This window comes from Pangasianodon hypophthalmus, chromosome 26 (genome assembly GCF_027358585.1).
Source record: "Pangasianodon hypophthalmus isolate fPanHyp1 chromosome 26, fPanHyp1.pri, whole genome shotgun sequence".
In the NCBI taxonomy this organism is placed as follows: Eukaryota; Metazoa; Chordata; class Actinopteri; order Siluriformes; family Pangasiidae; genus Pangasianodon; species Pangasianodon hypophthalmus.
In genome coordinates this window covers 14,785,619-14,853,341 of record NC_069735.1, presented here as the reverse complement: position 1 = coordinate 14,853,341, position 67,723 = coordinate 14,785,619, and the positions used below count along the sequence as shown (strand labels likewise).

The following is a 67,723-nucleotide window of genomic DNA, read 5'->3' as shown; positions in this document are numbered from 1 at the left end:
CTCAGGGGCAAAGCTCATCCAGTTGAGCCACAGGATCTTAGACAGAAAGTTTTTTTTTTTTGTATACTTGATTTCAAACTGTGGCACTGGAGCACAGGAGAAGTTACAGCATAACAGATTTTACCTGTAGGCTATTTGTATATTTGTACTCAATCTAAGGTAACCACTTTAGCGAGCCAATGCATTTCATTTAAAATCGACTAGCTAACATTATAAACAACGGGCCTAGTAGTGTTTGTGCGTCAACAGGTTTGGAAGCTAAGAACCTTTAAGTATCAAATTAACCCTTAGAAGAAGCCTTTTTTCTAAGACTGTATGCATTAAGTGTGCTGTACAAACTCTAAAATTGGTACTAATTACTTTCATCTTAATACCTAGAACCTGTCAGTGTCGTAGTAAAAATGGTTCTTGATGGGTTCTTTAACTGTTCAGTGGATAATTAAGGCTTGTTATTTTCCTAAAAGGATTCTACTGGGACTTTCTTTGAAAACCAGGGAAACACTCTGTTATAGGCTAGGGTTATACATGGAATCTTTATGAGTTACCCCAGAGGGACAAAAACACAAAAACCAAAGAACACAACAGGTAGAAGCTAGCAGGTCAGCAATATTTATTTTCCTCCTTTCAGATATCTCATGAATCTGCTTGCTCTATCGAGTCGGAAAAGTGTGAGAGCAGCGTGTCATTCCCAGAAGAGCAAGAGAAATACTGCATCAAACTCCTGGGAAGGATCAGACAAACTTGTGTATGGGAAACAGAACCTTACTGTCATGAGGGCACCCTTAATCCTGGTAAGAACACGTTTTGATGCTAACAGTAACTGACCGAATTCTCACAGTCCACTGTCTCACTGTCACTCATTCATCTCCACTTCGGATCTTCCTCAGGTCCACCCATCACCGTGTACCTCATCCCAGTGCTGGTGGGTTTTGCAGTGTTTCTCGCTTTGACATTGGCCACTGTGTTTCTGGTGAAGGAAATCAATAAGAAAATAAAGGAGCAACACCTTACCAAGTTACCACTATCTCTGGTAAGTTGTGGTGTAATACATTTTCAGTATTACTGATTACACAATTAACTAAGTTGCACAAGAAACATTTCCCAGTCAGGAAATTGCGAGATCAATCCACGATGACGACACAGCCAGCCGTTGCCAGGATTCGTAGAGAAAAATTAGTCATGCTCACTGGTTGGGAAAAATGGCTTGATTTTAGGTATTAGCTCTTACCCTTGGCAACAGTTAACTTAGGAGAAAATTGGGCAAGAAAATAGCTAAGTGGTGTAAGCCAGTCATTTCCAACCCTGGTCCTGGAGTACCTCTTCTCTTATACACCTACGTATGCCAGTTCCTGTAAATTAGTTGGACCAGATGTTTTAGAGAAGTAAAAACAGCGAAACACACAGGGCATGGGCAATCCAGGATGAGGGAACCATTGGCATAGACCACGAATATCTCTTCTGAAGTGAATTCTTCCATTTATCTGTAAACAATATTCACTTAATAATACAAACGATGGGCTGAAATCAGGTTGTGTGAATGATTTAAGTTATTAGGAAATATATTCAGCTAAGTGAAATGCAAAACATGTTAACAACCAAAAACCAAGAGCAAAACCAAAAAACATGAACTGTACATTAAACATTGAACAAAGTAACTTTCCATTAAATCTTTTTTTTTTCTAGGCTTCCTCATGTTAGTCACATGCTCTTTGCTAAATAGACAGTTAGCCTGACAAAAAACATTTAATGGAAAGTTACTTTGGTATTATAGGGAGGCGGGATTCTTTCTTCTGAATAACCGACTTCCTTTATGAATGACTTGAATGATAAACAACATACACAAATAAAAGTGACAGTACAGTCATTTAGGCTCATATTTCCTCTTATTGTAAACATCCTCCAGCTCTCTGGATTCCACCGTCCATCAGACTGACGCGTGCTGTATAAAGACCTCCTTATTTCTGTTTTGATTTTGAATTTTACTGTCATGTTTTTGGTTTTGCTGTCATATTAGTGAATTGGTTGTTGCGTTTTTGGTTTTGTTGTCGTGTCTTGACATCATTAAATTAGATCTACCATAAAGATGGAAATCAGAATGAACTCCTGGGAAGAGTTTCGCGTTTCATAATAAACCACTCTAGAGTACTCGATGTTCAATTGTTAAACAAACTGTACCATAGACATCGCTTCATTGTGTGTGTGTAAGATAATGGCAGACTTGTTGTATTGCATTCTTGGTGTGTTGCCACGTATTTGTTTTTTTGTGCTAAATTCCTTTCTTAATTGTCAGAAAACCAAGCTGACATACATTCCTGTGAACACACCTGAAAATCCCAACGTTGAACCGGCTGTCAACATTTCCACGAACAGTACTTACAACTTCCAAGAAAGCATCACCCAGTCGGAAACCACCACCAACAGCGACATCACCACAGACTGCACTGAGGACGAGGACGTGCATAAAAGCTCAGGAAGCAGCGAACTGGAAGCAAGCTCTTCCCAGGAAAGGTTGTACGGGACCGGAGCAGAGCTGTCGAGCAGTGACTTGTCTACGGGTTACGACCGGCCACATACACTCATAGAAATGAGCCCTGAAGACAAGGTGAAAAATTATGGTAGCTGATAGGGATTGTTTGGGACCTTCATCAAACACAGCGATACACATCTCATGTTCCAAGATGTCAGACAGACAACAAAAAGAGATGTCATGGAGGAGAGAATGTAAATAATGTGAATAGCCACAGATCTACATCAGGTGTTTTTAATTGCTTTTTAAAAAAAAAAAAATCATCTCTCATCTACAGTAATATTTAATCTAAAGCCAGTACAAAGCTATTCTCTGAAGTAAGTAGACCAGCAGGACTGACACTTTCAACATTCCAGTTCTCCATTCAGTTTCTGTCTTAACACACTAAGGCATTAAGGCTGTTTAGCACCGACTGTCAGCCTCAAGCAATTCACGTGCTTAGATATGTATATTAAAAAAAATACATGCACTAATGGCTCAGGGTGCTCAGGGACTAAACCAAACCTTGTGGTGTTATTAGATAATTAGATATCTGACACTATAACTGTTGCAAGAGTGGAAAGTGACAAACAGCAGGTACTCTAATTACAGTAAGCGACTACATGATTGACTGTAACTACTTTTTTTTTTTAGGATAATTAAAATAACTTCCATTGATCATTTAACATATCAGATGAACCCCTGCTGAAAGTCTACTTCAGGTGCCAAATGCTTAGCAGCAGTGTCTGAGACAGTGGAGACAGATCTGCTTCCCTGGCACAATTTATCAGCTGTAACAGCGTGATGATCAGCTGCAAAAATACGCAAGAAACACGCAAAACCTGCGGAGATATCGGCATTAGACTAGCTAGCCAGATCTTTTGATATTTTACAGTATGAAAGCTCTGAATTAAACTTCGATGTTCGCTAGCGATTGCCTGTTGTGTTAAATATATCGAAGCGCCATGCTTAGCGCAGCATGTAGGTACTGTGTAAAGGGCATCTTTGCGAGATAGCTAAGTATGAAATAACATGAGCTAGCTATCTTGTTAACAAACCTAGCAAGATACTGAAACTCCAACAGAATTTGGCTAGCTAGCTAACATTACCTTTATTTATATAATTGTGTTTATTCTTCAGATACAGAACATTTTCAGATTGTTGGGTCAATTATAGACTTAAAAAAAATACATTTAATTTTTTATATTGATTACTTGTAGTTTTACGCAAGTAAATTATTACTACAGTAGCAGTGCTTTTACTTTTAAGGCAGTGTGTTTTTTTGTACTCTGTGTACCATGTTGCCATTTTGTTATTGCTCATTAACCTAAAAAGCTGCTGCTCCCTGGTCGCTGTATCAGGACGCATCAGGTCAGAGCTGGATCTCTCTATAAATAAGCAGCAAACTGGAAGGCATGCTTGAATGTCAGGGTGTAATATAAATGGGCGCAGCTTTATGATTGAGATTAAAACAGGGACAAGGTTCACAGATCACATGGTGTCATAATGCAACGTTTGAGTACGGAGCAATTTGGAGTGAAGCTGAAGTTAAGTTTGCTTTCAATCTGGAAAGCAAAACATCGAAAAATCCTGTACATCTCTAATGTCCAGAAAAATGAAGAAAGATTGTTTTATTTTTTTATTCGTTTATCTATACACTCTTAGGGAATAAACGGTGTTTTCACACTTGTTTTTTTTTTTTTTTTTTTTTTTTTTGAAGAAAATGCTGACCCGAGTGCTTTTTGTACTGATATCAGACAAGAAAATCACCTCACCCGACAATGTATGCACTGTAACCATAGCAACCTTCTTACCAGTCTTGGCTAGTTTCGGCTAGCCGAGTTTGCTGTATACATAAAAAATGTTAAAATAAAGACTGTGGTGACAAGGAGGCTGTTTGCCTTCAAAAAAATCAAGAGACTGATAAGAGAATGTGAGCTGTGTGTGTGACTTGACTGTTTGCAGCCACGGTTAAAGTTGGACGTCACATCACGTACTGGTGAACGTTCCAAAAATAAACGTTATTTTTTTTCCACCAGGACTTTGTCCTCCATGTTGGTTCCCCCCAGTGCTGAAAAGTGCTTCTGCCCATTTCTGAAAAGTCGCTTACCTCCAGTAAGAAAAACAAACACCTCGTTTCAGCAGGTAAACCGAGCACTGGAGGTGGAGTGGGAAAGCACCCTAAGGGTTCTCCAGCTGTCCTCCCGGGGAACCTCAAAAGCTGTATATTGAACCCTGCGAGAGTGTGTTTCCTAGTCAACAAGATCTGGGTCATTCTCAAAATATGGTGACTTTCTACAGCGAAATGGTCAAATTGTGAATTTTCATATTCTGTTTAGAAATCGTGACTAATGAAAGCCTTTTTTTTTTTTCGAAAGAATAACCAATGTTCCTGATCTTTAATGTGGTGCCATTACTTTAGGTCACTGCAGTAATGAATTGTCATTGGTGTCACAAGCACGAGCTGTTACAGCAGTCACAGTAACTCTTTCCATTAAAGATCTTTTTCCATGATGGCGTCCACAGCGTCTCAAAGCACACATCATTAATCACACCAGCATCAATATATTATTATTGTAAACTTTTTTTTTCCCAATAAAAACTATTTTACAGGAAGATTGAAGAAAAAGTTAAATTTACAAGTTAATCAATAACTTGTAGGGTGTGGAGGAGAACTCACCAGGTGCTGGCTGAAATGGACTCTCGTTCTTCTGAACATTGACCCTGAAAGCAATTAACTTACAAAACTTTTTTTTAAAAAAACAAACACCAGTGACATGAAATGCAGGGTTTCTTTTAAAATTATGTATATTATTAAAACTTTAATTCTACTTTATTACCTACTTTATACAGTTGAAACCAGATATTTACATACACTTCAGAAAAAAACACAAAAACTTTTTTTTCTTTACTGTCAAACATTAAATCAGAGTAAACTTTTTCTGTTTTAGATCAAAAAATATTAGCATATTTTTTGCATTTGTTAAATGTCAGAATCGAGCGAGGGAGAATTTTTATGTTTTTTTTTTTAATCACTTTCATCAAAGTCAGAAGTATACATACACTTCCTTAGTATTTGGTAGAATTGCCCCTAAACTGTTTCAGGTATCCTTCCACAAGCTTTCTACAACAATTTTGGCCCAATCCTCTTGACAGAACTGGTGTAACTGGGTCAGGTTTGTAGGCCTTTTTGCTCGCACTCGCCTTTTCAGTGCCGCCCACAAATTTTCTATGGGATTGAGATCAGGGCTTTGTGATGGCCACTCCAGTACCTTGACTTTGTTGTCCTTAAGCCACTTTGTAACTAATTTGGAGGTATGCTTGGGGTCATTGTCCATTTGGAAAACCCATTTGACCCATTAACTTCCTGGCTGATGTCTTCAGATGTTGCTTCAATATATCCACATCATTTTCTTTTCTCATGATGCCATCTATTTTGTGAAGTGCACCAGTCCCTTCTGCAGGAAAGCAGCCCCACAACATTATACTACGCCCCCCATACGTCACAGTTGGGATGGTGTTCTGAGGCTTCAAAGCTTCGCCTTTTTTCCTCCAAATATACCGTTTATCATTATGGCCGAAGAGTTCAATTTTTGTTTCGTCAGACCACAGGACATGTCTCCAGAAATTAAGATTTTTGTCCCCATGTGCAGTTGCAAACTGTAGTCTGGCTTTTTTATGGTGGTTTTGAAGTAATGGATTTCTCCTCCCAGAGTAACCTTTCAGCTCATGGTGGTACAGGACTCGTTTTACTGTGGATAATCACACTGTCTTACCAGTTTCAGCCAGCATCTTCACGAGGTCTTTTGCTGTTGTCCTGGGGTTGATTCGCACATTTCGCACCAAAAAACCTTCCTCTCTGGGACTCAGAATCCGCCTCCTTCCTGAGCGGTATGATGGTTGTACGTTCCCATGTTTTTTATACTTGCGTATTATTGTCTGAACGGATGAACGTGGGACCTTCAGGCATCTGGAAATTGCACCTAAGGATGAGCCACACTTGTGGAGGTCCACAATTCTTTTCCTGATGTCTTGGTTGATTTCTCTTGATTTTCCCATGATGTCAAAGAAAGAGGCTCTGTGTTTGAGGTGTGCTTTTATATGCATCCACAGGTGTGTCACCAATTAACTCAAATGGACTCAATTAACCTATCAGAAGCTTCTGAAGCTCAGAATGGAATCATCTGGAGTTTTCTTTTTGTTTAAAGACACAATAAACTTAGTGTATGTATACTTCTGACTTTGAAGAAAGTGATAAAAAAAAATACATAAAAATTGTCCCTCGCTCGATTCTGACATTTAACAAATGCAAAAAATATGTTAATATTTATTGATCTAAAACGGAAAAAGTTTGCTCTGATTTAATGTTTGACAGTAAAGAAAAAAAAGTTTTTGTTTTTTGTTCTGAACTGTATGTAAATATCTGGTTTCAACTGTATCTACTTTTCTACTTTATTACTGAAACTTTATTCTACTAATTTACATATTTGCTATACCTCATACTTATGTTCAGCCTGTGACATTAAACTGAATAAGATTTATTTATTTTTTTATTTATTTACCTATTTATTTATTAAGTATCTGAAAGAGCCTGTAAAGCAGTACAGCTGAACTGCAGGTCAAGCTATTTTCCCCAGCAGTTTCTAAGAAAATTAGAAAAGACTGTACACAATAATAAACACTCATCCCACTCATCACGCAATAGTTTTTTCTTAGAAAGCATTAACGTTATACAGTGATGACTGTTATGTGGGGCTTCCTGAAATGTTATGACCAGTAAGCGTCAACAGGCTAGTCATCATATTCTGAGAACGACTATTGCGAAGAAGCTTTCACCATCCAAAGAATGATTCAAAGAGAAATCTTCTTCCCTCTAGGAAGATTTCGTAAGTGTATGTTCATACTTTTGTCTGAGGTTTCCTTTCCAGTATGACGTGGTTGTGTAGATGTTTGTGATAATGTAGACGTACATATTGTGAACTGTATGGCATATAAAACCACAGACCAGGTTTATTTGAATTTCAATAATAAACCTTTCAGAAACTCAACAAAGGGTAATGTTAGATAAGCCTGGATCACTCTGTACATCCTAGCTGGGAGTCCCACCAGTAATAGCATGTGAATAATCCCCCTTTATGGATATTACTCATGGTAGTTTGCTCCTCACCAAGCTAGCAGTGGGTGCAACAGTGATAAGTCCCTGATAAGATGTATCTCAAGTTAATTAGTACTAACTTGACTTCACACTTTGATATGAGATATGGCCGAGCCAACAAATCAGATAAAAAAAAGGCCCAGGAAATTCAGAGCGCAAGATATCCTTCCGTCTCAGCAGATGTCTCTGGCTCTGTATTCAGATCACCAAAGTTTCAGTCCAACGTGTTACGATGTCCAGTGGAGATTAGGAGAGCTTCATGCCCTGTACGTTAGCCCTCAGGCTGACCATCTGCTTCTCTTGCTTCTGTTTCTCCTGCTTAAACGCCACCTTATTAGCCTTCTTCTCCACCCGTCGCTCCTGCCGAGGAAACAGAACACAAGCCATTTGTATTTGTGATCTGAAGCTCTGATTTCTGCCCTATTGTGCTCTACTGGGATGGTCAACAATTAAAAGATACTAGCTAGGATTTTGGTCAAAAAAATTAATCATTGTAACGTTCTTATTTGGAGCTTCTATTACATCCAGCTACAAACCAGTAACAGACAAAACAGCCAATCAAAAATCAACCTTCCGAATTAATCTAGTAGAAGAAAAGAAGAGTAGACTCTGAAGCTAGCATCTTTTCTTGAAGCAGTAGACTATATTACGGGAGTCTCAGCCACAGAAGCTCCGCCCACGAGATACAGCGCAGGCAATATCTTTCGCAGGCTTTCCCAGCATGTTCAAGGTTGTTATCCGATTGGCTTTCCGCGCTTCCTTGCACCAATTTCAAAAACTGCAACAACAAGCTTTTCTGAGCAAAATATATTCTCCTGAAAGAAAAGTGTTCATGGAATCCCTTTCTTTAAAAGTTATTAAAGAGTTTAGAGGAATGTGAAGCACTTGGAGGCAAGTAAAAGGAGATAATGAAAATGTAACTATAAACGGATAAAAAGTTGTAATCACTGGCAAATTGCTGTAGTATGAGAGGAATTAAACATTCCGGGATGTGCTGTTACTGAAAAATATTCAAATTCGAGGTGGAAACAGTAATTCCGCTCCATCACACCACACGGTCATTGACTTTTTTTTCCTTCTAACAGCACAACGTGGAGCATTTTATTCCTAACATATGACCTTATATTTATATATATATATAAAATGTGACTTCATTGCCAGCTGTGATGTCAAAACTTGAAACAGTTTTCATTCACATTTAACCTTTCGATACCAAGTCACAAACTGTCAAAGAAATTTTTTAAAAAACTATTATTAATTAAGAAAAAAAAAAAAGTGACCGAAAGAAAGCCCCAAACTAGTCAGAAAAGAGTGAATCAGTAAAGTGAAGGGACTCCTTGCTTCCTGAAACACTACAGATCGCATCAGCGTGACAGTCATTGTGGTGTAAACTTAGTGATTCCGGTTTGCAGTGTAGTGAAAATATAAACACGATTACTATTCGTAACATTTTGAGTCACAATTATTCAACCAGTTAAGAACAAAATAGTTTTGTTTCTCTTGACTCTAAAGGAAACAGGCTTTTACACTCTTTTACACTTTTCATATTTTCTACTACATTATACACCTGCATTTCCCAATGTATAAATGTTTAAATAAAAATAAGACTGATCCTTTTGACATTGAAAATATATTCTTAATTAAATTAAATTAATCTGTCTGTTAATCCTAATACAATCCTAATCCAAACAAACTTCTATGCTCTGCAACTGCACAGACATTTCTAATACAAGTGCATTTTAATGGAGTAAAAAAATGAAAAGAAAAATCTAAACTAGTCAGTTATGTTTAAATAATCAGCTAAGCCATGAATCAAGATCACATTTAATTGTGCATAGATAGTATATATGGTGAAAAACAATGTGTAGGTTTTTTTTTTTTTTTTAAAGACATGTGTTGAACCCACCTTACAGAAGTTCAGCAAGCACAGAACACAGTAAACATCTAACCAAATTTAGTTTTTAGCACGGACAGTGTGTTTTCTTTACTTCTGTTAGTAGATTAAACTGAAGGAAGGAAAGTGGTTGAACAGGTTTCAGCAGTCTAACGTCACAACATGCTGGAGATGACTGCTGCTCTGCCATCTTCTGGCTGAATCTAACAGCGCAGGTGTTAGGAGAGTAAAAATACACCAAACAGTGAGCAGTGCAGATAGACCACAACACAGCCGACGGACCGCAGCACAGCCGACAGACCGCAGCACAGCCGACGGACCGCAGCAGAGTCCATAAATGGCAGCACAGCCGATAGAACGCAACACAGCCGATAGACCGCAACACAGCCGATAGACCGCAACACAGCCGATAGAACGCAACACAGTAGACAGACTGCAGCACAGCCGATAGAACGCAACACAGCAGACAGACTGCAGCACAGCCGATAGAACGCAACACAGCAGACAGACTGCAGCACAGCCGATAGAACGCAACACAGTAGACAGACTGCAGCACAGCCGATAGAACGCAGCACAGCCGATAGACCGCAACACAGCCGATAGACCGCAGCACAGCCGATAGAACGCAACACAGTAGACAGACTGCAGCACAGCCGATAGACCGCAGCACAGCCGATAGAACGCAACACAGTAGACAGACTGCAGCACAGCCGATAGACCGCAGCACAGCCGATAGACCGCAGCACAGCCGATAGACCGCAGCACAGCTGATAGACCGCAGCACAGCTGATAGACCGCAGCACAGTAGACAGACTGAAGCACAGCCGATAGAACGCAGCACAGCCGATAGACCGCAACACAGTAGACAGACTGAAGCACAGCCGATAGACGGTAGCGAAGTCCATAAACTGCAGCACAGCTGACAGACCGCAACACAGCCGATAGACTGTAGGACAGACAGTAAACTGTAGCACAGCCAAAAGACCACAGCACAGCTGTAGCACAGCCAAAAAACGCGCTTTCAGTGTGTTGTGTTCTGATTTTTAATTTTTTTTGCTACCTAGCTAACGTCAGCTGGCTAGTTTGCTACAGTGTGTGACGGGCCCAAATATTTCTCTGCAAGTCTCTTGTAGTAACATGTTTCCATCAGAGAGGTCTCCAAATACTAGGAATCCTTCAAAGCTTAAAAAATATGCTGCTTATTGAGAGAAAACGACACTAGGGAAGCGACACAGACAGATAAATTACCTTCCTCTCCTCTCTGATAGCTTGTTTCCTGAGTTTGCGGTCCTCTTTGCTCTCCTCTCGAGAGCGCGGCTGTGTGGAGACTCGCGGCAGGTCCGAGTCGTTGATCCTTTCCATGCGCTCCACCTGCCTGGCCGTCAGACCGCTCTTAGGCAGCACGTCCAGAGGAATCCCCGTCTTACTGGACACGCGAATCTGCTTCTGCTGCAACACGCGCGCGCACACACACACACACACACACACACACACACACACACACACACACACACACTCAATCCACCATGCAAAAAGCACTGTCTGCTGCATTCAGTTTACATTAATGCTCATTAACGTGATGTTACCTTGGGTGGGTCTTCTATCAGCTTTGGACGATTGTAGAGATTCGAGTATGTGCCTGGAAGAGCAGGGAATGTTTTTTTAATAACAGTTCACACACACACACACACACACAATGCATATTTGTAATGTGTAATGTGTATGTGTAATGCATATTTACACACTTTTTAAAAAGTCATTTTATTTGTTTTCACAGCTTCATAAAGATTATACTTTATTATACAAATATGTTTTCAGGTCTGATGAAGGATTTTATAGAATTAAGACAAACATGAGATGAAATAAAAAGGCTTGGTACATTAACGTGAGATTAAAAACAATAAAAATGGACAGAGACCTTTTTTAAAAACCTCTTAAAAAAAATCCCCTTACTGGCCTCTCTGCTTTTCAATTATCTGAGTCGGAGAAATGCTTTTTTTCAGTGAAACGAGAAATATTTGGCTAACACGCGCCAATTTTTCAACATGGACAGTTTCTTTACTTAAACTAGTCAGTTCCAGAATTATTGGCACCTTTGGTAAAGATGAGTTGGGGGGAAATGTTATATAAAATGTCTTTGTCGCTAATTAGCTTAATCTTACATCTATATATAAATGTTGCTTTGTTAAAAAATATATATAAGAGTAAAGGTTAGATTTGTAAAAGTGAAATTAAGCTAATTAACAGAGATTTTTTTTTCATAGACTTTTAAACCCATTTTTACAAAGGGTGCCAACAATTCTGGAGCCGACGATACCTAAATTTGTAGGGGGAAAAAATGTGAATTGTTTCTACACACACACACAAAGTGACTCTTTTTTTAAAAGATACATGATACAATAAAGAAATGTACTTTTGGATGCTGATGTCAGTAATTTTGAGGATGTTCCAGCTGTACACTTGATGGTATAAACTGTATAACAAGTCAACTTTTTTCCCATCCTGACCCACCTTGATTAATGTCTAAACATACTGCAGCAATTTCATAGACAATATTTTTACATATTTCCTGAAAGAAACACATTTGATCTCATCTGTAGTGAACATGTGACCACCGCAAACTCTAATATATCAGAAGTCTAAAGCCAGATGTTGAACACTCGTAACATATGTTCATGTGAAAGCTGAATTTTTACACAGAACTCATAACTCTTTATTGCTCCAGCGTTGGAAAGTCGGATAAAACGCATAAGAACGACTTGAGTAAGATGTTCTCTTGTGTCTCTCATCCTAACCTTTACTGTTAGAGTGTAATGGTTGTAGTTTATGTCATGATTAAACAGTGTAAATTAGGGCTAGGTGTGTTAGCGCAGCTCTGTTCACTCACTGATGATGGTCTCACAGTCCCATTTCTCCTCAGGTGGCTCCTCAATGACCAGAGTCTCCATTTCCTGCTCTTCATCCTCCTCCTCTTCCTCCTTCAGTGAGGGCAGTTCAGGAGGACCAAGCTGCTCCGGCTTCTGGGTCCTGCGACACCAAGGGGGGGGACGAGGGGTTAGGACATGGACACACACACACACACAGAAAGAGAGAGAGAGAGAGAGAGAGAGAGAGAGAGAGCACAGTGTTCACTCACTCTTTCTCCTTCTGTTTGAAGTAATCGTGGATGATCTCCTCCAGCCTTGTACTCGACGGGTTGATGAATCCTTCCAGCTCTGCATTATCAAGAGCGCCGATTTCATCATCATCAAACTGCTCGTAGAACTACACACACACACACACACACACACACACACACACACACACACACACACACACACACACACACACAGAGTATCAAATCATGCATCTTCAGTCTGTACAGCAGAAAAATTTCAATGCCATCCTCCTCTGTGAAGAAAAGCTACCTTTTCGAAGCGGTCGTCGAGGAGCGTGAGCTGCTCGTTCCTCCTCATCACAGACGACGTGAGCGAGTAATCTGTGAATCGACTCCTCGTCTCACAGTCCATGAACATGAACTGTCTCCTGTCGGCTTCGCCCTCCTCATCTGACACGCCGCCTGCAGAGTCGTAGCTCCGCTCGTCGTCGTCTTCTCCCTCTTCTCCGCTCTCACCCTCGTCTGTGTCCTCCCACTCATCATCATCATCATCACCATCACTGTGGTGTTTAACGGATGTGTGTTGATCATTCAGAGCAGGAATTACACATGGTTCGTACTCTATTAAACAAATTGTCCACCTTGTTTCGACTGACCTCGGATGGTTTATTCTAATTTATTTCACCGTATACATAAAGGATTTTTTTTTAATTAGAAACACGTTATTAGGCAGCCTGTGAATGTAGTACTCACCCCATGTTGCCGTCTCCTGACATGATGTCATTGGCTTTAATGACAAAGTCGTCCTCCAGGATGTTCTCAGGATCTTCGAAGTCAAAGTCTTCATCCAGGGCAGCCACGATATCCGGGTCCATGTCCAGCCTCGGGCCTGAGACAGGAGGAGGACGAGTGTTAAGTAAAGTAGGAAAACCAAACTCAAACATAAATACCTCAAATCTGATCTATCACAATAAACAATCACATCAAAATATCATTTAAATAAACAACCTCACGTACAACAATGGTTACAGACTCAAGAACTTTGTCATATGCACAAGCTTCTCCTTGTACAACGAAATGATTAGTTTGCACATTTTCATGAATGTGTTGTTAGAAAACAGAGAACAACTACATAAAATGTGCACAAAAACTGTGCAACATTGAAACGATAACAATATGGCACAGAAACAGGAAATATACAGTATATAAAAGATCTGATCTGCTCACCCGATATCGGAGCTGCTTTGTTTAATAAACCCACTTCTTCCTCGAACTCGGAGGCAAACACAGACGATGGAAGCTTGATGGAGGCTGCCTGCAAAACAGAGAAGGACAGAGAGAAGCTGTAAAACATACAAAAAAAACCCCACACTGTTAATACCTTACCATCTACACATGTGAATACTGTACATGGAGAATTAAACTACTGCAACCATAGAAATGTTCGATGTTTTATAAGATTTATAGTTTTTTATTTTAAGTCTGGGATTGATATGATGCCTGTCTCAACACATAATCACTGATTCAATATATAAACAATCTAAAGCCATTTCAGTGATATACTATGTGGTGCAAAATGATACATTGTGATTCAGGGTTGAGAGGCCACGCCTCCTTCCCTGAGACTGACACACAGAGGCCACGCCTCCTTCCCTGAGACTGACACACAGAGGCCACGCCTCCTTCCCTGAGACTGACATACAGAGGCCACACCTCCTTCCCTGAGACTGACACACAGAGGCCATGCCTCCTTCCCTGAGACTGACATACAGAGGCCACGCCTCCTTCCCTGAGACTGACACACAGAGGCCACACCTCCTTCCCTGAGACTGACACACAGAGGCCACGCCTCCTTCCCTGAGACTGACACACAGAGGCCACGCCTCCTTCCCTGAGACTGACACACAGAGGCCACACCTCCTTCCCTGAGACTGACACACAGAGGCCACGCCTCCTTCCCTGAGACTGACACACAGAGGCCACACCTCCTTCCCTGAGACTAACCCACAGAGGTCACGCCTCCTTCCCTGAGACTGACACACAGAGGCCACACCTCCTTCCCTGAGACTGACATACAGAGGCCACACCTCCTTCCCTGAGACTAACCCACAGAGGTCACGCCTCCTTCCCTGAGACTGACACACAGAGGCCACGCCTCCTTCCCTGAGACTGACACACAGAGGCCACACCTCCTTCCCTGAGACTAACCCACAGAGGTCACGCCTCCTTCCCTGAGACTGACACACAGAGGCCACGCCTCCTTCCCTGAGACTGACACACAGAGGCCACACCTCCTTCCCTGAGACTGACACACAGAGGTCACGCCTCCTTCCCTGAGACTGACACACAGAGGCCACGCCTCCTTCCCTGAGACTGACATACAGAGGTCACGCCTCCTTCTCTGAGACTAACACACGGAGGCCACGCCTCCTTCCCTGAGACTGACTGAGACAGAGGTTGTGCCTCTTTAACCAGGACCGACAGGTGCAGAGGCCACACCTCCTCTTATTGAAAGTGATATCACTGGGCATTTATCCAGCAAAAACGCTGAAATGCTCATCACTGTGGATCTCATAGTTGCAGAATGCTAGAATTTTCCAACTACATTTGTTTCTTTATCAAACTGTTTCCACAAGCCTTACAGGAATGTTGATGATCTCTTCCTCGCCCTGCTCATCCTCCTGCATTTCCTCCTCTTCTTCTTCAAAACCCAGAGGTCGTGAGTCTCTGTAAGGTCGTGAGGCGGAGACGAGCTCCGCGGGTTGAGACGCCTCTCTGAGGTGCTGCAGGTAGTCATAATCATCATCGAAAAACACGCCATACTTCCTCTGCTCCTCCCTCCTCTTCTCCACCTCAATCTGCAAATACACAACAACCACAAAATGAGCAACCTTATCCCTGATGACATTCAGCATCAATAAAACACACACACACACACACACACACACACACAGGTTTGTGTGACCTTTGTGGAAGGTAAGAGGACATGCTGAGGCGCTTTCTCATCAGCCGCCAGCGGGTCTTTCTGACTCCTGTGCACCAGGTGGAACGACACGGCATTTTTCTTATTGATGAACGATTTCTTCTTCCTGTGAGGCTTTACAAAAGAAATAAACATGATATCAGCATGTAAAGACAGAAAAAACATTTAATTTTTACTAGGTACCCATTAACATTACTATTACATTACAGTTATTATTAATTATTGATATTTCTAGTTTCTAGTAAACAACTAAAACATTCAAAGTAATTAATTCTGGGAAGTATATCCTAAGTGTACATAAGTATATCCTTAATGTTCAGCAAATCCGAAACAATGATAATATCTATTTAAATAGTTAATCTGGAAATATTTGTAATGTTTTTAATACTCATTATTGAATATGGTTCAATATTGTACAGGTATTTCAAAATTCCCTATAAATACACTATCAGTAATAGAACTACATGCAGCGATGACAGGAGGCCAAGCAGCCAGGATGTTGTCATGGGGTTTTTAGTTGTTGTTTTTTTTTTTTTTTAAACCAGTTCAGACTTATTTATTTACTACATTAAAAACACGGAGCTCCCAAGTGGCGCAAATGAAATCCAGAGTTCGATGATAGTTCACCCTATCGTCCGGAGATCGTGAGTTCCAATCTCTGAATTGTGGCCCAAAGCCTTCTTCATGGTTTTTAAGTGGCACCTTACTCAGTAATCTCAATGATCTTCAGCTTGTGGGTCCATCCTCAGCAGCAGCAACTGATGAAATTGATTTACAATGGATGAGAACTCCAACCAGAAGCAGGGCATCAGGATGGATCAGGCAAGTCCGGAGAGCAGAAGGGATCAGGATCACTACTTAATAATTAACTTTTTTTTAATAATTACAAACTCTGAAAGCAGCTGATTTCTACTACGTGACACTGAGCGGAGCAAAATATTCAGGTGTCCGAGTGGATTATGTGACGTGAAAGCAACAGCTGACTGACTACAGATTTGAACTTCACAGATCTGGACTTTTTGCTCGGTCGACTTTTTCTCAACATAAACACTGCTGCACCTGATACACTCATAGCAGCAGCAGCAGCACCACTCACACATGCGCGCGCACACACACACACACACACTCACACTCACACTCACTCACACACACTACATGTCAGTGTCACTGCTGTGCTGAGAATGAATCCCTTTCCTGTGTTGTACGAATGGATTTACCAGAGCAGCAGATGGACTACAGTCAGTGACTGTACAGTCAGTAATTAAACAGTCAGTGGCTAAACACTCAGTGGCTATACACAGTGATAATACAGACACTGATAATACACTCAGTGATTACACACATCACTATACACTCAGTGGCTATACACTCAGTGATTATACACAGTGATAATACAGACACTGATGATACACTCAGTGACGATACACATCACTATACACTCAGTGACGATACACATCACTATACACTCAGTGACGATACACATCACTATACACTCAGTGACGATACACATCACTATACACTCAGTGACGATACACATCACTATACACTCAGTGACGATACAGTTAGTGATGATACACTCAGTGGCTATACACCACTATATGAGCCTATATGAGAGATGAACCTAATAAAATAATAAAAGGAGTGTAAATGTGATTGCAACACAAGCCGAACTGTTTTCAAACTCTTTACATATTTTCACTTGGTTTATGACAATAATTAAATGATATCAGGCTGATTATAAGAGTTCCTTTTCCAGCTGCATTATTAAAGCTAGTGGCTCTGTAATGCACTCTAACACACTAGCTAGCTTGCTAACCTTCTAAATCCTCACAAACGTACTTACCATTGTGTTCAAATTACTCGTTTAAACCGCAAGTATTCACTTTGTCTCTCTTTTAACCTTTAAGTCAACACGAGTGACAATCACTGAAAACCATAAACTTCAGAAACAACAAAGTAAATCTCTAGTTAAAGTTCCTCGGGAGGTTGTCAGTGTAGCACATGCGTTTTCGGCCATTTCTGGACTAAACCATAGGAGCAGCACGGAGGGGGACGATACCAATATTACAGAACTTTATAAATGGATTTATTTTACTTTGACCAAGTATTGATTAAAATTTATATTAATATGAGTATTCTAAATAACATGATGATTTAAGAGTGTAGTTATTTCCATATATTACTTTAGGATGAACATAATTCAATAGATATCCCCTACGTGAATTTTGGTTTAGTCGATTCTGCGTCACGATTAAACGTCCGGCTGTTGCCAGGCGACCTCTAGCGGTGAAGGTAGAAAATTCCCCAATAATAATAATAATAATAATAATAATAATAATAATTAAAGTAAATGTTAAAGGTATGCTAAATAAAGGTCATACATGTTCTATATTTTGGGATTAGATTTTAATATATTTTAGAATCAATACATTATTAATATCACTATAAAAAATAATAATTAAAGCATATATAAAATGCAGAATACAATAATCTAATTAATTTTATTAATAAATAAAAACCTGTACTAAAATCACTAATAAATTCATATATGTTATTCATTTTGGTTTTATTTCTGTATTATTTACTCATGTATTTCTTATTTATTTTTATATAATTTTGTCTGTATTTTTTATTTATGTTTCTTTGTTTATTTATGCCAGAATGAATTCATTAATACTTTTTAACTATTAATTTAAAATAAAATGAACAATGTGAGTAAATAAATAAATAAGCTTATATATGTATATACAGAATTAGTCATTTATCTCAGATTTTGTATATCTTTATTCTGTTTAAAACAATTATTTCCATAAATATAATATTAATGAACCATTTTATAATTATTTATAATCAGCTCTAACAGAATTTGAACCCATAAATTTAAAAAACTGCAGTATTTGTACTGGAACGGTGTATATCGTACAATATTTTTGCTATAGCTGTATATTAATTTATCTTTCCCTGGGTGAATAAAGTTTATGATTCAAGTCATTCAGCTCACTCTGTTCTTTTGAAATCAAATCCAATTTAAGGTGTCAGCTTTATTATTATGTTCATTCTTGAAAAAACATTTACACAGCTTTTACACAGATTGTGTGTGAATTTATTTATTTTCAGCACAAGCCAGTACTTAAAATCTTGAAAAAAAAAATGATTCACAGTCAGCCAAATCAAACCAAAGCAAACATTTAAAGACCATAACGTGTGTAGGATCAGATTTCTGAGCGTGAATCCAACATCCGATCAATAAAGTCTTCGAATCATTTCCAGTGTAATTGATTTCCCAGGTGAAATTTAATTTCAGTTCGGAGGAATCTGTGTTTTGGTAAAGTTATATATTTCAGAATAGTTCTTTAAGCAACACATGGGCCAGGGCTGTCCTTCTCACTTCCTCAGGTTTTATTCATTCATTCATTCATTCATTCATTTTTCCTCCTCTCTTCAGACATTCATGGCCAGCATCAAAAACTGTAGAAATAAAAACAGTGTTAAACATAGAACACAGGAACATATTAAAAGATTTTTAATCTATTTACAATACTCTGACATGTTTTAGTTCATGTCTCGATCACCTACTTGTTGAAAGTTCATGGTCACTTCTCCTCTGTTTTTTGTGTCCAAGGCTTGGAAAACTCCTACCAAACATAGAAAAAACATTGATTAAAAGACTCATTTAGTAATTTCCCAGCTTTAACACATCTTATTCAAGCTGATAACCAATGAATCATATGAGTACTATCAGAAATATAATGTTAAACCGTGCTAAATCTCCAGTTTCCAGGAATGTTATGTAGTGATGGAAATTTTGACTCTTTTCAGTGAATCAGATCATTTGACTCAGCTCACCAAAAAGAGTCGACTCTTTGAGCTTTTAAATGGCGTATTGCCATTTTCTGTTTTAAAACAACAACAAAAGAAAGTGTGCGATATTATGCCCTGTGTTATTGTTATCTGAAATCATTGTATTAAGTTTTCATTTACTTTTTAATAAACAAACGGCTCATATATATGCGAGTCGGCTCTCGAGGTTCAACTAAAAGAACCGAGTTTAAAGAATCGACTCGTTAGCAAACGACACACCACTCCTGCTTCAATGGAATCAAGTTGCATTCTCTAAATAAAAGTTCGGCAGTAAAACGTGGTCCAATATAGTGATTTATATGTTAGCCAATATTATATAATTTTAAACATAATCTGTGAAATGTTAGCAAATCTATTTTCACTAACATTCCTTCTCCTCTCTCATAGCTAGTTATTGTTAACTAGCATTAACTTATCGTCCTGAGAGCACTGTTGCTAGGCAACAGGGAAACACAGACACTATTGACTATCGCACACATATATTATACCTTTAATAAAGACAGTTTTAAAGCTATATTGACAGTGGAAACGAGACAAAACTGTCAGGAACATCAACATTTCCCTCAGATGTGTTGGAAAATTGATAAGAAAAGACTCCATATGCCTAAAAAATACCCTGTAATTGCACTTAGCATCAACCGCTAACTAAACTTCTGTTGATAAACACCAACACTGAGCCACAGCTTAAGATTTTATTTTCAATTTCTGACTCCCACAAAAATGCACTTGTTCAGATGGAATCTAGGGATGAATACACATTATATTCTGTGTAAACTACATATAACCTTTATCATTAGCTATTTTTTTTTTTACATAAGTTATAATCATTTTCATACTTTCTCCATTCTTCAGGGTTCAAACTTTAGCTTGTCCACATTTATTTACATTTCCATCAAACTTGCCCATTTATTCCTACCATTAAAAAAAAATGAATAAAAGAGCACTAAACTCACTATTGGGTTTCTCTATTTTAAATCCATTTTGACCTGACCTGAGGCAATATGTGCCCTTAATGTACTCTACAATGTGTTCAAAGCAGATACAGTTTCAATTCAGTTTACGGGTCATTAATTCATCATTAATTTGAGTCTCAGGTTACTCACGGAACATGTTCTCCAGTCGGACGATGCAGGTGAGGTAATCATCGAAGTCGATTTCATAATTATCATCTGCGAACCTCAATGCTATCAGCTGAAGCAGTTGATTATTCAGTTGCATACCTTAAAAAATTATCTGAGAGTTAGTAACAGTACGAAGGAGCGTATGAGCTTTGTATTAAACATTGACTGAAACTGCGAAAAAGCAGCACACTTTTTTCTTTAGCTTATCAGCAAACATATCAGATTATCTGGTGAGTTTCCTCACCACTCACTCAAAAAATTCAAAATGTAATTCTGTGGCTATATTGTGCTTTAAAAATCTAGTTTTCACACCACTTCACTGTTGAAAACCAGCACACAGAAGTCTGTAAAGCCAATCAGATTGCCACTTTAAAGATCCTGAAGCTTGTGGCCAGAAAAGTGTACAATAAACACCCATGGCCAAGGGGCAGCGCATCTGAAGCTGACACTGGATTATAGACAACATTACAAAGCTGTGTGCCTCCCAGACATGCTGCAAATGCAGATTTCAATTTGGCTATGATTTGTGATTTATTTAAAAATTAGCCAATGATAATATTGGGCTGGAGTGGAAATTATTAGGGATGCATTAATAGCATTTGTGAATATTCAAATCGCTACAATACTGATATCAGAGCAGTGAGTATTGTCTGATACTTGATACTCAACATCCAAACATCCGAAATATTAAAGACATGATACTGGTGTGCTTTATGACTATTTGTGTTCACATGCAACATCCATGATATGTATGTCACCATCACACACTTTTAAATGTATTAAAATAGGTCAGTGGAGCAGATGGGAAAATTAGTTAAATCCAATGTAATACCAATGGTAATAATATTATAGGCCAATAACTGCTAAAGCAGAGAAAAACGCATCTTTTAGTTCAAGCTTCATCTAGTGAAGATGATAAATATTATTATTAGTAGCAGTAGCAGTAGTAGTAGTAGTAGTTTTGTATGTTGGCGATTAGCTCTCATCAGACCGTGTGCTCACCTGCTGCTTTGAGAGCAGACCGTAGCTCGTAGGAGGACATGCGTCCACTCCGGTCTGTATCAAAAGACAGGAACAACATCTGCAAAACAGGTAGCAGACATTTGACAAAGCATGACAACGTGCAGCACAATGTGACCTTTTCCATGAGATGTTTTCCCTCTTTGTTTCAGTTTTATTCTGACAATAAGCTACTTACAGTTGTCTGTTCTATTAAATGAAGATGTATGTAAACAGTAAAATTGTGTAAGTATCATAAAAATGGCAGAGAATGCTTAACAGGGGAGTTTCTGAATATCTAGTGGCCCTTGAGGAGCCCCACCCACCCCAATCATTTTAATTTGTATGCAAGCCTGATTAAGAATATTGTAATGAGAAAGAAATTAGCTTCTCCTGCTTGAAACAAGAAACCTTTCGGATTCTTACCATCCATTTCTTCAGCTTTTCCCAGAAGACCTTAAACTCCTGAAATTCGATCATTCCCGAGCAGTCCACCTTTCCTTCTGGTTAAGGAAAATCTGGCAAAATCTTAACACGTATTTAACACGTGCCTCCTTTTCATTGAGCTGGAGAGAGGCCGTGGTGTATACAATGAAATAACCGACATCAACTAATTTAACTTCATGATGTTAATATGAGTATTCTCGCAAATAACCAACAGCATCAACATTTCTGTGGAGAGCAGAATATCTGCAGTTCATGTCCCATGTACCATGAACCAGTATTAGAGGATACATCCATCAGGTTGATGATACTGTGACAGGTGTTCAGACTCACGCCATCAAATTTAATCTCTTTCCCTGTCAAATAAAGACATATGAAGCTTTGCAATGAAGGGCATTTGCCTGTTTAGCATAAACGCAGAATGAATCATGTCAAGCTGAGATGTAGAGTAGTTTAATGAAAACAGACTCACTCCTGCTCAGTACTCCGTTTAGGACGTCCTGCAGCTCCCTGGCGCTGATGGCCTGGTCCTACAACCACACAGCAAGAACATCAGTCATATGGCATTGAAAACACTCATGCTAATAGTGGTGCTTTACTTACATTATCATGTGTTTCTTTACAAGGTAAAAAAAAAACAAAGCCTAATCACAAAACCCTAACTCTACCTGAAATGATATGAATATGAAATACACTATCAAGCTGGGTGCAAGTGCAAGTCATAAATCATTTGTTCAAATCGTATAATTATGCTGTCAATATTAAATCACTAATTTATTTCAATTACATGCACAAACGTAATGAAAATTTGATTTTTTTTTTTCATTTCATATTAATGATTTGAAATAAAAAGATTCAAAACAAATCCATAAATGAACACAAATAATACTAGCCATTCAATTAAGTCAAAAGAGAAAGCGTTAGTGTGCATCTATGGTAGCAGATGCGCTGCAATGGCTGAGTTGCATTACTGGAAGATTTATCTCACGTCACACTTAGGAGGTGCTCTTTCACCGTTCAGTCACCTTTTTTGTTGTTTTACCTCCTTTATAGAGTTTTGTGGGTGTCAATAAATCCATTAACGCACTTTGCAGCTTATCCTACACAGGGTCGCAGAGGAGCCTGGAGCCTGGAGCCTATCCCAGGGAACTCGGGGCACGAGGCCAGGGACACCATGGATGGGGTGCCAACCCATTGCAGGGCACAATCACAACACTCACACAACCATTCACTAACTATGGACAATTTGGAAATGCCAGTCAGACTACAATGCATGTCTTTGGACTGGGGGAAGAAACCGGAGTACCCGGAGGAAACCCCCGAAGCATGGGGAGAACATGCAAACTCCGCACACACAGGGCAGAGGCGGGATTTGAACCCCCAACCCTGAGGTGCGAGGCAAACAACCACCAAGCCACCATTCCCCCTACACATGCAAATTTGAAATTTGAAACCATTTACACACAACATTACTAAAAGATTGATAAGTGAGTCCCAATGTGTCCTAGAAGATTTCACATTAAGCAGTTGCTTAACATAATAGTTAGATCTACAGTGAAAAAAGGCACATCTTTGGCCCAAGTTTGTTGTCTTACTGAGCCAGCGATCTGTTCAAACAGCTTCCTCAGGCCTTTCTCCTCATCAGTCTCCTCCTCACGCCGAGTCGGCATTGGTGGCTACAGATCAAAAATGCAATTTTTGTTTAAATTCACAACAAATAATGTGACCAATGGTAAATTAACTGTTCGGTGAGTATGTACAACTTGAAATATGATCTCATTAGGAGTACAGTGAAATGTAGAAAGTGAATAAATGGAGCAAAAAAAACTAGTCTCGATTTGTACAGTATCTTTCTTTAGTCTAACCTTTAGTCAGCCCTCTAGACCTCCCTTGTAGGGAGATAAGGTTTATAGTATAAATAATGAAAATAAAGAAAAGTAAAGAAAAGTTTGAGGTAAAATATATCACTCACATCAGGCAGGTCAGCATCGATAGTGTTGCCCATCTCCCTATTCACACACACAGCATTTGATCAGTATTTTAAGTTCAGACATGAAGTTTAGTCCATATGCCTTGTGTGACAGAGATAAGCTTGTATATTTAGTGTAAAAAAAATTTTCATCATCCACAAAACTCAAGTCGAAGTGTGTTGCTGTTTATGTAATATATTGAATCAAATGCCCAAGTGGCCTAATTTGTGATATGTTCACATGACTATTTGAACCTTATACATTCTATACAAATACATTATACTTTATAGTATACATTTTATTTGCATACTGATTGAGAGTATTGCCTATTTTCACTACTGGAAAGCAAGGAAATGCAGGTAGAATCAATTACACAGAGTGCTAGGGTACATACAATGCTCCGGCTTTGGTCTCAGAGAAGATGCGCACTAGGAAGTCAGCCTCTTGGTGGGGCTGGAAGGTGGTGGGCACCACCAGGTAGTTGCCCGGTGGGAGGGCAAAACGCTCGGACACCTCACGTGTGTTGATGTAGGTCCGGCTGCGTGCTTTTGAACCGTTAAAGCGGAAGAAATCCTTGTCTGCGTGGTCCTCATTATCAGGGGACTGGAGGGAAAACAGTGATAAAGATTCAGACTTCCAAACTCCACACTTGTTTATCCAGAGAGCAGCAGAATGACTCTCGCACTCTCTGACCTGATAGATGGCGAAACCGATGGTCTCCAGGTCGAGCCCCTCCTTGCGCAGTCTGCGCCGGTTCTTCTGCATGAGGGCCACGATGACGCTGCACTGATTATCGTTGTCCGCGTCCTCTAGCTTCAGCTTGAACTGAGGGTTCGTCCAGAAGGTGTCTGAGGAGAAAACACACATGTGAAGTTAATCAGGTGTTAAACAAAAGGGGCTGCAGCCTCACCAACACTTTCTGGCTCAGGATACCACATTGCCATGACTTTCTCTAGAGGGGGGCTAGGAGGAGGTTAGGATGGAGAGTGTGGGATTGAAGGGAGAGGGTTGGACTCCTTCAGTGGCTGGATTTCTAGTGGAAGTTCACCACCATGACTTTAACTAAAACTCTTTTACTTTTTTTGATTTTGGAATTGTATTATATCATCACACCTTTCTTTATAGCCCAATCAACTGACCCCCAGTGTGTCTGTTTTGCTCACACACCTGAGCCTGCACTCCAAGGGTTCTTCAAGGATTCTTTGGACAGCTAATGGGTTTACCATTCTAAATGGACTCTACCTTTTCTGAAAGGGAAACCCTCAGTTTTGTGGGGCTTTACAAACCTAAGAACCCTTGTTCTAGATTGATACAGGTAAAACAGCTGTATGTCCAGTAAAGATATGATTACACCCACCATCTGTTGTGTTACTATTTGCATTAGGCACTGCCTTTGTGTGCAGCAGCTTTCCATAATGTGCTGTTTTTAGGCTTAACCGATTTGCCATGGCCTCCCAATGCTTTCTGAAAGTATAAAAAGTGAGAATTTTTTTAAACTTTGTGCTTACCAATGTAGTTCCTGCAGCCTCCGGCAGTGGAGCCCCGAATCCAGCTGCCCTCCAGCATGTTCACATCCCACTTCTTCTTGTTGTCATCTGTCAGGGAGTCTGGAGTCAGGTTACACAGCTCTACCCTGTCGTAGTTCGCCTTGAAGTCCTCAAACTCCATCCTGCAACACAATAACTGGTGTATTAAATTCTGTGGTACACAATAAGGGACTCCATTTGAACAAACCTTGTTTGATAAGCCCACTTTGTTAACAATGAACAATATTTACACTCTACAACCCTTAAGGATTCAGTTGTCCCTTTGGGGGCATCCTTAACAGAAAGGGTTCTGTGCTACATTTATATTTGCTTGATGCTTTTATCCAAAGTGAGTTACAATTGAGACAATTGAGAAGTTGCAAATTAAGGGGCTTTCTCAAGGACTCAGCTGTGACAACTTGGGAGTGCTGTGACTTAAACTCACAACCTTCAAATCAGCAGCCCAAAGCTTTAAACTGAGCTACCACTTCCCCTAGAACTCTTGAACTCTTTTAGGAAGCTGAGAACCCTTAACTATACATGGGTTGGAATGAATAAAGGCAGAAAGCTTGTACATCATTTAGTTCCATGTGGAATGTTTCAGTTATGAACGTCGATCAGAACAAAGCAGGGCTATCACAGTATACGTTCAAATCATTTGTGATGAAGAATCAGAGCAAAGCTCATACCAGAACTCTCCATCATCTGTGGAGTTTTCAAGCAGTCTGATCTTATCTGCTTTATCAACGATACTCCACTCTCTGGAACTGCAAGGAAACAGGAACACATTGGAAACTTATTGATATAATATTGATTTACATATAATATCCATCTTGTGTACAGTATATAATTGTAAAGTTAAACCACATCCTAGGTTTACAATTAGGATACATATATCTCTAGATCCAAGTCTTCCTACAGCATATTAAAGCAATACAAACTGATCAGCCAAGACATGTTTGGGTCAATAATGAAGCTAAAAAGTAATAGAAGTCACTTTCTTTAACCGACACTGTTAAGCTCCATAATCTGTTTTTTTTTTTTCTTTTCAGTTTAAATTGGCAATATTATCACCGTTATAATCTTTGCAGTATAATTCCAAGTTCAAACATTAGGAGGCGGAGCCTAAGAGGCAGAACAATACCAAACTGCCCTGATGAATAAATTCATTGTGCTTGCTCAACATGGCAGCGTCCATACCGTTCCACTATTCAGCTACACTGTTCACTGTTTATAGATGACAGGAAGACCTGCTGTGTCTTAAACCACATCAGCAAGTTGGTGAGATATCACTGAAAAATGAATGTGGTTTGAGGCAGAAGTTTACAGAGAAAAAAAATGTTTTGGTGAGACTGATGTCCATTATTTGTTAGCTTTATTAGCCTCGTAGCTTGAGTGCAAGACTAAAGAAGCAAACATCAGACACAAAATATGTCTTGGCTGATCGATAATTGTCAGATTACATCTTTAAAAGCAAATGTATATTGTTACAAAAAGAGTGACTTAGTATCTTTTCAGCTCTGGTCTTTTTTATGGTGAAATCACGATTAGGAGGGTCGTACTTATCGCTCCAGGGGCCGTTCCATTCCACCTGACCCCAGGGGTTTCTGATACGGACAAGTCGCACTTTCCCCCCTCTATAGTTCACCTGAAGAAAAAGAACAACACAGAGAGGTTTTGAGAAAAAGATTCAGAGGCTATTTATATAAGCTGAAAGCACAAATTAATTTTCCTGTCAACAGTGTATCAGCTTTTATGCATATGAAGACCGTTAGCTACACAGGCAGTGCGATTGAAATGAGAGCTGGTGTAATTACCTCTGCCAGCCCGGTGATGGAGTAGGCATGACCTTTGACCAGGCCTGTGGAAGTCTGAGCTTCTGATTCAGCTGAGCTGGTGATCTAGAGAGAGAGAGACATTAACTTAAAATCAATGTGTTAACATGATAAGTTATTGTTTATTCTTATTAGCATACATTTTTTTGTTGATGCTGACATTTAGCTTTTTTACTTTTACATTTCTAAGGCTAAAGATCCATATAAAGATCCGGCATCTTTTTCATTCATTGCCTGAAACCTAAAATTAAGTGTTTCCTTTTCAGGGCTTCAACTAGAACCCCTTTAGGAAGCGAAGAACCCTGAACTATCCAATGAACCGTTGATGGAGCAGTTTATCTAAGTGTGTATCATCAAGAATGTTTAGTAGTGCAGCTGCAATTACACTATGATCTATGAATTTACCAGAATAATATCAAGAAAACAAATAAAACTCTAAGTACCAATAAAATTCTACATTTTTGTCCAGCTCTACACTCTTACAGGAAATTTCAAACTAGAGTTTTTTTTTAATGTCTTCCTTGGGAAATCAACAGACTGTTTCTATTCCAGTGTTCCAACCTAGTACTCTAGTCATGAAGAAGTCCAAACTAGATAAAATTGGAGGGTGAATGTGCACCGCTTTTGTTGAAACTTTTGCCTCATTCTTACGTCTATGGAGCAGCCCATCATAGATCCTCTATCCAGCGCCTTCTTCAGGATAACGAAAAGGTCTGTGGGAGCTTTCTTGGTCTCGTACATTTCTCCGACTCCACCAGTGAAGTCCTCCATGGCCTCCAGGGTGCTGCCTCCCTTCAGAGCCTCGTAGCTGCCGTTCAGTCTGACACACAGAATAAACTACAGCTCAGGACCACACCCCTTAAAAATACAAGGGACTTAAACATGCGATCATTTTCTAATGAGGTTCATATTATTCTTGTGGCCACAATCTGCAGTCCAAATTGGAAATAATTGGTGGCTGTCCAGCATCTACGTGAACTCACCAGAGTTTCCTTCCTTTGTATGTAAACTGGGCGGGGCTATTTTTGGGTAAAAAAAAAACTCTTGTGTATGCTTTCCCTCACCAATCACAAGGCTGTTCTTCAACAAGATTTTATTGATCCTCTGAATGCCAAGCTAACTGAGTGAGCAAAAAAGGTGATCTACTGAACAAGTGAAAGCTAATTACAAAGCTACAAAGCTAACCTAGTGAGTGAAAGCTAAATAATAACTGGAAACAATCTGGCAAACAAAAACAAACCTAGCAAGCAAAAGCTTTCAAGGGAAAGCAGACTAGTGAGAGAAAGCAAACTAGCAAAAGAAAGCTAGGCAAACTAGCAAGCAAAGGCAAATATGATGCAATTCGTGACTGATATGCCAGTGAAAAAATGTAATATCATGAGTGAAAGAAACCTAGCGAGCTAAAATACCAACTAGCCAACTAACAAGTCAAAGCAAGCCTAGTGAAAGAAAGCTAACTTGGTATATGTTACCTCAGTGAAACTAGCAAACTAGCAAGTGAAAGATAGCCTAGCAAAGCAAGCTAACTAGTGACCAGTGAAAAACATTAACCTAATGAGAGAAAGCCAATGTAGTAAGTGCTACCCTAGTGGAAAACAACTAGACATAGGTCATACTTGGCATAGGCCTTCTCCAGCAGCGCGCTCCAGAACTCGTTGTTCTCGGCTGAATGGAGGAACACCAGTTTGTTCCTCACACACGGCAGCCTGTCGTCTATAACCACATCCAGCCATCGGTTATGCTGCCAGAACTATAATAGACACACACACTTACTTCAGTTTATTCAGTCATTATTTTATTCAGGTGTTACATTGATACCAAACCCTGGGGCTGCTGAGCTTCACCTGGAAGTGAAAGATGCCAGCGTAGCCGAGATCAAAACTCTGGTCAGGTGGTACAACCCTCGTCAGGATCTCCTTTTGCAGTGTCAGGGAGGCGATCGCTGCTAACAACCAACAGTCTCCTACACACACACACACACACACACACACACACACACTACACAGTCAGTATCTCCTTTCTGGAGATACACTGTTTCTACACTGCTTTTAAAACAGCTGCATGGGCACAAGGTATAAGATGACACTTATGAGAAATGAACATATCCAAATGTTAAAAACTGTCTAATCTCTAATTTCTATAACACAAAAAGATTAGGATCAGTAGGTTCTCTTTGGCTTTGATCCTGTTATTCAATTTGTAGAATGACTAATGTGATTATGTGTAATTACTTTTTAAAACAACATGTGATAATTGTGTCATAATTAAAGATTAAAGATTGTCAAACTTTATTGAGAACCCCTGAGATGGTCAGAATGCTCAAAGAAGAGAATATACTGTAAAAACACCTGAGCTGTCCTGTAAACTAACACAGAGATGTGCACAGGGCACAAAACTGTTCACTGCCCAGTTAAAATCTGATTTTCCGTGCCATTTCACTAAGCCCTGTTGGATATAGAAGGGATATAGCTCATATAGAACCACCGTTATACTTTTACACAGTAAAATATGGGAAAATGGAAATCCAACAAGAGAAGCAAACAAGAGGCAAAGGATAACCCTCAGCATGGTGCTCCCACCACCATGCTTCATTTTAGGGAAGGTGTTCTCAGGTGAGTAATGTTGGGTTTCCATCAAATGTAGAGCTTTGTGCCAAGGACAAAAATGTTCAAATATGGTTTCATTAGACCAGAGAACCCTTTCCCATACGTTTGCTGAGTCTCCAAACCGCCTTTGGCAAATTCTGAATAGGTTTTCATATGGCTCCCCACTCATCCATAAAGCCCAGCGTTGTGGAATGTCCAGGCTATAGCTGTCCTGTGACCAGCTTCTCCCATCTGAGCTGTGGATCTCTCCAGCTCCTTCAGAGTTACCCTTGGCCTCTTGATTCTCTGACTAATCCCCTCTTTTGGTAGACTGCTTCCTCGAGGCAGAGTCTTGTTTGTGCTTTAATGGTACATGGTGAGATATTGAAAGTTCTTCATGATGCTGTTTGTTTAGGTATGTTCCCTAACAAACTCATGTGACACTTTCATTACGCACAGGTCGACTCCATTTAACTAAATATGTCACTTCTGATGGTGACTAATTTAGGAGTGACTGCAATACATACGCACTCACAACTAACATTTTTTATTTCTAAATAATTTCGTGTGTGACATATAATCATATGACATATAATCCCAACTCAGTCCATTTCAGTTCCAGGATATAACACTACAAAATGTGGAAATGTTCAAGGGGATGAATACTTATGCATGGCACATGTGACAGAATAAAGGAAAAATACTACACGTGCACATGTAGTGTATAACCATTGTGCCTCACATGCATCCAAAAAAAAACACACCCACTGTGAATAATCTATAAACATGTATCTGAAGACTGGAACATTATGAGGCAGTATTCTTGGAGCTCCAGTGCAAAACTAAGGTGGATGTCAGACGCTCTTAGTTTTTAGACTCACTGGTTGTCATCTCAACTTCAAAGCTATACTACATGAAGTATTGACTAATGAAAGTAGGTAAGCAATTAAACACTTATACATGCAATGCTCACCCAGCTGTCCTTGACATATGTCTGTCCTGTCCGCTCCTCCAACAATGAACTTAGGATCTTTGCAGATTTCCTACATTAGAGATAGAGAGAGAGAGAATGGGGAATTAAGAAGGAAATAAATGCATGGTGATGATGTGACACACTGGAATGCTGTTAAAGCGCATTATTGGGAGGAGGGCAGGGAAGCTGTTTCTGCAAGGTGTGGTCACATTTTTACTGCTGTGACCGATCTAGTGAAAAAAATGACAGACTGTCTCACACACACACACACATTTCTTTTACTATACTTGTGAGGACCTTGCATTGACATAATTAATGCAGCTAATAAATACTATGCTACTTCTAAATCTAACCCTAATCTTAACCTCAGCAACCATCAAAAAAACCTTTCAGATCTTTTAGTTTTTTAATAAAAGCTGCAGTTTCTGCATGTCTCTAAAAGCGGTTTTCCTTATGGGGACCAGCCAAATGGAGACCAGCCAAATGGGGACCAGCCAAATGGAGACCAGCCAAATGGGGACCAGCCAAAACTGTCAGATATTCCCATTCTTTTGGAGACAGTTGGTGCCCACCAACATGTAAATCATGCCCACAAACACACACACGCACACACACACACACATTCCTATGGCCTGTGATTGGACAACTTTAAATGCTCATGATTGTTGAACCACATTTTTCACTCGGGCGTTCACCTGTGTGTGTGTGTGTGTGTGTGGTGGTAATCTGAACTAAAACCTGAATCATACATCTTCAATTAAATTAAGAAATAAACCCTTTAATATACATTCTAATCATAAAACTAACCGTTACAGCTAATCAGCATTAATTATGTTGTACATTAGCACTGCTAATCAAAACTTGCCCAAACACGCTGAAGAAGAACTTCACCCAAAAATTTACACAATACCCAAAGTAGCCACCCAGCATTGTGAACGTGAAGTCTTGCTAATTTGCTAGCATTCTTTCCTGCCATGTTAGCATGTTGGGATGTGTGAAGTATTCCTTTAAATAAACATGCCTTTGCATGACAATCCGCTGCATGAGATCCAAGAAATTATTTGCAAAACATTACTGAGAAGTGCTCATGGTGTTCATCACACCCACTGTGTATAACCTTATGACTCAACTAGTCATCAGTTTATACTTAAGTGTAATTGTTTTTATAAAGATGACTTAAGGAGTCAGTTTGAAGCAATGTTTTTTTAATTAACAACCCACAAGTTCACACAATGAAACAGTGTTCGCTGACAGCTGAGGAGCTCCCGACTTCACAATACTTCAATATGAAGAGCTAATTGCAATCTTGGAAAATACAAATCCTGCCAAATATATACATATTTTCTCCTGACCAGTTGACTGAACTAGAAAAACTCGTTGTCGTAGTGAGAGAAGCAGCAGGCGAAAGAGGAATGTACATTGTTTTATTCACTATAATCCATAAAGCCATATGAATCAGTGGGTTGAGTAATAATATCTACATATTAAAGGAATATTCCACTGATTTTCAACGTAAATCTCTGTTTCTACGGTATCTGTAACATATATGTGATTACCACAGAGAAGAATTTCAGCACATTTTCCTGAACTGAGAAAAAAACAGAAAACCGTTTATATAAAACTCAGTTATAATGCAGGTCTAAGGGCAGTTGTTGAACTCTGTTAACAAAAGTTTATGCTCTAAATTTGAGCTCTAATTCCATATAATTCATCCTTTCAGAGACAGGATTACTTTTTCAGGATTTTTTTTGTCTGGCTCAATTTGGTGAATGGACTTTACAGGGTTGGAAAATTGTATAAAGCTCCAAAGAAAATCTTTGGGAAGACTGTGTCTCATATCAATCTCATCCTAACATTTATTGTTCCAGAGTCACGCATCTAATGGAAGTCTAGGGCCAGTTGTCAAGAAATGATTTAAAAAAAACGTATATATATATATATATATATATATATATATATATATATATATATATATATATATATATATATAATTTTTCTAAAATAATTTCTTGACAACTGCCTCTAGACTTCCATTATATTCTTATAATATTCTTATATTCTTCTCTGTGATAATCACACATATGTTACAGATGCAGTAGATAGAGATTTACATTTACATTTACGGCATTTGAGGGACGCTCTTATCCAGAGCGACTTACAGAAGTTACAGAGATTGGGTTGGTAGACTTTAAAGTATTCCTTTACAGCAGGTTAATTTTCTCAATTTACACATCCATTTAGGTTTTATACATTCACTCAATTCAAGATTCAAGCTAAACCAGCTAAACTAATTCAAGGTTTAGCTTCATGCTTTGATACATCAGCATGACAACATGTCCACCCATCTTTAAGATTGTTGGAGCCAATGAAGCCAGATGATAATTTTGGTCATGTTTTTGATCAATTGATTCACATGATTGATCCATGGTTCAGTCATGAGCTTGGGTTACTGCCTGTGTCGAGTTTTGCATGTTCTCCCCATTTCAGTATGGGTTTCCTCTGGATTCTCCCAACAACATGCTTGTGGATTAGTCACTGTCCCAAGCCCCTAGGTGTGAATGAGGCTGTGAATGAATGTGTGAGTGAGTGAGTGTATGAATGAATGTGTGAATGTGTGTGTGAGTGAGTGTATGAATGAGTGTGTGAATGTGGTGCCCTGCATTGGATTGGCGTCCAGTTCAGGGTGTGTCCTCGCCTTGCTCCCAGTGTTCCCGTGGATCCACCACGACCTTTCTACCAAGATGTTTGGTGTTTGATGTTTGCGCATCTATAATTTTGCACTTGAGCTAGGTGGCCAAAACTATTCCAACTATTCGTTTATAGCAGACATTAGGCTTCTCAGCGTGTTGATCCAGCATCTTTCCAGCAGTAAGGCGTTCACCCTATCGGTCGGAGCCTGCGAGTCTGAATGCCAATGATGCCACAGCCATTTGTAGCCGGGAGCCAAGGAGTAAAATCTGCTGTGCTCTCTGGGTAGGAGGGGCATACTCTGTCTCCCCTGTCAATCACAGCAACACGAGTATGAGGAAGGGGGCGGATAGCGCTTTCCTCCAAGTGTGTTACACTGTCCTGTGATGCAGCATGAGCAGTTTGAAAAGATATTGTTGGCTAGCTTCTCAGAGAAAGCACGCGTTAGCCTTTACCCTCCCTGATTGGAAGCTGTTGTATGATAGGGGAGAGATGACTGGTGGGTGGGAATTGGCAAGTTACCAAATCTCTTCTCTTTTGCCAAGGGAGACCCTGATCTCGTTCATTTAATAGTACCGTTACTTTTTGAGTTACCTGAGGTTTGGAATAAACTGATTCAATTCAAGTGATCAGTCAAACATGCTATTAACTCTAAAAAACTAGATAGTCAGTATAATAACTTTGATATGATTTGCACGACTGTACAAAACCCACTTGCTACGCTTCACAAATCCCTGGGGGTCCCTGGACCCCACTTTTGAAAACCTGTGGTGTAAGCAATAAGGATCATTTTCCCTTAATAAGCTGAATCCAGATTAGTTGGTAAAACGCTAGACTCTGTTGACTAAATTGGGGTTTCTCACTTATCATGGAAGCTTGCTGATAACTACTGAGTATAAGCTGTTGAGGGATAAGAGTCCACTCAGAGAAGCCTTGAATGATTCAGGAGCTAGACATGGGTCCTGCCTGGGCTAAAGCTTTTCTCTCGAGGCTCAGGATGTCCAGGTTCACCTGTCTGGCCCTCACAGTGGCGCTCACAATTTTCTAATTACAAGCCCAAAACTTTCACACTGCGCTAGAACCGCCCTGATTTTGTCTGAAAAGTGGCTAATATCAATAACATACCAGTCATGCTTCTTGGCCATTAGTGTTTGAATGGACGTTGAAAAGTATCCACTTAAAACCATGCTCTTGTAGGATTCAAGAGTCTGAGTGCAAGTCTACGACGTTTTTAATTTCATTGATTATGGAAAAAACACAAACAGACAATTTTATTCAAAACCAAAACAAATTAATTTGTAGATGTTTGACTGAAATATTTCTTGCTCTTGACAACTGACAAAATAAACACAGCTCTTGATATTGCACTCAGATTCTTGTTCTCTATGGTGTGGTTCTGTACGTACCCCGGGTCTCTTCCATTCGAAGTTGACAGGGACGCTCTGGCTGAAGAAGAGAGATGAGCCTTTGGCAGGGAAATCAGGATCCTCAAACAGCTGCTTCCTCTGCAGGCACTCCTGCCTCAGCTGCTCGTAGGTCTTTCCATCAGCCTGTGTGCTCTCAGCTTGGATCTTGGTTCCTGAGGTGCTGAACAGAGTGGAAGCAGAAGGCATCCTCACACCTGCTGCAGGATACACGCACACTGGAGCAAAGAGAAGACGAAACAAGGGCCTGACAATGCAGTAATCGACTGACACAAGCTCACCGTGCCTGAGTTGACTGACACCCAGCTGTGTGTGTGTGTGTGTGTGTGTGTGTGTGTGGACAGGCTTAGCAGGTTGTTCAAACTTCTAGAAAAGAAACTGGTTTGACGTCCTCGGTGAAAGTCACCACGCCTGTGGACACTCCCGCTGTGTGAGGCGTGAGAGCTACTATGAGACATGTGGAATGCTGTAAAGTTGGAAAAACCTCTATCACACCAGAGGAAACTACAAATATAAGCACTATTAATACTTATTTACTGCTTATAATTGAGTCATAGACCTTTATTTACTGGTTTTTGATTGGCTGAGATGGTTCTAAAGGGAGTGTAACAGCAATGCGCTGATTTAAAACGGAGTATCTGTATCACACCAGATCAGTATCCAATCGGATTTGACATCTAGCTGACCATTTCCTGTTTTGATGAGCAAAGACTAGTTTGATATTTCACATTTCCCTAGCTGAGAGCAGTCGTGAACTGGAGTGATGTAGCTGAGGCTGAGGAACTGTCAGAGCCAGAATTCATACACCATGCTGACATTTCTACCGCCTTTTCCTATGTTTGGGGCATACTGTAGCCACGCCTACTTCAGGTTTAAATCCAAATACAGATACGGATATTTGGAGCACTAAACAGATACTGATAGTGGCATTGTGGTACACCGATAATACACATATACCTCATATGTTCATACTTGTTCTTATGATATAAGGACATTTTTAAAATAGCAGGGAGGGTCTGTAAGTACACATTTAAATTTCAAAGTGATCAATCATTAATGCTCGAAGGTACTCTCACATTTTTTAACAGAAAAAACATCTTAGCTGGAACACCATTTGTGCTGAAAAACAAAAAAATAGTGGCTCATGCTATGTGCACACTGTAACCATAACAACTCTCCTCTTACAAGTCCTAGCTAGTTTCTGCTAACTAGCTAGCATAGCCTTCTATCTATACTAGTAATTCAGATGGAATAAATATTGGTGTAACTCTGGTGATAAGGTGGTTGTTTGCCTTCACTGTAGCTTTAGAGGCAGAAAATCAAGAGAATTTGAGCTGCTTGTGTGATCTGACTGTAGGCAGGTACAGTGAAAGTGGAACGTCGCATCTCGTACCTTGCAGCCGCTTAAACGTGTCGAACAAACATGCGTTAAAAGTTCGCTGGTGGTTGAGAAAAAATAGCAAGCTGCCTAAAGGTCCACTCTGTAATATTTAAAGTGTTCACAGACCTGTTGCAGTTATATAACCTCAAAAATGCCCTAAAGACTCACTGTATTGCTATGCAATGTATCTGGGTCATTCTACAGAAACGTCCACTGTTGGTATGGCAAGATGTCTTAAAATTTATTTCTTTTTCTAACATTTAAACGTAGACCACATTATTAGATTACCTTTTGACTTTATGAATACACATAAATGACAGCTTAATGAATTTTTATATTATTTGTACATTTATTTAAAGACCGCATGTACCATTTTTTTGTCACTGGTGTTACCTTACTTCTTTGGCAATATTAAAGGTTTTTATGAAATATTATTTCTCATTTTTTTCAGCACATGTAGTCAGAGTTACAGAAAAATAATGATAATGCAACAAATAAGGAGATTATGTATTATTTATTTTAATCAGGTTTGTTTAAAGTGTGACTGAATGATGTTAGTTCATTTGCACAAACATGTATTTGCTATAACAATGAAAATATTTGAAAAACAGTTATAAAAAAGTAATGATGCAATCCTTTAAATCTTAACTCTTGAGAGTAGCAGAATTCAATGGATGTAAAATTATTATCATGTCACTTGTGACACATTTTATAGAATGTGACAGAAAAAAACACACAGTAACACCAGTGACACAATTAATCACCAGTGACATACATAAGACCAAACATCCTTATTCTTCAACTATAAAATTACTAAATTGTTACATTTGGCAATTAGTGAAAGTAGTTAGTAAAAGAACATAAACAACATTTTAAAACATTTGAACTAAAACAACTAAAATGTACAACAAAGTACATTGTCTAAACTGCAGTTGTCCGCTGCTATTTTATGTCATGCTATTATACTAGGTTATGACTAAAAGGTGTAAACTTTGAACTGTCCTCATTTTACATTTCATGGTGCCTTATTTTACTTGCCCAACTGCCCCATAATGAACTCCCAGAATCGCTTATCAATTTGAACTGAACGCTTATTCAGTGCCTGGGGCTCTGGAATCAGGCATATGATCTGGTCATCACCGTACCAGTTAACATCATCTCTGGGGCTTGGATAGGTGATAGGGAAAGATAGTGCAAAAGGGGTATGTGAGATGGTATTGGTGTGAATATCCAGGGAAGCAAATCCAGATGTGACAGATGATAATGTAATGGTGTGTGTGTGTGGTATTGTATGCTATGTACTTTTATAACTATGATTCACAGTTTCACCACTGATTTCTGTATTTGTAACAGTTCAGTTTGTACCTTGAAATGCTGGGTGATCTATCTGGTGATGATGGGGGGGGGGGGGGGGGGGTCAATGCTCCTGCTCTGACTCTTTGCTTGCATCTTTGCTGACGGACCCTCCATGCCTTACGTTCACTTCTCTTCCCCCTTTCACTTAAATCGCTTATTCTCTTTCTCTTTTTTGTTTCAATGTCTCTGACATAACTCTGTTTCCTTTTCTGCAAGTATTCTGCTCTACGTTCAGGATCAGCATCTTACTGATCTTCAATGGTGTTACCCGTAAAGAAGGTAACACCAGTGACTGTAACACCAGTGACAATTTTCATGAAAAATGCATTTTACAAAATGGCTGCTGCAAGGTATCAAACCACATGTTGTCAATCATGGTATACTCACTAAATTAAGTAGTTTAATCCATTTGTACTCTAGTTTTTTACAATTCCCTAACCATAAATTAGGTCATACCAGTGACTTCAACTAAAAGCTTCGTAATCATGAGATAAATGAGAAAATTTCTGATAACTGAAAAGAGACAGTGGACTTACCATGGGTCTTTCTTCATAGATCTTCAGGAAATAGGAAGGGGGTAGTCGAGTGATGTAATCAGTGTGATTTTTATTTCAAAATGAAAGATTTTTGTTAAACACCAGTGACACAACTCCAGGGGACCACTATTTTCATTATATATTTTATAATATTTATTTGGCATTTTGTTTTTTTATGTCATTTACATCATATATTTGATAGTTATGAATAGACTTTGATATTCTAAATGGTAGAAAACCCTGTTTTTGACCTCAAAATAAAGCACTTTCCCTCTGTAAATGGCTGTGGGGACGAGCAGGTGCTTTTGTGGTGCTTGGAATTCTATATAATTAATTAAAAAAAATAATGCCACATTGTTGGCTCAAGAAGGTGTAATTGTTCAAATAACATATTGTTTAATTTTAAAATATAAAAAAATTGTGTTTTTCAAGTGTAATATTTCTGTAAAGGCTAGGGACAGAAAAATGGATGTTTCCATAGAATGAGCCATCTCTGCAATACAATCATCATTTCAAGCTCCCTGTTTACATTTTTCTGGCCCAGAAATTAGTTTGAATAATTGGGTACAAAACTAAAGAAGCAAAAGTTGGACTCCAAATATATTGTGATGTGAGCTGATCTGATCAGCTACGTTTGGGGGGTGGGGGTGGTGATTGTTGGGCTAAACTATACCTTTAAACAAAAAAAAATTATAAAAACACCCCAGTAAAAAAACAAAAATTCTAATTATTGAGAAATCAGTAGCAGATTAGTATTGGCTGATATTAAAATTATATTGAAAATTAAAAAATGTAGCATCTGTCTGTTGCTAATGTGTACCCAAAAATGATCTTCATTTACTGACGAGCTCTAATATCTCAGAACATTTCACAAAAATATTAGCTCTCATTCTAGGATCAGCATAAATCAAGAAACTGGTGGACTGTACGTGTATTTCTGTACTGCTTCCATCCTTTCACTCTGGTGTCCGCTCCCCATCATTACATTTCCATTATGTAAATCAACAATTTGTGTATCATTAACGCTGAATTGTTTAATTGGATCCTAATTAGCAGAGCTATTCAAATCATTGTTTTAGCACATAATCAGTAATAAAGTCAGCACACTAGAAACCTGGAGTGTTTCTACAAATAAACACCAGCAACGCTGCTTTCTACACATATTTCACAATGAGCTATTTACATCTTTAACTATTATAAGAAGGATAAGCACGGTTAATTGGTGTATGAAAAAGTGCATGTACGTATAAACATTAAAAATCTCTTGACAGTGCTACACCCAGCCCCGGACGCAAAAAAAGTAAAAACAGAGACATCATCTTTCAGAGATTTCAGAGATACGGTCAGAATCAGTTTCACAGCGACGTGTCAGACATGTTTTTCCTCTTTAAAGCCCTCTTCTCACCGCCCTTTTCACTTCCACTGAAAACGCTGCCAAGAATGTATAGCATGCAGCACACATAGTTAGAAAGGTATCTTCACCCCATTGTACACTCTCTGGCATTTTACTTACTCATCTGCATGCTTTTTTAATCTGAGCACATTCGTAAACAGCAGGCGGAAATCCTTCATGTAGTAATACAGAACTCAAGGTAAGCAGGTAACACTGATTAGCAAAGGGTGTGTTGAAAATTACTAAGCCAAACTCTGTGCATTTGAGTGTAACATTGGGAATAAAGGTTCTCTGTAGTTTTAACTGGGGATCCATTGATACCACTTCTTCCGGTTTTTCGGTATTCATTGATACTGATACCAATACTGATACTATAATGAATAACATACTTAGTATTAATCACTCAGAGGCATCATGGAACATTTTATTTAGCTCTGGTCATGTTGGTTTCTTCCATGTGTTGCTAGTAAAGAGCTCCTTGTGCTGGGTTCTTTGTTTAATATGTTTTGGCATTTAAAACGTATCTTTTTTTTTTAAATAGAGATCGTGAGGGTGGACGACGTGGGCGAGCAGAGCGACATCAGCGCGCGTGGCCAGTAAAAATGACCGTAAGACTCGAGAGTAAAGTGTAGACCCTAAGCGTGCACACATTTCTCAGTGCTTAGTGCTCGCTGAACTGAAGTGCTCGCACATGTGACGGTTCATCTGCACTTTCACATCACTCCTGTTTGCTCATAAATACCTGTGAGTGTGCAATTCACAGATCCTGATACTTATTTTAATGATCATGCCGGCTGATGCTTCTCTGCACACTCACGTCTTCCAACCTCTCACTCTCTATATTTAAGATACTGTTTAAACACCTTAGATGTACTGTAGGAAGATGTTGTATTTCCTCCTCTTGATATTTTCATACAGCAGTTTACTCTGGTTTGCTTTGATTGATGTCATTCTTCACGAAATACGTCCAGATTGCTGTCATTTCATGTTGTCTTGTTTGTTAGCGTAATAAAATATGCTAACATGTCACAAAAGTTTTTGGTATCAGAGCATTTTTTTTTTGAAAGTATGATATTACAAATTGACAATATTGACATTTACTGTGTATCAGGCGTCTGTTTACATTCTTCTGACCCTAAAATTAGCTCCACCACCACCTAAAACCAAACTGTTCAGTCGTACATTCAACCAGGAGTGGGGTGAGGGGAGGCTGAAGACTTGTCAATGTTTGTATTGGAATTGCAATTCACCTTACGTGCAGCAGAAGGCGATAAATATTACAAACTGCCTCTTTAAAGGTACAATCCGTGATTACTGTGCAATTGCATAGTAACCTTACCACAAAAAAAAATTCATAGATCAACCATGTATTCATAATGGAGTAAGAAAGACAAAAGAATATGACAGAAATGTGACTCCAGACATACAAGAATGCTTGAACTTTACCAGAACATCTGAAGAGTTTATTCTTCATTCTGAGATGTTATGTGCCATCTATAACAAATCTCTCAAAGCAGGTGTTAAACATTAACATGCCCTAATACAATAATATAAAAAAAAAAAAAAAAAAAACAGAGACATTTCCTTAAATGCAAAACCACTAAGCCTGGGACATTGATACAAAAAAATAGATATAAAAATTTTAAACAACAGAAAGCAACACTAACAGACACTGAAACATAACACACCATCTCGTGAAATTCAGAGCTTTGTATCACAATTTACAAACAGCTGCTTGACTGATATAAAGTGATAGAAGTTTATTTGAAGGAAAAAATACTGATCCTCCATCAGATGTAGATGTTTTGGGTGTATTTAGTGCATCAGAGTGTTGAACTAGAATCAAATCCACTCCGTCCACAGACACAAAACTGTGTCTTCGCACTCACTGCTCCTGTTTCTCCTGCGCCGTGCCGGTGACCAGCAGCAGGTTGCAGGCGGTGAACTGGACGTTAAGGACGCTGCTCGTCTCACCCGTGTAAACTCCAACCAGCTCGGGGCTGGAGCCGTCCGGAGGCACAGCGCCCCCTCCATGGGCGTTCCTTACGTCCCAGACACGCACCGAGTTATCCAGAGCGGCCGAGGCTATGAGCGAGCTGTCCGGGCTGAACGCCAGGCTGGTGATGGCGCCCGTGTGTCCACGCAGCTCCTTCAGCACGCCGCCTGCCGCCAAGTCCCACAACCGCAACCGCTGGTCCTCACCTGCAGACACCAGATACCTGCAGGGTAAAGAAGAAATGCACAGGTTAGATACATGTTATTATAGGTAATTAGTGTTAAACTTAAAATCAAACCGGACCTTTTTCAGCTTATTAACTCACTTAAATGTCTAAATTCTTCTTTGTTGTCAGTAATTTTCCATTGCAGTCCAAGTGCAGTGACTTTTTCCTACCTCTAAATGATTTTTGATGTCATGGTGCACTCGTGCTAGGTTTTATTTAAAAAAAATAACCAATAATATCATGCCATGAACAAAAAACGCTGAGTCAGCATGCTCCAGTCACAGCAATACAGATTAGCATCAGTGACACTAGCGGGATTGTCTTCGCTTCCTCTAACATGGCTGCCGAAGGTGCTGCAGGAGGTGAGCGACCGACTCAATGATCTGACTCCATGTTTGTTTTGGATCGTCCCACATTTCACAAGCCAATCAGATTTTAACATATGAACCTAAAGTTCCGCTGCCCAAACATGGCGTCATGCTGTGATCTAATCTGTTCAGTTCTGTCCAGCTGTGGGTTAGGTATAAATGAAGTAACTTTAGGAGAGTAATGGAAACAGTATTATATATTTGGTTTCTGACCTGCCGTCGGGTGAGAAGGCGAGTGCCAGTACGGGGCCTCTGTGTCCCGTCAGTAGGCGCACTGAGCCGCCGTGCTGCGTGCTCCACAGCCGGACAGTCCTGTCGGTCGAGCCGGGTAGCAATGTAGCTCGAGTTTGGGTGGAAGCGCACGCAGTCGACGTCGGCCAGGTGTCCGGCGTAGAGTCGCAGCGGGTGAGCGCGGGCCGGAGTCCAGAGACGTGCCGTGGTGTCGCGTGACGCCGTGCAGAAGTACAGACCACACGGACTCACTGCTAAGTCCCATACGGGGTAGGCGTGGCCTCGGTACACGGCAGCATTGCTGAAACCACGCAGCTCCCAGTACCGTACTGTGCAGTCCTCCGAGCACGAGAGCAAACCCGTGGAGTCACGCAGGAACGCCGCGCCGTACACCGGACCGCTGTGACCGCGCAGAGTCTTCATCTCACTGCCCAACTCCTCCTCTTCTGTCTGAGTCAGAAACAATAACAAGCGTTATGAAATTCAGGCTTCGGAATAAAGTAAATATGCACCAACAGTAAAGATGCTCCAAAAAGAGTATGCTCAGTGACGGAAGGCTGTCACTCACCTCCTCCTCCACTAGGTCGCAGGCGAGGCGTATCTTGGACACGTTGGCCCTACAAGGCCCCGCCTTCAGCTTCCTGGCTCGGAGGCTCCACAGCTTGAGGGCGGAGTTGTCGAAGGCGGCAGCGAGCAGGCGGCTGTCGGGTGACACCTCCGCGGCGTTCAGCAGCTGCTCCGTGTTCTCGAAGGCGTAGAAGCAGACCGTGGTGAGGGACGGAGGACCCTCGCGCACACGCCTGATGCAGTCCTGAAGCGCCTCCAGGGCAGCCTCGTTTTGAGGCGGTAACCCCGCTGTGACGTCTACAGAGTCCGCCCCTTCTGTCCCGTCCATGCCCAACCAGCCGCTGGAGCAGGACATGGAGGTGGAGTTTCCTGTAGTGAGCCCCGCCCCATAGAGCTGGTAGTCAGAGCGACGCACAGCAGAAACCTCCACCTGTGGAACAGAATTTATCATTTTCACACCTGAGAATTTAATAATAATAATAATAATAATAATAGTAGATGTTATTATTGCATCGTCAAGACAAATCATTATTTTAGTCAGTAAAATTATTAACACAGATTTCCAGGAGTGGCGTCAGTGTGCGAGACCTGTAGGTGTGTGCTGAGCACCCTGCAGAGGGCGCTGTTGTCATCACTCTGGAGGTAGCGCAGCAGGTAAGTGTAGGCCTCATCTGTCAGGTGCACCACGTACTTGTGCTCCAGCAGAGAGCACAGTTTGGAGTTGGAGGCCACGTCCTATAGCGTGCAAACACACACACACACGCACACACGCATAGGATTGAGGAGGAATACAGGGTGACTGAGTCAGCTATAAATGAAGTTCAATATAAGACCTTTTCTAATAATTTTAATACCTAATTTTATATTAACAATAATTTTAACACCTTCACTCTGTGGCGCAGGTTTCATCTTTTATTTACCAAGTTCTGATCTTATTCTTTTTTGTAGATTTACTCTACCACACTTAAAATTGTCATGGTGATATGTTCACCATGAGATGTGGTGTGCGTCACTGTTGTCATGAAGACTACACTGTGTCATGGATGTTTGTCACGTTGGTGGTGACTGAACGGAGGTACAAGTCAGTGTTGTCATGACAGCTGCACTGTGGTGCAGGTCACACTCGTCATGGTGACTGACCTGTGGTATGGGTCAATGTTGTCAGGGTGAATGACTTGTGGTGTAGGCCATTGTCATTCTGTACCTTTAGTCAGTCACCACATCATTGTCGTCATGGTGACTGACCCGTGGTACGGGTCACTCTCGTCATGGTGACTGACCCGTAGAGTCACTGTCGTCATGGTGACTGACCAGTGGTACGGGTCAATGTCGTCATGGTGACTGACCTCTGGCCCGAGTTGCTGTTGTCTTTGTTCTTTTGTAAATTTGACCTATGTTTATAGAGTGTCTTGTCGTCAAGGCAACTGCACAGAGCTGTGAGTATCTGACGTAAAGGTATGTTTCCTGTCCAAGTCACTGGCATGACAGCAACTAAGTCACCTCTTGTGTGAGAGACTATGGGGGTGGCAACCCTGTGGTGAATGTTGTTGGCGTGTTGCCACGGCGACTGACCTGCGGCGTGACGACTCCCCGGAGATGCTCCACGATGGCTCTCTGCTCGGCGTCCTGCTGGAAGAAGGAGTGGAAGCGGCTGAAGAAGGAGTCGACGGAGCCCTTCAGGCCACAGCGCGCCATGTCCAGGTGCAGGTAGAGGAAGAGAGGGAAGAGCACAGCACTCACCTCCCGGCCCAACGGCACCTCCGCCTCTGAGACACACACACACACACACACATAGGTGTGAACCTCCAGCATCAACACAACCATCCACTGCTAATGGCGGCATTTCTGCTCTCTCCAGCCTCCATTCTGTGATGCTCTCAGTCTCTCAGCTTTGTAACGCTTTTCTAAAGATCACCATCTGCTGAATTTAACGATCTCACAACTGACTTGTGTGACAAACACCAGCTTTGTGGTTTAAGCCAGGCCCGCTCTGACAGCTGAGTTTCCTGTGTGTGTGTGTGTGTGTGTGTGTGTGTGTGTGTGTGTGTGTGTGAGTGACTCACCCAACAGAAAGCTGCGTAACCTGGAGAACTGAGTCTCGTACTGCTGAGGGTCTGACTGGCACGGAGCTGCAGAAACCACGTTCCCGCAGCTCGACTCTGTCTGAACTGGAGAGAGAAAAACAGAAATGATTTATTCAACATGCACAAAATCATCAGTATAAAAACATTATTAATATAATAAAATTTCCTTCATGTTCCATTCAGAAGTATAGTAAGACATAGTAAAGTAAAGTATGACCAAACACACATCTGATATGATGACTAACAGATGGGAACAATGATGGTATATTTTTTATTTATTTATTTTATGTAACGTCTCTGTATCAGGTATTACACTACAACCCTCTGATGATATACACAGATAAGATTTCCTAAAGGTGTTTATTTACTCTCTGGTATTTTGCAATGGCATCTGCCAGGGGTTTGTCCTGTGTCTTAGCTAGTCTGCAAAATGGACAGAGATCGAGCTGATGCCGTGTGTTTGGACCATGTTGGGAGTCAGAAACCCAATTTCGGAGTAACCTGGTTCGATGAACTCTACTGATTATAATAACAACACAACTACACCACTGCAGTACCCATGAGGTTGGCTGCCATTTCCTCGGCAGACTGAGACAGCTTGGCCGCTTTCAGCGAACCGTCCACGTCCGCATACTGCCGTCTCTTCAGGTACTGCGCCACGGCGTGCTGGATCTGCTCCGTCCGGCCACGCTTCATCACCTGGAGAGAGAAAGAAGAAATAAAAATCACACACACTTCTTTAACTGGCAAACTGCAGAGAGCCACACTGGCCTAGTGAAATGTCAGCTTTATTAATCAGGGTGTTTTCTCTATGCTGTTATTTACATTTTAAATCACTTACACTTACTTAAAACATTATTCCAATACTTTAATCATTATATCCCTTACACATCAAGCAGGATATTTAGTATTTATGTTCACCCAGAAGAGCATTTCACACACTTTCTTAGTGTTTCGATTCAATTCAATGAATCAATGAATCAATTCCAACGTTATGCATTTCGTTCTTAGCTAAACTAGAGCTCAGAGTGCAGAAACCAGACACTAACTAGAATATAAACAGCGTGAGGTGTTCAGAATATAGTTCATTAATACAAACAACATTAATACATACAGTACACTAATAACAAATATAAAAAAACACACAACATTTGTAGCTAATACACTGTCGTGGTCCGTATCCCAAATTGCTCTCCACTATACATAAACCGCACTAGGTAGTGTACAGGAGCCTGTTATATCATCCCCTAAGTAGTGCACTGAAGCAGGAAGTACAGAGCTGTTTGTTATTCAGCCCCATTATGCGCGAGCTAGTCATTCAGCTAGACGCTCGCGACGTCACTTTCTAAAGACGTTTCTTGAGTTAGTTACTATTTGAAGTGAGATGTTTGTTAGCGACACGGATACTCACTCTGTAAACGCCTCCTCTCGAGTCAAAAGAGAAAAATAAAAGCTGAGAAACACAAACAAATGTGCAAGTTTTCACAGCTAATAGGTTGCGCCAAACAGAGGCGCCATGACTACCGGCTTCACACTTCCGGTAAACTGTGAAGCCAGAGACAACACAAATAAGAGTCTTCAGGTGCCCTAAAAAAAAATAAATAAATAAAAAAAGTAAAATAAGCCAATTAATAAAAAAAAAAATAGACGTAAAAGAAGAACATTATTAACCACATCTAACATTTATCTAGGCAAAACAGGTATTGATGAAAATAAACAAGGCGACTATACTTTTTAAATGAATAATATACAATATTCATTATAATATCCATTTAATTATTTATAATCAGACAAACCAGGTGATATTTAAACGTGATGATTTACTAATAATAATCTTTATCTTTAATAATGTTGCTAATTCAATTAAATAATCTATTTATATATTTTCCTGATCTATGTCAGTGGTCTGGTTTCAGCAGGACTGAGTTCTGACAGAAGTTCATTAGCTAGCTGTCTTTTAAAACCCTGAGGCTTATTTACTAGTGTTAAAATATGTTAGTGTTAAAGTATCCTAGTGTTAAAGTATCCTAGTGTTAAAGTATGTTAATGTTAAAGTATCCTAGTGTTAAAGTACCCTAGTGTTAAAGTATACTAGTGTTAAAGTACCCTAGTGTTAAAGTACCCTAGTGTTAAAGTATACTAGTGCTAAAGTACCCTAGTGTTAAAGTACTCTAGTGTTAAAGTACCCTAGTGTTAAAGTAAGCTAGTGCTAAAGTATACTAGTGTTAAAGTACCCTAGTGTTAAAGTACTCTAGTGTTAAAGTACCCTAGTGTTAAAGTAAGCTAGTGCTAAAGTACCCTAGTGTTAAAGTATCCTAGTGCTAAAGTACCCTAGTGCTAAAGTACCCTAGTGTTAAAGTACCCTAGTGTTAAAGTATCCTAGTGTTAAAGTACCCTAGTGCTAAAGTACCCTAGTGCTAAAGTACCCTAGTGTTAAAGTAAGCTAGTGCTAAAGTATACTAGTGTTAAAATAAGCTAGTGCTAAAGTATACTAGTGTTAAAGTATGCTAGTGCTAAAGTACCCTAGTGTTAAAGTACGCTAGTGTTAAAGTACCCTAGTGTTAAAGTACGCTAGTGTTAAAGTACCCTAGTGTTAAAGTACTCTAGTGTTAAAGTACCCTAGTGTTAAAGTACTCTAGTGTTAAAGTACCCTAGTGTTAAAGTACTCTAGTGTTAAAGTACCCTAGTGTTAAAGTACGCTAGTGTTAAAGTACGCTAGTGTTAAAGTACTCTAGTGTTAAAGTACCCTAGTGTTAAAGTACTCTAGTGTTAAAGTACCCTAGTGTTAAAGTACCCTAGTGTTAAAGTACGCTAGTGTTAAAGTACTCTAGTGTTAAAGTACCCTAGTGTTAAAGTACTCTAGTGTTAAAGTACGCTAGTGTTAAAGTACTCTAGTGTTAAAGTACCCTAGTGTTAAAGTACCCTAGTGTTAAAGTACTCACCACTAGGAGCTGACTCCTAGTGCTAAGTATAAGAGTGCCTCTTTGCTAAGTATTTATAGTATTTTTAGTATAAATTACCCTGTAAGCGTAACAGCATTGCTTACACCTACAAAAAAGACAAAAAAACTAAAACAAAACAAAACAAAAAAGATCCAGCTCATATATGCGAGTCGACTCCCAACAGTCACCTAAAAGAGCCGACTCGATCACTAACGACACATGACCTGCAAATGGGTAGAAAGTGTGACAAATAAAACACCCTCTAAACCATTATTACAATTAATATACATGAATTGAATAATGAATCTAGCCTTGGAAATTACATCCACATCCAGCTGGTCACCTGACTGATATAAGACACAATAAAAACATTAAAAGTGGTGAGTTGGTGGTGTGTTTGTTCTGTCTCTGCAGTTCACCTCACTGTTGTCTTGCAATAAAAGAATCAAAAACATGTATATATTTTAATGTCTTTTTCTTATTAATCATTTTTTGCTTGATTCATTCACAGAAAACTTGCTTCATACTGTATATCCTAAATGTTCACTTTCCATAGACTGTTTCTGTTCTTTTCATTTTTATACAGTCAGCTAACATTTTGTTTCTGTAACCAAGCCGAGCATTTCTAACATCACATATATGACTAACTGCATATGAACACATGCACTGCGATTGTTTTTAAGACACATACAGTATTTATTCTTTATTATATTAACACAAAACCTATTACAGCAAACCATTTTTTTAAACATTGCACATGATATCAGACCATCATTGCATATGCCTTGTCTTTTGGACACAGTTTCTTTCAACGAGAAACCATGTGGGCTTTTTTTTTTTTTTTTTAACCATGTAAGACACTGTTTTGAACAACCCTGGTATTTCTTACGTGTCCAATTAAGACCTTTTTAAGACTTTGAAAGTCTAATCTGTGACCTTAGAAATACATTTCCAGGCTCTCAGACCATACACAGAACTCATTACTAATCAACTGGCAAGATCCATCCATCCGTTTTCCGTACCACTTATCTTATGCAGGGTCACAGGGAGCCTGGAGCCTATCCCAGGGGACTCGGGGCACAGGGCAGGAGACACACACTCACACAATTTAGAAATGCCAGTCAGCCTACAACACATGTCTTTGGACTGGGGGAGGAAACCCCCAAGGCACAGGGAGAACATGCAAGCTTCACGCACACAGGGCGGAGGCGGGATTCGAACCCCCAACCCTGGAGGTGCGAGGCAAACTGGCAAGATATTTTCCCAAAAATAATCTAGAAAACAAACCCAACTCTGATTTATTACAAAAATAAAACTACCTCCTACCTCCTCCTAGTGGAGCGTTCCACAACTAGCTGAGAAAAGAGTCTATTTGGTGTGAAGGTCCTCCACTCTTTGAATAAATTAATGCACATTTAGATCAGTTAAGGAAAGAAAAGACATTCACAAAACCACCATCACCATGGCACTGACAAATACTGTATAATCACCAAGATATACCATTGAAACTGTGTATGTACTTAAAATATTAAAAAAAAAAATACTATGGAAGTGTTTACGTTAAAGGGAAAATACAGAAACGGACAAGAAAAAGACACTAGTGTTCGTGAACAATATTCCCAGAATCCTGGAGTCACTTAGCTGCCCAGCTTAATTCTTTCCTCCTGAAGCTTCTTCCCACAATTCATTGCTAGCGAAGCCACTGTGTAGGAGGAGAGAATGACAATGGTGCTGCACACAAACTGAGTGGAAGCTCCTTGCAGTGGCACTTTAAGCACTTTCCGTGGTAATAAGTCTTCTGATCTGGACATGGCCTGCACCTTTGCCTCCATGGATTTGCAGATTATTCATCCTGGAGTGTTCAAGAATCAAAAGGTTGAGAGATCTGTAATGGAATGGTATGAATGATAGATTCAATATAGATCTGATGTCATATAATTGATTCTTCAGGTTGGATGGACCTCAGGAGTATCTTCGGTTGGGAAAACAGCTAGATGGACTCTGACATTTGGATCCTTGAATTGATAAGCAAAAGAAGAACATCTTCTGTTCAAGTGTGGTTTCAAGAGTCTCGTCATTAAGCTGGACTCATTCAGTGCCGTCATGACAGGATCGTCCTCCATCCTCTCTTATTCCTCCTTACTTTTATAGTCTCCTTATCCAGCTCCAATCCTGTCTCAATTCTCTGTATCTATCTTGCATCAATGGGCGGCTAGTCCGGCGGTGGAGTAGCTAAACCTTAATCACTCAGGCGGACGCTTCTTAGTTTAATTCTATTAGCAGAATCTTACTGGGTTGATCACGATAGGGGATAATACTGAGGAACCAGATGGCAGGGAGCATGCTAGCCTCAAGTTATGCCATAATGCCTCATGTTTGACTCGATTTCCTGTATTTCTGACACATTTGGATTTGTTCAAAAGAATTTAGCTGATAACTGATTCCTTTAAAAAAACAAAACAAAAAAAAAAAAACAAAAGCTAGCTTTGTGGAAAGTTCCCCAAGGGCCAGATATCTTTGTCTTGATATGCTCTACCATTAAACTAAAATCTGCCAATCAAGAAGATCATTTTTATATCAAAAGCAGTTAGTTTCTTTTATTGAAGCAAGATCCACTCTAAGTAAGGAATAAAAGACTTGGGGTCATGCTTTTCTAGGAAAACAATCAATGCAGCCACTATAAAACTGTGTTACTGTTACCAAACTGAAGTTGATTGTTTTCCTATAGCAGCACACCCTGAAGTGTTTTATTCCTCTTATACCACAGCAATGATTTCATATTTATTAAAGAATGCCAAGTTGTACTTTTTATCAATTTACATTTACATTTAATGTTGTGGAAAGTCCGTGAAACGAGTTAGTTCCTGTTCTCACTTACGTTATAGCAGCTATAAATATTGTTGTTCCCTCACCAGCCTCTCAAACTCCTCTGTCCTAAAGGCGTTCCTGTGTCGAAAAAGTTACAGCTTAAACTTTGACTGTTACAAAGCTGGAGATTCCTTCCATAATTGTTAAATAAATGTCTCCTTACAGAAAACATCACAATATCAACAATTACGATTAAACACCTTTAAAAATCTATTACTGTGAAGAATCTGCCATAGAAGTCTGCTGGTAAGTTACTAAAATGATAACGTATTAGAATGAATGTATAATGGCTAGTTAGTCAAGCTAATAATTATTTACGTTTCTCTGTATCAGCTGTCATCAAACATCGCAAACCCTAACTACACAAACAATTTTCCAAAAAGTGTCCATAGCTAGTTTTTATACATTTTAATACTAAGGTTTGTTAGCTGTTGAGGTAAAAAAGTAAGACTTTCACAAAACATCTCAAGCACACCATGATAAGGATCACCGTTAACTGGTTGAGCGAGCATCACAATGAACACTCTCTCTTCCAGTTAACATGATCCTAATTTTACGATGCTTTTGGGAAACTGGGGTCACGTCCGTTAGTCGATAGTGTGTGACATCAGGCTTTGGACATCATGCTGTAAATAACCAAGTGACCCAGGAAACAGGATCACTAAAGCAACATCAGGGTCGTTAAGACCTTAATCTTATGCATCGTGTCTGTTTCTGTGCTGGATCGAGTCTCCTGTCCATTAGTCCTGCTAATTAAATTAGATGTACTTCCTGTTTTAGATTACTAAGAGCTGTTTTCCTCAGTGGGAGGTATTTATTGTAAATTATTGTAAATTGTCTTTTTTTTCTTCTTCTTTTTTTCGAGGCTCCCTGAAAGACTAGTGGTTAGGCCTCAGCGCTCTCAAAGCCCAATGATCTGCTGTGGCGACCCCTAACAGGAGCAGCCGAAAGAAGAAGAAGAAGAAGAAGACTGTAACATTGTAAATCATCGTTTTTTTTTTTATTCTACTTTGTACTGCTGCTTCATCTGCTTATTATACTCTCCTATGTCTATAGAGGACTTCTCAGTCACTACAACTGCACACAGCTACTATTTATTTTACTACCTCTTGCACTCTTGTTCACATACTGTGACTGCACATATTCCAGTGTTTACAGTTAAGATCTTCACTTTACCTACATATTTACTAGGCACACATACCAGTTCCCTAATACATTCTGCATATATAATCTCTTTCCTTCCCTTTCTTCTTCTCCTTCCCCCTTATCTTCTTATGTATATTTTTGTATCGCACAGCTATAGAGTACCTGAGCCTCACAACAAGCATTTCAGTATACAACTGGCCCTGACATTTTGTGCACATGACAAATAAACTTGAAATTCTCATGTTAATCAGAGACAGAAAGCAAAAAACAAAACAGTCAGTACCAGCAGGGACACTTGTACTGTCACTTTTTAGTCTGTAATATCCAGTGGGAGGACAAAGCAATCTTAAAGCAGATGAATCATTTGATTACTGGAACGCCCGCTCTGTGCTGCTGAAGCATTAAACATTACTTAGTTAAATGCCGAGTGTAACTGATTCCATTAAGCTGCATTTTGTCACTGTTTATAAACTGACTGGACATCACAGCTACTCTGAGCTCCATTCATGGGAATGTGGTTTTGACATGAAGATTCAAAGAAGATACTGGAAAAGAGCTAATGTTTATAAGTAAAGAATAAAACATGACAGAAAATGCTGTTATAGAAAAATTATCCACAGTGATAACAGTGACTTGCCAACAATTAGTACATTTTTTAATCTGGCTTTTTTTTCATTTATAGTTACATGTAATGTTGGAGAACATCCACGAGACAAATTAGTTCCTGTTCTCACTTACGTTATAGCAACTATAAATATAGCAGCTATATTGAAGTCAATAAGACAAAAAAAAATTTCAGCTTGTCATGTTACTGAAAAGTAAAAGCATACGATGATTTAAGTATGTTTTTACACCAACAATTTTGACTTCCATTACTTGATAGCTACAGTAGCCTTGTAGTCTAGTAACCAAACATTTCTTGGCTGATCAACTACAACTAGGATGATTGTTCACCAAACTATTCCCAATTGGTGATAGTACTGGTTGCAGACGTAAATGACAGGTTTTGTGTTTTGTTGTTTCTCAAACATTCAAACACATTTTCATCTTTGTGTGTTAAATGTCTAAAGCTTTATTACTTGCTGTACTACATACAAACTGTGTGCGTGTGTGTGTGTGTGTGTGTGTGTGTGCGCCATGCTTTTATATCTTGGTTGGGACCCAATATCCCTACAAGGATATGAATATCTGATAGTTTTTACCTTGTTGGTACATTCGGCTGGTCCCCATGAGGAAAACTGCTTTTTTTTCTAACAAAAAACTACAGCTTTTATTTAAAAAAAAAAAAAGAGGTTTCCCTTTGGTTACTGAGTTTGCGGTTAGGGTTACATTTAGGTTTAGAATAGTCATAATTAGCTGGATTAATAATTATGTCAGTGGAAGGTCCTCACGTGGATAGTAACACAAACATATGTGTGCAAATATGTGAACGCGTATATAAGAGACCAAGAAAGGAAGGGCCAGAAAATGTGTGTGTCTTCCAGTGGGAGTAAAAAAAGAGCACACTGATGACAGATAATAAATGACTGCATCCTGCCATAGTGATGTCATCACCTGGAGACAGTCACCCTTGGGGATGTCTTTAGTCCCCCCGTGGCAATGTTTAATGGACAACGTTTTAGACATGACACCATTTCCTGGCAATGGAAAGAAAACTATTAGGAGCTAAAGAGTTATGTCTGATCCCCAGTGTCTCTAACCAGATGGGTGGAGACAAGAGCTATCATTCTCAAGACACACACACACACATCTACAGTCCCCCACAATGCCTGTTTTAGATGATGCTTCTTACCCATGAGAACTTGCTCTAATAAAAAGTGACTTACTGTGTTCTTCTTGTACTGCCACAGTCCCCAAAGAGCACTGACTGACCTCAAGCATCTACAAACGTCCATTACGGAGCCAGCATGGCCTATAAAAACATTATTATTACTCCACTTTAAATCAGTTCTGACCCATCTTGATCAGTCCCCTAAACACATGTCATTTCTAGGTCCATATCAAGTTTTTCATAAGACCACAAATGTTTTCTTAAGAGAAGGACAACACCTACCAAGCTTTTACTCAGTATACAGTGTGTGCTTGATGTGTTATCCTAAGAAACGCTTCACATAACAATGCTTATTTCTAATGAAAACTAGTGCAAACCACTTAGCGTGACGCCATTTCCATTTTCATTGCCTGGAAAATGCTAAAATCGTTCCTACTAGCTGTCATTGACTAAAGGTACTGTGTAAAAGGAAGAGAAACACAGCTAACAATTGATGAGAGCTAGTTAGTGTGGTCCCTTCTACCTAATTAGGAAAATGCTAACTCTCTCCTAACCAATATAAAGCATTGTTTTTACTTGGCAATGATAATGATAATGATAACATGGCCAACAAACATAGTCAGGAACATGCTAACTCTCTCCTTATTCATTATGAAGGATTTTTTTTTACTTGGCATTGCTAATATGGCAAACAAACATGTTCAGGAAAATGCCAATTCTCTCCTATTTGCTCTCATTCATTACAAACTATTATTATAAAGGATTTTTTTTTTTTTTTTACTTGGCAATGATAACATGGCTAACAAACATAGTTGGGAAAATGCTAATTCTCTTCTAATCATTATGAAGCATTGTTTACTTGGCAATACTAACATAGCTAACATCAAGAAAACTGTAACTCTCTCCTAACAATTATGAAGGATTTTTTTTTTTTTTTTTTTTTGGTACTTGGCATTTCTAATATGGCTAACAAACATGTTCAGGAAAATGCCAATTCTCTCCTAATTGCTCTCATTCATTACAAACTACCGTTATAAAGGAATGTTTTACTTGACAATGCTAACATGGCTATTAAACATAGTCAGAAAAATGCTAACTCTCACCTACTTGCTCAAATTCATTACAAACTACCATTCTAAAAGATTTTCTTACTTAGCATTGCTAACACGGCTAACAAACATGGTCAGGAAAACTCTTAACCCATTGTAATTATTTGTATTAGCTTATTATTCAATTTTATCATTTTCCTAGTCTGGAAAATGCTAATATCAGTCCTACCGTCTATCTTTTACTACAGTCTACTGTGTTGAAAAAAAAAAAAGGAATGCTTCACTTGAGCTAACACAGCTAACAATCAATGTTAGCATGGTCCTCTATACCCAATCAGGAAAATGCTAACTGGCCTCTACATGTTATATTTGAAAATGCTAATCATGTATTGAAAAATGCTGACTCACTTCTACCTGTTCTCTTTCATTACAAGAAACCATTTTGAAGGAATTACTTGACATAGTAACATGGCTAACAAGTATAGTCAGAAAAATGCTAACTCTCTCTCTTTTTTATTTTAATAATTGTTTGTATTATTAGCCACTGTACTGTTATTTGGATGGTGTCTGTGCCAAGTGTGTGTGTTTGTGTGTGTGTACACAGGATAATTTAAATTATGTTAAATAACAGATGTATGTGATGATTGTTGTTCTTAGCTGGATGTCATGTCTCCATTTTTGTTTTGCTGTTATGCCTGACTTCACATCCTGTCACACTGCATTTTTTTTTTACATACAGATGCCTCATGGGCTCATGGGTGCATCTATGTGTGTGTGTGTGTGTGTTCGCTGATTACAATCTGCTCGTGTGGGTGTGTAGATGTCACTTTAATAATAGCATCTCACAGAAGGTGATTGTGAAAGGTAAAATGTGTTATCTGATGTGTTTCTAAACAGTTTAAAATGAGCAGTCTTCAGATAAATATAGTCTAAAAGGATCTATCTCTGTGTATGTGTGTGTGTGTGTGTGTGAGAGAGAGAGAGAGAGAGAGAGAGAGAGAGAGAGAGCATTGATTATTGTGTTATTATTGTTAGGAGAAGGTCATAATGCTGCTCTGGCTGAGCAATATTACACTAAGAATAATACCAGTAGCTTGTAAATTCTACATGGATGTATGGATGTGTGTGTGTGTGTGTGTGTGTGTGTGTGTGTTTTCATCTACAGCACCACAGTGATGACTAGTGCCTTTGAAATATCGATTTTTACACAGAGACTTAATGTATTTGACAAATCAAGACCAGTTTAACAAGGTGACAAGTGGCAACAAAAGGTACCTTTATTCCACAGAGTGTCCAAAGTGTCCCAAAAGTGTCCATACATAGAGGAAATGGACACTTTTTAGCAAAATGTAACTTTATTTACAAAAAAATCCTCTACGTGATGGTCATTTGTCTGTAAACAGACACAGTTGTCTTTTGCGCTCCTGATGAATTCGTGTTAATACATCAACATGTCCATTGCAACCTTGCGACAGCTTCCTGATCCTGCCATGAGAATGACTTCAATACGTTCTTCTTTTGTCAAAGGCATTCTTAAAGACTATCTGAAAAAATACATAATACTGTATAAATTTAGTATGAAAAATCTTGGAAGACATTTTGCTAAAAAGTGTTCATTTCTCCTATGTATGGAGACTTTTGAGACTCCCTGTAGAGTGTGTAAAAAAAAACAAACAAACAAACTTATAGCCGATTTAATCAGGAACTGAGTTGGCTCTGGACGTGTCGCTGATGGAGCATATTGAAGGTGGGTGGTAGTGGTAAATTTCAGCATGGTTTTAGTCCTTTAATCCTTTAAGCACATGGGCACTCATTTCCAGTCCTGAGGGCCTCACAGTTCTGCGCAATTCAAAGATTTCCCTTCTGCCAACACACCTACTCCAACACATGGAGTGCTTGATAATGAGCTGATCAGTTGGAGCCGAGCTGTTGGCCGACAATAAAACTCCCCTGGACCGGATTTGGGAGGTTTTCTGGTAGAAACACACCACTGCAGCAAAGCTGGCAAACACTCCCTCCCGTTGTTAACGCAATATCCTGCTAATACTCTAACGCACCTGCTCCTGCTCATTCTTTAGAAGACCTCTGTTAGCTGGAGTAGGTGCGTTAATGTTTGGTGAGAAGGAGAAAACGAGGAAGGTGTGAACATGTTTTAGGTTTGCAGACTTTCTCAGCACATGGTGAGACCCAACACTGTGTTCAGTAAGGTAGCTAGAGGGGGCATGCTTCATGTTTATACATTTGCATTCATGACTGACTGATAGCACTGATTAGTGATGTTATGATTCTGTTATTCCTGTTTTTTAATAAATGTGTGTCTGCTTTAGTTTACCCTGTTGTATAACCTTCCCTTTATGTTGCATCTTAGAGCTAGGTGTAACTAGAGAAAGAAAAACACAGGTTGTCATGTTACCGAGAAACCGCAAAGTGTAAAGTCCTGAAGACTTTCCTGTGGCAGAAAACGTAGTGACTGTTACGAAGCTCTGACACTGGAGACTCCTTCCGTAAATGTGACATAAACATCTCCGAACACAACACTTCACCATATGAACCATTATCTACATGTTTTTTTTTTTTACATTTAAAAATATGCTTATTTGATTATGTGGGGAATTCACTATACAAGTCCCTGTGTATGAGCTGTTACTATAGAAACGATAACTTATTAGAAGGAGTGCATTAATATAAATTTATCATTTATGTTACAACTGTGACTTGTGAATTCAACAGCTGTGGTATAACGTATATTTTTTCTGATGTTGAATAAATACTTAATGTAATATGAAACAAGTAAACAAACATGACACTTAAGAGTAACAATATAAACATATGAGCTAGGTTACTAGAGGACATGTGTGTGTGGGGGGGGGGGGTTCTAATTTGCATATCATGCATATTCATAGATCCTGTCATATTGAATAAAGATAAAGACGTAGAAATGTTCGTAAACTTTTTTAAACAATGTGTTATACTGTGTTGGTTATTTTTTAGTAGTTTAAAATGTCATTCTCAAGACTAATTTAAAATGTGTCCATTTGGGCGTCCCCTACCGCGGTCCCTGTGGTCCAATCCACAGCGCTCTAACGGTTAAATGGGAGTAAAACCGGGCTGCGTCCCAAACCGCATACTATTCAACTCAGTAGTGTGTTTCTGTGGGTTACTATAGTTACTATACGTACATATACGCGCTTTGTTTCAGGCTACTGTTTGCGGTTTGGGACGCGGCCGCAATCTCAAGCCTATAGACTGCCTCAATGGGTTGTAAATCTAGCTAGCTTTCATTCGTTCAAACGAATCCGTTAACGGTGGCCGTTTTTTGTTTTTTTGTTTTGGTTTGGTTTAATTCAAACGACGCGGGCGCGCGGGGTGTAACTGGAGTCGCTCGAGCGCAGCCGTTTGCGCTTCGTGTCGTGCACGCGCGGGCGCGCGCGCGCGCGCGAGAAAGAGAAGGAAATGAGTAGCCATGGAGACGCAGAGAGGAGGAAAGGAGGAAGGTGTAGCAAAGCTGTGACACTTTTCACCGTTTAAACGCTCCTTGTAACCGGAACTCCCGGTCGCTATAAACAAACCTATGGACAGGTTGTCAGGTTACTGCGCGAAAGAAACGGCTTTCTGGATGCCATTGAGCGACTTGTTCGAGCCACAGGAGCGAAGATGACCGACAGGGCAGGTGGAAGTACCGCGGGTGAGGACTCCGGGATCATCCGCCGGAGGAGGATGCAGGTGAGGATGCAGAGCACACTTCCGGTTTTACACAGGAACCGTTTCTAACGCAGCCAGAGCAAACAGTCTGTCTCACAGCCTGTTATAAAGGTGGTCAAGTATAACCTGGCGTTTATCATTTCTCATCTCTCATTCAGAGGGCTTCAGCAGCTCATTTTCATCTTCATCACTTCTAAACTAATGAATGCACTTTTCTTCACTCACACTGGCTTCATTACAGACCTGAAGAATCTGAGAGGTTTCATCAGTTCATTGTCATTTTCTTCACTCACACTGGCTTCAGTACAGACCTGAAGAATCTGACAATAAACTGAAGAAACCTCTCAGAGGAATGAATAGTCCTTACTGAACCTGAAACCTGTAGTGGTTCCTATATACATACATCACACTGTATACATCCATCCATCATCCATCCATCATCCATCCATCCATCCATCCATCCATTCTCTGTACAGTTTATCCATCCAGACTCTACACAGAGTCACAGGGAGCCTGGGAGGCAGGGGTGCCATCCCATCGCAGGGCACAATCACACACCCATTCACACACTACGGACATTTTGGAGATGCCAGTCAGCCTACAACACATGTCTTTGGACTTGGGGAGGAAACTGGAGTCCCCTGAGGAAACCCCTAAAGCACAGGGAGAACATGGGACACAGGGTGGAGGCGGGAATCGAACCCACAACCACGGATTGAGGTTTCTGGCGCAAAAAAAAAAAAAACTTTAGTGCTCATCAAGAAATCCAGCTCCCCAACCGTATACGTGTCGCACAGATCCTAAATCGATGTTGCATGGCCTGAATTTGCATACTGTACCATGATTGGCTCTTATATTTTATGATGCAATAAGCTTTTGCAAACTGACGCTGACTTTAGCCCTGTTTGTGGCGTTCGGATTCGTTTTATACGAGGAAGCGGGTTAATATAATTATTACCGGAGTTTCTCCGGCATTTTAAACCCGTCTGAATCCGTCACGTCAGTAACTGTTTTTATTTGCGTCTGGAAAAATCACAGCATATTTTATCTTCTGTAAAATGACCAGTAAATGTAACACCAGCTGATATCCTGCATCGATAGAGGATAAAGGATAATGGGGAAAGAAGTAGCGTTATATTGTGTACGAAAAGAAATTTCATGCGTTTTTTTTTTTCAGTATAAAGGCACTCCAGGAGGAGCTCGCTCTTTTCAAAACATGTTTAAAACAATATACAAAAACATTTAAACGGACGTGTCAGAGAAGTGACGTTTCCAGGTTTTTTTTTTTTTTGGTGCGTTATTGCATTCCTAGTGCAGCCTACATACGCGACATGGTCATGTGACCTTCCAATGATCAACTTGCGTGGCCACGCCCCCTAAAACAAGCTTTGGTATTAAAAGGAATTATTTGTGTGACGACATGCGTACATCATGAAGACACGCCCAGGCCGTCTCTGTGATTTATACGGAGATCGCATATCCCGTGCGAATCGATCATAATCACTACAGACGTCTGGAAATCTCATCCTGTCCAAATATACTTTAGAAGTTCCCTTTTTACACGAACACTTTTTAAAAATAGCAGAATTATACTGAACCACTTGACAAAGCTGAATGAGGTGACATGAGTGTGTGATGATGTAAAGAAGTAATCTTCAGACACCGAACACGTCTCTGCTAATAAATCTTGGATTATAAGGGATTTTTTATTATTATTATTTTTTTTTTTTTTTTTGCTGAACTGTTTCTTTCAGTTTCTTTCCTCACTCCACCAAGAGACCCAATAAGCTCACGCCTCATGTGACTGTAATTTATTTATCTGCTTATTACAAAGACTGAAATTCCGAAGCTCACACGTTATTCAGCAGATATAAACCATTACAACCGGGAATCATTTTATATTCAACATGGCTTTCCTTTATCAACCGTAACCACAGAGGCAGCTTCCTGTTTTTTTTCTTGGTTGCTTGTTTGTGTTGGTGAGTGTGTAGAGTTGAGAAAGCACGTAGCAATGATAACAATGCAAACACACACACACACACACACACACACACACACACACACACCAGCCCACAATCCGCAGCTCCACCACCAAAACCCATGTGTCTTGTCTCTCATCTTAATTCTACGAGGGACCAAATGATTGACATTGCAACAAAAACCTTCTGTAAAATTCATTTTAAGGTTTACTTTAAGATGCAGAAAACAACTCTCTCTCTCTCTTTCTCTCTCTCTCTCTCTCTCTCTCTCTTTCTCTCTTTCTCTCTCTCTCACTCTCTCTCTCTCTCTCTTTCTCTCTCTCACTCTCTCTCTCTCTCTCTCTCTTTCTCTCTCACTCACTCACTCTCTTTCTCTTTCTCTCTCTCTCTTTCTCTCTCACTCACTTACTCACTCATTCTCTCTCTCTCTTTCTCTCTCTCTCTCTCTCTCTTTCTCTCTCTCACTCACTCATTCTCTCTCTCTCTTTCTCTCTCTCTCTCTCTCTCTCTCTCTCTCTCTCTCACTCACTCACTCACTCTCTTTCTCTCTCTCTCTTTCTCTCTCACTCACTCACTCTCTCTCTCTCTCTCTCTCTCTCTCTGTCTCTGTCCTTCTCCTCTGATCATATTCCACACCAGCAAGTTTTGATTTATCCTAAGACTCCTAACAGTCCTAAAAGAATAGCATTTCAAATGTTATTTGCTCTTTCATTTATTAGATTTCGCTCACTACTCGATGTACCATATTTTTCCAGACAATAAGTCGCTCCAGAGAAAGAGACACACTTCTGCCTGCGTAGAGAAACAATCAATACATGCAATTAGTCTATACGCTTTGTTGTACAAGTTTACGTTTTGCCGCATTCAAAAGAACTCACAAGCTGTGACACAGAGTGTTTCTCAGAAGCCTGTAGTCTTTTGGTTTGCAGTTAGTTTTAGAGTCTTTTCTTAATTTACCCACAAATTTGTGGCTGACAGATTTGTCTTGTTTCTGCTCTCGCTGTGCCTTTAGTTTAGCATAAACTACTTAACAGCTACATGCTAGCTAGGTAACTAGCTCAATCAATCCATAGTTTACAGTCGGTGTTTGTATTTCCAGTTCCGTTTACTTTTTTGTGAAGACTTTTACACGCAGCCACAAAATGTACACAGAGCGTAACCACATAAACAGTACGCATACTGTGTGTTTTCCTTTAATTTATTCAAAGGCTCCATTTGAACGAACCAACTTTACCAAGACGTTCCAGCTTACGTTATACATACATTACATTACCTCTAGAATGGCACTTCAGAAAAGCCCCTTTGTATAGATTGTTCAGTTTTTGTCCTGTTAGTGTTGCCATAGTTCAGTCTTTACTACAGTCCTGATCTAAACACCTGGTAAAATCTGTCCATCATTAATGAGAAGTCATTATGCTGCAGTGTTTAATGCTGAAACCTCATTATTCACCAAATTTGTTTGTCTGATCACCTCTACTACGATAATACTTATTTTTCCGCAATCACGTCTATGGGGTTTTCAAATTACTGCAACCACTGGAGTAGCACGCTTACTCTAAATACACTTAAAATGGACGCAAGGTAATCTGTAAAAAAAAATAAATAAATAAATAAAAAAATGGTATCCTAAGCCTAAGATGATGTTAGCATGCTAGCACGTCTATTTGTAAATCTTAGCCGTCAGTCGGAGCGACAGTTTGGCTACTGCGTTTGTCGAGACTTTGCTGCAGGTCTGGGTCGATGAACAGAATCATGCTTTGGCCAACGTAAGGACCTTCAGAATTTATTTACAGAAAGGTTGCTCAGAAATGCCGCCTATCTAGGGACCAGATTTCCGATCTGAATAAACTTGTCTGCAGCAAATGTTTGTGGACAATTAAAAGTAGAAACAGTAGATGAGAGTTTTTTTTTCTACCGTGCTGTAAGTTTAGAAATAATCAGTATGAGAACATGTACAGAGGGATTGTAGGAAGGCGCTGTAATGCTTGGCCCCGTTACTCCGATCTCAGGATCATTATTGAGGGAGTGTTAAACACAAGATCTCCCACTCATGTATTCCAGCGTGACTGTGGCAACTGTGGATTATTCCAAGTGCCTACGCTTGTATACTGTATGCATTAATCCACACACACACACACATACACGTCTATAATATCTGCTCTATAGATGCTCTTATCCTTATTCCTTAGTGCGAATCGATAGCCATTCGATGTGGGGTGTAACTCGGGGATCTGTCCTGGGACCGTCCTCAGATGCACTTTATGGCCCATTAGGAGAGTAATGAGAGTCTGACAGCCCACTGAGGCGGGGAGGAAGAGAGACTGGTGGGTTTAGAGCACAGAGAGAAGAGCAGGAGGTGGAGGAGGTTACAGTATGGCCAATAGGGATCTCTCCTAAGTAGGGGTGAGGTGAGAGGGTCCATCTGCTGAAACGTGTGTGTGTGTGTGTGTGTGGATCTCGTTACAGGGTAACAAGGTTAAAGGCAATATTTACTAAGAAAAGTGCTAATTAGCAACCATTTGAGCTTGTGGGTGTGGCCAATTTAGCAGGTCATCCACTAATTAACATATGGCAGGTGTAATGTAAACCTGTTTTACGCACATCAGCTGTCAAATTAGTTTGAGAGCATTTTTTTTTTTTTTTTTGATACATGCGCAACCTGATCGTGTAAGGACAGCATGTGTTCTCAATATGCTATCATCTATCATCTTGCTAAAATGGGATAAAAGGCAACCTTTTATAAGAGGGAGTATATCTTATTAAAGAGGGGACTATATCTTGCTAAAGATGGGACTTTTTTCTGTCTAGTGACTACAGCTGAGGCCAAAAGTTTACATACAGCTAGGCTAAATATACTCAGTCTCAGTTTTTCACTACACATATTCCATGTTACCATACATTTCTTTTTGGCAAATTAGTTAGGACATCTATTTTGTTCACACGAGAGGTAATTTTAAAACAGTTGATTAGAATCATATTTCAGCTTTAATTCACTGTATCATAATTCCAGTGGGTCAGAGGTTTACATACACCAAGTTAATGCCAATTGTCATAATTAGGAGTTAATTGGGAATGCACCTGTGGCTGTATTTAAGGACCTGCCTTTAGAGCCAGTGCCTTTTTGCCCTTGATACTATGAAAAAATCCAAGCAACTCAGCCAAGACCTCAGCAAAAAAAATCATGGACTTCCACAAGTCCGGTTCCTCCTTAGGAGCAATTTCCAAACAACTGAAGGTACCATGAGCATCTGTACAAACAACTGTATACAAATATAAAAATCTTGGGACCACACAGACACACAGAGGTACAAATTAACAAGCATGAACAAACTTTGGTCTGAAAGATTCAACTGATCCCCAAGACAACAACAAAGGTGAAGGAGTTGGAGCCGTCATGTACCAAGTATGTACATCACCATGGCGTGAAAAGCTGTCGCCTCTACTCCAAGACCAGCATATAAAAGCCAAAAGCTTGCCGGTGATCACTAGCCTTTTGGAGGAGTGTTCTCTGGTCAGATGTAACAAAAATGCAGCTGTTTGGAGGAAAAGGTGAGGCTTTTAATCTGAAGAACACCATCCCTACTGTGAAGCACGGGGGTGGCAGCATCATGTTGTGGGGTGTTTTGCTGGAAAAAGGACAGGTACGCTTAAGAAAATAGATGACATGATGTCATGAGGAAGGAAGATTATCTAGAAATACCTCAAGACATCAGCCAGAAAGTTCAAATTTGGTTCCAACTGGGTCTTCCAGCATGAAAATGATCCTACGCATACCTCCAAAGTTGTAACAAAAGGGTTTAAAAACAATAAAGTGGAAGTCTTGGAGTGACCATCACAAAGCCCTCACCTGAATCTCATAGAAAACCTGACCAAGTTATGCGAGTTTGTGAAAGATCGTTATGTCTATAAAGTGTTGGAAATGGTGCATGTGTATACAAAGAATGCTGAGATTGCAACCTTCAAGATTCTGATGCTCGTGGCCAGAAAAGTGTACAAAAGATATCAGACACTCCATGACCCAGTGGCTGAATGTCTGAGGCTGAGACGAAAGACCTGCTTAGTCATCTCCTCCACATTCGGTTAACGAGTGATGGCCCAGCCACACTTCTCCTTTATTGACCTCTGTCTCTTTTTCATCCCTCATTTTATTCTGGCCATAAACAATCAGGCCCACTCTCTCTCCATCGCGGGAGCGTGGCCAGCGCTAATTCATTAGTCGGCTTGTGTTGCTTCCTGGCAGTCTGTAGGTCTGTGGTGTGAGGAAGTTTATCGATGCTGCCGCTGCTTGGTTTTTCCTTTATTCTCCGCGTCCCGTATCGATCTGATCTCTGACCGTTCCTCATCTCATCTCAGCTGATGACCGTAGAAACAAAGAACTGAAAACAGCAGGTCAGGTTTCAACATGGATCTTCTCTGATTTGGCCATGATGGATATTGAAGACGTCCCAACATCCATAGTGTGCAAACCACGAGGTGGTTATAGAACAAAATAGATGTCCAATGTTGAAGGATAAACTTTGGTGTTTTCACATTTTAAAATCTTTCGCTAAACCGCTTCATAGTGAAAGTGAAGAAGCCAGTTTCTTCTTGTCTTGCGACATGTACAGCTGAGACAAAAATCCAGAAGATAAAGTATTGATTGAAGCATCCTGATTCTGTCTCTCTCTGTGTCCTGTGTTTAGCACAGCGTCTCAGAGAGAGACAATATCAGCAGTGAGGTGAGATACAAGAGGCAGCATGTGGAATGTTTTTATTTAGGCCAGTCCAAGAGTGATCATCATTCTTACACCAAGCATAGGCCAACTGCATAAATATAGATATAAAGTATTTTTATTGCTCAAGTTTTTTTTTTTTTTTATCTCACAATGACGTATGGACAAGGTTTGTTACCAGAATTCTGCAATGTTGATGCCTCGAGATGTGGTGGAAATTCACCTCTTCAGGGACTCACTACCAACACACTCACATATTTTCTTGAATGTGCATATATCTGAAAATATATATTCCATCAAAGTACTTATTGACGAGCCCGGGTAGCCACTCCTGCTTTACCCAAGTTTACCTCAGAGTGCTACAAAGGGTTCTCGAGTTTATGATGAACATGCGTAGAAGCATACATGAATTATTCATCATATATTTTACAAAGAGTAAAGTACATGATTGGTTACAAACAGACCTGATTAACATAAATCCTCCTTCTTCCCTTTACCGTAAATGAACTTATTTATTATACGAAACGGGCTATTCTTCGTCATCATAGTCTCCCTTCCACATCCCATAATAGTTATTTTTCTCTCTTACCTATCTACCAGACAAAGGGAGTTCGAAACTACAAGAGTTACTAATTATGATTCGTCTATTGCTCATATCTCTGCTAAGTTATAAGAGTATAATGCAAGTCTCTTGCCAGACTAACACACACACACACACACACACTCACACACACACACATCCTTGGGAACTGGCACTTCTACTCATGCGAGCATAAAACACCATTTGAACAGATATATTTCACAGACGTACGCAACTATGATAAAACCTAATCATTAAAGATGGTGACAGGAATTTTTCCAAGTAAAAATAAATAGAAGGAGGAATTCAGCAGAGGAATAAAACAATAGCGCAGCTGCAAATCCCAGGTTTTAAACGAATGCACTCGTTTTAATACATTATCGTTTCTGTAGTAACAGCTTACACATGCACTTGTACAGTGGACGCTCCACGTAACTAAGCCTAATAATAAATGAATAAAAAATACGTTGTTATTTGACAAAGAAAACATACAATCACTGATATAGTGAAGTTTTTAATAAAGATATGTTTAGTTTATATTTACTGAAGGAGACTCCGGTGTCAGCGCCATGAGGTTTCTTGTTAACAACCTGCAATGTTTCGTCTTATTGGCTTCAAGAGAGAAAAGAGAGAAAGCTAGTGAGGCTTTAGAGACAACTCTTTATAGCTGCTATAAAGTAAGTGAGAACAGGAGCTAATTTGTCTCATGGACATTCCACAACATTAAATGTAACTATAAATGGATAAAACATATGCGATGTTCGTTATTTAAAAAAATTGTAATCATCGGCAAATTTCAGTGGTGTAAGATGAATAAAACACTTCAGGACATGCTGTTATGAGAAAATAATCAACTTCCGGGTGGTTGCAGTTTTTCCACTTTGGGTCAGGCCGCATCTCACGACCTTGTTGTTGATTATTTACCTATAACGTCTCACCGAAAAGTGTTTTCGCTTTTACTTCTCTCTCTCTTGAATGTGAGCTTTCCGGATTGACCAGGGTAACAGATTTCAAAGCGCAGCATGGCAGAGCGGAGAACACTTCTCCGAGCTGTAGAGTTTGTGTTAGGAAGACTTTAAGCAGGATTTTGGCGCACACACAAACACACACACACACACACACACAAACACACACAGGACATTTGCCCACTTAATCCTCCATTAGCTGCCCGGTGGCGCCAGACAAGCTGGCAGGAAAACTCGTGTCACGCGCGATGTCATCAAGGCGAGCCACGGCAGGTGAGGTCATGGTCCCTCAGTGCGAGTCCTTGCTACACCAGCAGGGGGCATTAGCATGGGCTCTTTAAAAGCACACACATTTATCTCTTTCTGTCTCTCTCAATCTCTCTGTCTATGCTGTGTGACCTTGGTGTAATGTTTTGGGGATTGCCCTCCCCTAAGTGCTGTCCAGCATCTCTCTCCTAATGAATATCCCTTTTACATTACACCCAGCACTTCAGGTTTATAAGCAGTCTGTTATTGAACAGTTAGTGGACCGTTTCTGAATGATACATTTTAATCTTACTTCCTCTGGTTTCTCTCTCTTTCTTCCTGTTCTCTTGCAGAAGGATCTGCCATTGCCACGGAAGAGCAGCGGGTAACGTACCACCACCATATCCTGTCGCCACACTATAATCTTTAGCTTAGCTTATAAATGTTCAGGACATTTTCTGCCTGCACGCTCTTGGAAAAAAGAAATCAAACGTAGCTATTCTGAAGGGTTCTTTGGTTTGTCCCTCTCAGAGAACCTATAAAAGAAGGGGTTCTTTTTATTTC

The 67,723-nt window shown here is 39.8% G+C and overlaps 5 protein-coding genes across 6 annotated transcripts in view; 2 read left to right on the top strand and 3 right to left on the bottom strand.

Moving 5' to 3' along the window:
* ifngr1 (interferon gamma receptor 1) overlaps positions 1 to 4,222 on the top strand; it is a 14,636-nt gene extending 10,414 nt beyond the window's left edge. The window contains exons 5-7 of the mRNA XM_026932028.3: positions 629 to 791; positions 888 to 1,030; positions 2,291 to 4,222. Coding sequence (XP_026787829.3) covers positions 629 to 791; positions 888 to 1,030; positions 2,291 to 2,623 — 639 coding nt within the window. The 3' untranslated portion in view covers positions 2,624 to 4,222. The remainder of the gene's footprint in view (positions 1 to 628; positions 792 to 887; positions 1,031 to 2,290) is intronic.
* A 3,255-nt stretch (positions 4,223 to 7,477) lies between these two features.
* On the bottom strand, positions 7,478 to 17,674 carry ltv1 (LTV1 ribosome biogenesis factor). Of its 2 annotated transcripts, none has more exons than XM_026931638.3 (11): positions 17,479 to 17,674; positions 15,618 to 15,749; positions 15,295 to 15,510; positions 13,880 to 13,967; positions 13,406 to 13,541; positions 12,963 to 13,212; positions 12,692 to 12,819; positions 12,443 to 12,582; positions 11,142 to 11,194; positions 10,804 to 11,001; positions 7,478 to 8,021 (listed from the first exon to the last, which is right to left on the bottom strand). In XM_026931638.3, the coding sequence occupies exons 1-11, from the start codon at positions 17,479 to 17,481 to the stop codon at positions 7,908 to 7,910; spliced, it is 1,458 nt and encodes a 485-aa protein (XP_026787439.1). In that variant the 5' UTR covers positions 17,482 to 17,674; the 3' UTR covers positions 7,478 to 7,907. The 2 variants fall into 2 exon arrangements, with proteins under 2 accessions (XP_026787439.1, XP_026787438.1); XM_026931637.3 differs by having other exon boundaries at positions 10,804 to 11,004; positions 17,479 to 17,673.
* A 1,041-nt stretch (positions 17,675 to 18,715) lies between these two features.
* On the bottom strand, positions 18,716 to 35,397 carry capn9 (calpain 9). The gene is made up of 20 exons (XM_026932162.3): positions 35,044 to 35,397; positions 30,950 to 31,019; positions 29,236 to 29,354; positions 29,008 to 29,141; positions 28,043 to 28,211; positions 27,374 to 27,457; positions 27,119 to 27,204; positions 26,246 to 26,323; positions 25,539 to 25,699; positions 24,724 to 24,878; positions 24,425 to 24,633; positions 24,033 to 24,069; positions 23,656 to 23,736; positions 22,533 to 22,590; positions 22,352 to 22,416; positions 22,043 to 22,111; positions 21,620 to 21,698; positions 20,600 to 20,716; positions 19,212 to 19,270; positions 18,716 to 19,103 (listed from the first exon to the last, which is right to left on the bottom strand). The coding sequence occupies exons 1-20, from the start codon at positions 35,248 to 35,250 to the stop codon at positions 19,077 to 19,079; spliced, it is 2,064 nt and encodes a 687-aa protein (XP_026787963.1). The 5' UTR covers positions 35,251 to 35,397; the 3' UTR covers positions 18,716 to 19,076.
* A 5,898-nt stretch (positions 35,398 to 41,295) lies between these two features.
* Positions 41,296 to 46,759, bottom strand: taf5l (TAF5-like RNA polymerase II, p300/CBP-associated factor (PCAF)-associated factor). Its single transcript, XM_026931766.3, is given in 9 exon segments — positions 41,296 to 41,946; positions 42,531 to 42,643; positions 42,645 to 42,998; positions 43,117 to 43,545; positions 43,704 to 43,850; positions 44,688 to 44,881; positions 45,179 to 45,283; positions 45,757 to 45,898; positions 46,611 to 46,759. Coding segments are annotated over 8 exon segments (1,815 nt in total). The 5' UTR covers positions 45,896 to 45,898; positions 46,611 to 46,759; the 3' UTR covers positions 41,296 to 41,612.
* Positions 46,760 to 58,074: 11,315 nt separating this feature from the next.
* mast1a (microtubule associated serine/threonine kinase 1a) overlaps positions 58,075 to 67,723 on the top strand; it is a 59,338-nt gene continuing 49,689 nt past the window's right edge. The window contains 2 exon segments of the mRNA XM_026931764.3: positions 58,075 to 58,698; positions 67,513 to 67,544. Of these exon segments, the coding sequence (XP_026787565.3) occupies positions 58,630 to 58,698; positions 67,513 to 67,544 (101 nt within the window). The 5' untranslated portion in view covers positions 58,075 to 58,629.

What these genes read in the sequence shown, in the direction of transcription:
- ltv1 (XM_026931637.3), bottom strand. An exon ending in TCCTCTTACCTTCCACAAAG is followed by an intron (nt 15,511 to 15,617) that starts GTCACACAAACC and finishes GTGTATTTGCAG; the next exon opens with ATTGAGGTGGAGAAGAGGAG. An exon ending in AAGAGATCATCAACATTCCT is followed by an intron (nt 13,968 to 15,294) that starts GTAAGGCTTGTG and finishes TCTGTTTTGCAG; the next exon opens with GCAGCCTCCATCAAGCTTCC.
- capn9 (XM_026932162.3), bottom strand. Translation starts at nt 35,250, where the DNA reads ATGCCTTCTGCTTCCACTCTGTTCAGCACCTCAGGAACCAAGATCCAA. An exon ending in AGGCTGCAGGAACTACATTG is followed by an intron (nt 24,879 to 25,538) that starts GTAAGCACAAAG and finishes TTTTCTCCTCAG; the next exon opens with ACACCTTCTGGACGAACCCT. An exon ending in TGACCATGAACTTTCAACAA is followed by an intron (nt 19,104 to 19,211) that starts GTAGGTGATCGA and finishes TTATTTCTACAG; the next exon opens with TTTTTGATGCTGGCCATGAA.